Source organism: Oryza glaberrima, chromosome 4, assembly GCF_000147395.1.
Source record: "Oryza glaberrima chromosome 4, OglaRS2, whole genome shotgun sequence".
In the NCBI taxonomy this organism is placed as follows: Eukaryota; Viridiplantae; Streptophyta; class Magnoliopsida; order Poales; family Poaceae; genus Oryza; species Oryza glaberrima.
In genome coordinates this window covers 8,151,826-8,215,793 of record NC_068329.1, presented here as the reverse complement: position 1 = coordinate 8,215,793, position 63,968 = coordinate 8,151,826, and the positions used below count along the sequence as shown (strand labels likewise).

General features: G+C 40.0%; 1 protein-coding gene across 2 annotated transcripts; it reads left to right on the top strand.

The window, feature by feature from the left end:
* Positions 1-5,312: 5,312 nt before the first annotated feature.
* On the top strand, positions 5,313-32,700 carry LOC127770998 (probable cleavage and polyadenylation specificity factor subunit 1). 2 transcript variants are annotated; one of them, XM_052296779.1, is made up of 26 exons: positions 5,313-5,790; positions 5,904-6,041; positions 7,019-7,172; positions 7,428-7,563; positions 8,496-8,641; positions 9,147-9,242; positions 9,338-9,390; positions 10,168-10,299; positions 10,388-10,439; positions 10,526-10,642; positions 12,678-12,818; positions 13,321-13,443; positions 14,796-14,873; positions 15,605-15,724; positions 17,243-17,337; positions 18,411-18,604; positions 19,143-19,915; positions 20,048-20,128; positions 20,208-20,273; positions 21,334-21,411; positions 22,059-22,289; positions 22,656-22,784; positions 22,877-23,050; positions 27,467-27,652; positions 30,693-31,060; positions 32,031-32,700. In XM_052296779.1, exons 1-26 carry the CDS (start codon positions 5,444-5,446, stop codon positions 32,143-32,145), a joined length of 4,323 nt encoding a protein of 1,440 aa, XP_052152739.1. In that variant the 5' UTR covers positions 5,313-5,443; the 3' UTR covers positions 32,146-32,700. The 2 variants fall into 2 exon arrangements, with proteins under 2 accessions (XP_052152739.1, XP_052152738.1); XM_052296778.1 differs by having other exon boundaries at positions 13,318-13,443.
* The last annotated feature ends 31,268 nt before the right edge of the window (positions 32,701-63,968 follow it).

Here is a 63,968-nt window from a genome sequence, read left to right as displayed (position 1 = left end):
CGCCGCGGCATCAACTACCGCCGGCGAGCCGCTTGGCTCGGGCGCTAGTGAGGAAATGCATGGCTGGTCTCCATACTTCCCACTGGCCACTGTGCACATCATTTCACACAAGCATTGGAAATTAAAAAAAAAACACTATAGTGCAGAAAATCTCCGAAGCAAATGAGCAATGAGAATCAACACCTGGTGTCAATCGATGTCTTGATTAATTATCACGGGATGTGGTTCTGGAATGTAAATTGGGTTGCTGATGATGATGAGACCACTGAAGTTCAACATGAAGATAATGCAGTGGAGCATGAAAATCAGGGAAGCCACATTACTATCACCTCAAGAGCTAATGGAGAAAAGAATGTCAAGAAGACCAAATCTACTGAGAGAGAGAGAGAGTAGAAAAGACACCGAAGAGGAATAAGAGGAATGATGTTGTTGATATGATGGGAAGTTACTTGGAGATGAGAAAAAGACAATCTGAGGAGGAGGAAGCAAAGAAGAGGGAGGAGGCAAGCAAGGTTGATGATTGCTCAATAAGGAACTGCATCACTGTTGTGGAATCGATGGAGGAGCTCTCAAATGAAGAAAAGGTCAAATCTTTTGGAGTATTCAAGGACACGCAGAATAGGGAGATCTTCATGAGTGCAGGGCCTATGACTCGTCTTATATGGTTAAGAAAGATGCTGGTAAGTTTGAATTACTATTGTTACTAGCATAATCTTAATTTGTGCAATTCTGAAATTCAATTCTTCTACACTTAAATAGGTGCATTTTTTTAGCCACGTTGCACTTTGTTTATGATGCGATTGTGTAACAATGCAGACCATGTAAGAATGACCTTTGGACCAAAAGGATATTGTCTTTCCAGGTACCCGTTCATACTTTTATAATTTTGACATGATTTTCATGTTATATTTATGTCAGGTTTAGGCTGAAGTTAGCATAATTTTGACATAATTCTTGTTAGTATGCCTCTGAACTTTTATAATTTTGATTCTTGTCAGCATGCCCCCTCTCTTCTGTCATGCAGCCATGCTAGTGTGTGTGCGCGCGCCACTACTACTAGTACATATCTACATCGATCTACATCTACCTATATCCATTCATCCACTTACATTCCTTGCCTACCACCTTATTTCTTCCTAAAATCAATCTATCTATCTATTTATCTATCGATCTATCATGCGTGCTTGCTGTAACTGATTAACTGGCAGTGTGATCATCTCTCTCTAAACACACACTGGCCTGCGATATCTGCTTAGCTCCAGTGCAGGACCAAGAGTTGGTGAGATGCGGGCATGCTAGTCAGTTTGACCCTGCAACTGACAAGATATGCAAACAACAGATCAAATAGCCGATCGGCTGACAAGCCGATGGAGTAGTTCCAGCCGATGCCGATACCAGCCGATAGCGATAGGGTTTTGAGTTATCGGCCATATGTCCAATGTAGATAATGATATAAAGACAATCGGCTGATGATAATCAATATAATTAAACAATATAATCCAATGGAAACCAGTCGGCTAGCAATGATATGATAGAATATGCACTGATCCGAAGGTTAAAGCATACAGCGGCTGGAGGTCAGATGTTATAAAATCCACAAGATTAGATTAAACAGTAAAATCTTTATTGCGATCGGCTAAATCCAACTTATATATGCAATCCTTATAAGCCGATGCTATGTCTAGATAAGTCATCGGCTGAAACCCTGATGAAACTCTTATTGGCAATCAAAAAGCAGGCTAGAGATGATGATTCTAAGTATGACTTAGTAGATCAAACTTAACTGATGTAGCAGTAAGTATGAAAAGAAACACAATATATAGACAATGAAGCCGTTGACTGATTTTTAGGGTGGTAGATGCCTTAGCTAATCTAGTCTAATAAAACAATTTAGCCGATACTGGCAGAAACCGTAAAGCGAGAGACAACCGATAGAGCTAAATTGAGATACTAAGACTAGATTAACTAAGACATATGATAAATAGGCAGGCAAAAATATCATCCAAACCAGAGCAATCCAAGAGGTCGAATGTACTGATGCAGCCTTGAACGACGCTGACGTAGACGAAACAATTGCCTGGGCCAGTGGAACATAGGACTTACCCCTTCGCCGGAGATCGAACTAAACCGATGCAACCCCGCGTCAGGTGCCAAATTCCGCCGGTTGATAAGTAAAAACCTCGGGAAAGAGGATGGCGATGCGCCGAGAGTAGTTGTATTGATTGAGATATTGTACAATGACCCCGGGTGTACATATTTATACCTGGAGAGATACTAGTCTTTGTAGGACAAGAAAGAAACTTTCCTAAAGATAAAAGGAAAACATAAAGTCCTTATAGGACACTAAACACACTTTCCTAAAGATAAAAAAGAAACTAACAAACTATTCCTAATTAATAGATAACTTGCCATGCTGCATCCTCCTTAAACTCGGTCACTTCTGGATAAGCTTTCTTTAATAGATCAATTTCCTTAACCGAATATAGCAGGAATCTGACTATTGGCGACGTGATAATTCTCTTAGGGGCTTACCAAATTTCACTATTAACAGAGGGATCTATACTTGTGTCACTGGATCGACTCATCGCTGGCAAGCGAAAGGGGATCGATTTTGAATTTTGACTTAGGGTTTAGGGCTTCCAAACTGTCACCACCACTGGGGCTCCCGTGCGGTGGGATCCCATCCCATATTGCTTGGATTGGATTGCTGCCTCCCTAATCTCCATCCCATCCCATTCCATCTACCAGGTGAGACGGCCTTCTTGAACACAAGGCGAGTGCGAGGGGGAGCGGTGGGGCTAGTGTGGCAGACGACAAGGGCTTAGTGTTGGAGGAGGAAGCCGGAGCGGATGGCATGGAGGCATCCTTGCAGACGGAAGGATGGAGGCGACTGAGGCAGGATTTGTGCGGCAGTGGGAAGCGCCAGCGACAGCGTGAGGACGGAGGCGATGAGGACAAGGTCTTACTATGATTGGTGCGATGTGAGGACATGGATTTGCGTGGTAGTGGGGAGCGTGCGACGGCAGCACGAGGATGTGGTGGGTGGAGATAGGGACGGGTGTAATGCGAATATGCGATGGACGAATGAACGGATGAGATTAGTGCGATGTGGATGGACGTGGATGGGTTCGTGGATGATGATTTGACCTAAAGGATCAAATCGGTAAGTCTCTACTATTATAAAAATTGTAGATGATTTTGCTAGAATTTTGATACGTCATCTGTGTTTGAAACGGTTTTAATTTTATGTTTTGGTTTTAATCTATATCTCTACTAAAAACAAGAAATTCCTGTCCTCTGCAAAAACGAAAGAAAAAAATCCGACTCAAAAAAGTAAAAAAAGAAAGAAAAAAAAAGTCTGACTTAACGAGCGATAAAAAAAGCTTCCGTCGTCAGTAAAAAAAAAAGAAAAAAACATCTCTTGTCCGATTCCCGTAGAAAAAGGAAAAAAAATCTTCCAGTAAAAAAACAAAAAAGTCCGTTTGGTTTTCTTAGCATCAGTATTTTTTTTCCGTTTTTTCTTTGCACGCAAAAGAGTTTTTTTATTCGCACACGCTAAGACTTTTGGTTTTTTCCCCTTTTTTTAATCCGACCTGTTCACTGCGCCTCCTGGGCGCTTTTAGTTTTTTTTATCAATCTTTTTGTTGCCGGTTTTTTCTCTCGTGCGCTTTTTGTTTTTCTCATAGTTTTTTTGGTCAATCTTTTTTGTCGCCGGTTTTTTCTCTCGTGCGCTTTTTGTTTTTCTCATCTAGTTTTATAATCCCATCTGTTCACCGCACGCCTCCTGAGGTGAACCCTAGCGCCGCGCCGCCGCCATATCGATCGTGTGTTTTTTCCTCCAATTTGATTGCAAAAATCAATTCCCCAATCCTCTCTTATCATTTTCTCCATGATTTTCCCTTCGATTCGGCTTTAATTGCCGGATTTAATCTCTGGTTTACAATTACCGATGATGACAACGATCTTCCCCCGTCATTTTTATCCCGATCGTGTGTTTTCTCCTCCTATTTGATTGCAAAAATCATTTCCCCAATCCTCTCTCATCATTTTCTCCATGATTTTCCCTTCGATTCGGCTTTAATTGCGGGATTTAATCTCTGTTTTGTTTTACAGTTGCCGATGATGATAGTGATCTTCCCCGGTCATTTTTATCCCGAGTTTTACGCTCTGATTTTAGGGAAAACGAAAAGAGTAGATCGAGTGGATAAAAAACCCTCGACCAATTTTGGCTGATCTAGAAAGATTCGGCCGGATTTGATGGGGAGATTTGCTCCGATAAACGTACGGGTACGGGCACAGGATTATCTTCGGAAGGTTGAAGATGGTAGTCATATTTGGAAAGTTGAAGATGGTAGGTTTGAAGAGAGCAGACCAAATGGAGGAAGGTAGCCTCTCTCTCTTTCTCCCTCTATATTCGTTTAGATCAGAGAAATACATTACCTCTATCCTCCCTCCTGTTTTTACACAAATGAAAAGCACATCACAATGTCTGACCTCCATGTTCCCTCCTTTATCTACAGAAATCAAAGCACACATCATGCTCGCCAACGGGAAACTACCCATTAAAAGCAGTAATCCAAAATTCTAAACTGTATGATGGTTACATCAGAAACTAACAAAAAGAAATGCACACCCAACGGAACTTTGCTAGATACCTCCTTGCTAACCAGTGGTCTACATGCTTCCAGGCTTCAGGCGCTGCTGCAATATAATCCACACCCAGCCGCCTAGCCCACTGAGGGCTCCGCTTGGGTACAAAACACAGTCCCGACTCACAGCAAAACAAATCCACAACAAATCCTGCCAGTGAGGAGGCGGGGAGTTGCCAGATCTAGGGCCTCTGAGCTCGGGACAGCCGGATCTAGCGACTCCCCACCTCCTTGACAACATCATGACGGCCTTCGCTACCCCCTCGTCATCCCTGCCTCGCCGCGGCCTCAGGCACCCTCCACATGACAGCACCTTACGTCGTCGTCCCCTCCCTCCCTCTCTCTTCTCAGCGCGTAGAGGAGAAGATTGGGAGTGGCCAGTGGCTTAGTGCCTTCAGACTTCAGTGGACATAACCACACAACCACACGACCTTGCATTCGGGTTGAGAAAATAAAACCGGTTTAACCCGATTGTTGGGACGAGCCCAATAACACGACACAAATCTTGGAACGATCTGGCGGCCACAAATTCGGCTGAAAGAAACAAATAAAACAGCAGGCAGCTATATAGTAATTCCCTAAATAAAACGGACCGATTTGTAAAAGAAAACGGCTATATCATTGCGGAAGATTTTAGGGTTATGTAATAAACACCCTTTGATAACGAAGCCGCCCTCCCTGCACTTCGTCCTCCTTCCCCCTTTTGCATTTTCTTTGGCGTTTCTGCTTGAAAAATTTCAGATCGCACCGCGTCCCAAACCCTAGCCCCGCCGGACTGCCGGAGCCGCACGAAGATGAGCTACGCGGCTTACAAGATGATGCACTGGCCCACCGGCGTCGACCACTGCGCCGCCGGCTTCGTCACCCACTCCCCCTCGGACGCCGCCGCCTTCTTCACCGCCGCGACGGTGGGCCCCGGGCCCGAAGGCGACATCGACTCGGCGGCGGCGGCGTCGCGTCCAAGGCGCTTAGGCCCCTCGCCCAACCTGGTCGTGGCGGCCGCGAACGTGCTCGAGGTGTACGCCGTGAGGGCTGAGACGGCGGCCGAGGATGGAGGCGGTGGCACCCAACCGTCCTCTTCGTCCGGTGCCGTGTTGGACGGTATCTCCGGGGCGCGCCTGGAGCTGGTGTGCTATTACAGGTGCGGTGGGCGGTCTCTTGCTTCTTACAATTTACCACTGGTTTTAGATTTCAGAAACGAAAGGATTTGGTCCTAGTTTATTGTGTACTAATTTGTTGATGAATGGCATGTAGGCTCCATGGGAACATTGAGTCCATGACCGTGTTGTCAGATGGAGCGGAGAATAGGCGAGCCACTATTGCACTTGCATTTAAGGATGCAAAAATAACTTGTCTGGAGTTTGATGATGCTATCCATGGCCTGCGTACTAGGTATGCATACTGTTTCCTCATTCTCTTTTTATAATCGTTAAATTATTGATTCTTGATTACTGTGAATATAGTCCCCATTTGCAAAATTGTAGATTTTGTAACAGATGTATGTGGTAACAATGCAACTAATGTATGTCAAACTTTACCACTGGGACATTGGGATGACCTTTGAATCACACGAGCAGCAAGCAAATTGATAGCAACTTAGCAAGTTATTAGGATAAGAGTATCCCCTTGGGACCAGCTTACATGTCAAGTAACGAACCAATGAAGTAAGCTGTAAGGATCTAGGAGTCTTTTCAAAGACCCCTAGCCTTTGGAGTGGAGCTAGTGTGACGAACTAGAGTACATTTAGAATTTTGGCACCAAGGAAACTGCCCTTTAAACTGTTGCTCAGGCTGCATTTATAGGTCTGACCGTCTGAGCAGGATACATAAGAAATTACATGTGGGTGGCCTTAATAAAGGTGTCTATGGCCTGGGTGTACATTAGACATTTTCTTATATTCGGTGCATGGATCGTTCCCACGGGGAGCCATGGACTGTGTCTATAGCGAGGTCGTCCCTGGCTATTGAGCCAGGAATGAAGAACGGACCACTGTGTCTCTTAACTGGACTCAGTGTTTGGTAGTCAAAGGAGTCTTCTCTGTCCTTAATGAATTGCATGTGGGTGAATCCTTCTTCTCTTGGTAGCTTGTCGGATGGCCTTTGATGGTCAATGTGTCTTCAATATCCAAAGGGCTTGGTCATTCATCGATCGTTGAGGGTGCCAGTTGGGACCATCCCGCAAAACCTGCTAATCGGAAAATTTTGAATGATACAGAGGCTGTTTCTAACTAGCGTTATTCACTTTTTCTGCCTTTTTTTAATGTAGATAAAATTGAAAACTCCATCTCTTTAGTGCAACTATTTTGCTATCTTTTCCTTGCTACAGGCTGATGCGCTATCAGTATTTCATTATCATTCTTGATGTTTCAGTTCAATGCACTGCTTTGAGGGCCCAGAATGGCAGCATCTGAAGAGAGGCAGGGAATCATTTGCTTGGGGTCCTGTTATAAAGGCTGATCCTCTTGGAAGATGTGGTGCTGCACTTGCTTATGGACTTCAGATGATTATTCTAAAAGCTGCCCAGGTGATATTTCCGTGATGTATCACATATTTTTGTCTTGAAATATATATATTTTGTCCCATCTCTATCTCTTATTACATTTCTCATTACCATCAGGTTTTCATTATGCCAACACTTGCTCTAAGAATATGGACCCATTTAGAAATGCTAGTGCTATGGATAGTGATTACTTGTCTGGATCAGTAGATTACAAATATTTTACTCTCCTCCAACGTTGTGTGTTTGATTGATAATCTTTGGTATTTTTGTACATATTAGGTTGGCCACAGCTTAGTTGGAGAAGATGAACCCACCTGTGCATTGAGTTCTACTGCTGTTCGTATTGAGTCGTCATATTTGATTGACTTACGAGCTTTAGATATGAACCATGTCAAAGATTTTGCTTTTGTACATGGTGAGATAAGATCTGTTTTGCACATACTATATCGCAGACTACACACATTTGTTTTTTCATGTTTTTCTATAATCATGTTGAACTTTTTATGTATGCTGTTGTGTCATGATACTTGTACGCTTATTTTCTATCATCCTTTTAGAACTTGTCTCTGATTATTCTCATGTCGATTCTGCTGACCTTATGCTTTATGTCTATTACATATTTGCCTCTTTTAAAATATTCTGATATCTTTTATCTTTTTGTTTAATCATTATATATGATTGTTGCTGATGCATTGTACAGCTTACACTTGTATAATTTTGTGTTCCACATCTTACAAGTGGTGTCGCATGTCAACAACAAATAAGAATTAGGTAGCTTGAATTTTCGTTTTTGCTCCCTACTACATTTTGTTTTTATTTGTATCGAAAATTACACCTTTTGTTTTGCATTCTATATTGAATCTTTAAATCTTTAGCTTGTTAAATACTCCCTCCGTCCCAAAATATGTTGATTCTAGCCCATAATATTTGTTCAACTAAGTTGATTTCTATCCCTTTATCTACCCTCCGTCCACAAATCATGGAGTTTTGTGGCCACTGGCATATATATATTAACTTGGTTGGAATCTATAAGAAGGCAAACTTTGCAATGTAATTTCATATTCCTCGTTAAATCATTGAAATCTTTCGCTTGTGAAGTACTGATGTCTTGTAAGCTGTAAGTTTAGTATTTAATTTACAGTTTGACACATGATTTTGTTGTAGGAGATATTTCCTTCCTGTGACAAAATAAAGTCTCAGACATAGTGGAAATTGATACTGGTGCTGGATCTGCATATCATGAGGAGTCTCCTTTTGCATTCCATTTATATATTCATCACTAGTGCTACAACTATCCAAATGTGAAACCATGCTATTCATGCTGTTTTCCATTTATGATTTCTTTAGGTTATATTGAGCCTGTGTTGGTCATACTTCTTGAGCAAGAGCCTACATGGGCTGGGCGTATCTTATCAAAGCACCATACATGCATGATATCTGCATTTAGCATCAGCATGACTCTAAAGCAACATCCAGTGATATGGTCTGCAGCTGTAAGTGTACAAGATTGCTCCTAAGCATTGTCTTTTCTGTCTTTGGTAGCTTATTCCTATGTTCTTTCGGCAATAAATTTTGGCGTTCAGAGTACTAGAATGTACTAAGGTGGCTTGTGGTATTCACTAAATAATTACTTATTTCTTTTGCATAGAACACGGTAGGTTTATCTGTGATTGGTAAATGTTCCGAATTTAGATAAGTTATCAAATTTTGCTCTATTTCAGGACTAATCCTAGTATTCAAGTCCCTCATTTTAGGTCAGCAATACCGCATTGAGGTGAATGGTATTGATTTTAGTGGTGCTATCATTTCTGTCCATAGATCAAAGTTGACATACTATGATCGCGAATCCTTATTTTTTTTTCTTGTTGATTGCTCAATTGTATTACATATTTTAGGGATTCCATTGCGTTTAAGCACTGGATTTATTTGACTCTATATATAACTTCTTGCCATTACAAAATAATATACTTACCATTACAAAGTGTTTGTTCCTTTCAGAATCTGCCCCACGATGCATACCAACTTCTTGCAGTGCCTCCCCCTATTAGTGGTGTTCTTGTGATCTGTGCAAATTCCATCCATTACCATAGTCAGGTTTGATCCCTTTAAATACTCGTGGTGAAGGCACATACTTTATTTTGATTTGCTGAACGTGGATCATTGATTTGAAGTTCTCTTTGTTATTGTAGTCCACATCGTGTTCTCTTGACCTGAACAATTTCTCATCACACCCTGATGGCAGGTACTGTTTGTATATGTTAAATGCAAAGTCCTAATTGGATTATGATAGTTTGTTCTTTTTCTCGGATCACATACAAATGGGCCCTGTTTCTGCTTAACTACTACACGGCTACACACATATCAGTGGTGCAGTACCATCACAATCACATACCAAGATCACCAATGTGGATACCTGATTTAAAAGTGATAAGCTCAAGACGTGTAGTGTGGTCTCTTCTTATATGGTTGTCCATAGAAAATAAGATTAAAATAACCATTTTGAACTTCCCCTAGGTCCTAGCAACCTAATTATTTAATTTTTTTGGAAGATTATGTTTGAAGCTACATACTTTTAAATCCATTATTACTAAAGGTGTTAACTGAGACATTAGCACAGCATTTGAGCCCATCTTGATGTACTGGTAAACATGTGAACTGAGTAATTCGTAAGGTGAAATTACTAGAAGGTGCTTGCTGTTGATTATGGGTGATTGGGTGTGCATAACACACCTCATTGTACTTATTTGGTTGTAAAAAGGTAGTCAAATCTACTGTACTGGCATGCTTTTCTTGCTGAGAGCAAATCTTACATGAAAATAGTGGGTTGATCCAAAAAGATATAGAAAACCTGCGAAATATGGCACATATACTACTCCGGCAGCAGTGTTATACCTATCAGTATTGAATAGTTGATTATTCTTAAGTTCTGTAGTCTATACCGTATTGATATTGCTTAGCTTCTTTCTTTTTCAGTAGATTTGTATGCTGGTAACCTTCTGTTCTTTTGCTGGCTTTGCAGCCCAGAAATTTCTAAGTCAAATTTCCAAGTTGAGCTTGATGCAGCTAAAGCAACTTGGTTGTCCAATGACATTGTAATGTTCTCGTCAAAGGCTGGAGAGATGCTGTTACTTACAGTGGTTTATGATGGGCGGTATGATAATTCTATGGTTCATTGTCCTATTGTCTGTGCTACTGTTGTTCAGAGTTGATCATTACATGTTCTTTTATTCTTTTTACAGAGTTGTGCAGAGATTAGATCTTATGAAATCAAAAGCATCTGTCCTCAGTTCGGTTGGTTACCTATGTACTTCTGTGCTTATATGCTTCCTTTTTTAGATATTGCTCTTTTTTAAGTTTACTAACCTATTTATGGACAGGCTGTGACATCTATTGGAAACTCATTCTTCTTCCTTGGTAGTCGTCTGGGGGATAGCCTTCTTGTGCAATTTTCCTACGGTGCATCAAAATCTGTTTTGCAAGATTTAACAAATGAGGTGTGTACTGAGATATCTGTGTTGATTTACTTTTTATCTTTGAAGTAAAACATTTCACTACATGTCGGATACCTATATTTTTGGAACAACACCTGAAATGAGTTCTTTTTTACTGTCATTATAGAAAACATGTAACTAGAGATGCAATATTTCTGTACTTGTGGTTTTGAAAATTTAAATCCAATAATTCACCATTGGGCTTGAATGCAATGATTTTTTTGAACTGAGCTTGAATGCAATATTAGTTCTAATTCTTCTCATGGTGTTGAAGCATGACCATGGCAGCATAACCATATGGGTGCTGCTACTTTGTGCCGGTGCCCGGTGATCCATCTGCTAGTGTCCGATTGTTTACACCATTGTTTGCAGCTTGCATTATTGATCCTCCTGTCAAACAGATGATGCCACATCTATGGCACTCACTGTCAAGTCATTCTATTGGCACCTCAATTTTATGTTCCAAATGCCTCTTATCATAGTTATTAAAACCGGACCGGACTGAGGTGTGATCTGATTTGATTAAAAGACTGGGGATGCACATGAATCGGTAGAAACTGGTTATACTGCCAGTTTTGTATAAAACTGGCTAAAAACCTGGAGCAGTCTCTGGCCGGCTATACTTTTTTCAAGAAAAATCAAACTCCATGCGTGGGAGGAGGGATCAATCCAGTGATCACTGGCTTGCCCATGTACCTAGTAAACCAACTGAGCAAGCCACATTGTTGATTTCACAAGGAGAAGCACTCGATTTTTTTCCTTGGAGTCAACCAAAACAACAAAAAGTAAAAAAATGTTATTTAATCAACGGTCCTGCCAATGAACTGTGAACTGATGGGCTCACTGGTTTGATGGCCGGTCCAGGTTTAACAACTATGCCTCTTATGTTTCTCAACTTGCCATATAGTTTTTCTGTTGGCAGATCAGTAGAAATGGTTATTGGGTTGGTTTTTAGGATTTTTTAGACCAACGTGATACTTGAGAACTGGCAACCAGGGTCATTTTACTGCCTTGTGGTGGCTTGTTTTTGTGGTGGCGCGAGTTCTTGTACTTTTTTCTGTTTTTTTTGCGTGTTTGGACACCTTTCTTCTTCTATTTATGCAATGATACACAGCTCTTGCGTATTTGAGAAAAAAAAAGAACTGGCCACTCGTTAGAGATCATTAAAGGTTATTTCCTCCATTCCCAAATGATCATCATATTAGTAGTATTTATTCCAAGGTCTATTTGTTATGTGTGCATAGGAGTAAATGTACATTGATGCATGCGTCCATGCACACAACCCTTTACAACCAACATGCAATGTCTTGGTTTGTTATTGGCTAGGAAATAGTGGGGATGGTGCATGCATCAGAGTTTGTTACTAGATTAAATGTAGTACATGATAGTTATTAGCTTTTATTGGTTTGGGTGCACTCCTGTAATATGATGATCAATTGGGAACGGAAGGAGTACAAGCCTTGGCAAATTCATCTTCCATCCACTGCCTTTTCTTCTCTTCCTCTGCTACTACCACCTCTCTATGCTTGTTCGATGGTATCATCATTTAGGGCATTCAATGAATATAAGGTTCATTTTCAAGGCTAGACTTTTGACAGAAGTCCAGAAATCAACCCTGAACCTTCGAGTTAAGACATTTTACGATCTTAAACTCTCAAATACATCTGCTTTACCCCCTGGTTCGAAACATTACGTCTTTATGCTGACCTGACACCGTGTGTATATTAGTGGCACATAAGATTTGTTATGAGATGCCCCCCTTCCCCCCTACACACCTCACACCATTGTATATTTTTGTTAAAGCATCTAAAGATACATTTAGTTAATTAACCATAAAATGTACTACTACACAATATTAAATTATACTTTTAATTAATACTAGTATCGCTATTGAATAATAGTAAAATATGTACAAAACATGGATGGTTATTTTTGTTGCATGTAGCGTTGAGCCTTTGAAAAATACCACGTATAAGGTGAGCTATGGCTGTCCCTTGAAAGCATTGGTGACTAATGATATAGCAATCTACTTTTGTAGCGCTCTGCTGATATTGAAGGTGATCTGCCTTTCTCCAAGCGCCTAAAGAGGATTCCTTCTGATGTTCTACAAGATGTGACCAGTGTTGAGGAACTTTCCTTTCAGAATATCATTGCACCAAACAGTTTAGAATCAGCACAGGTCTGAGTATTACTTTCAGGGTTTCAACTGTATGCTAGCTACCTGTGGTTCCAGAATCATATGTTCTAATTATCTGTACTCCTTTAAAAAGAGCAAGTGGTGGTGGTGAATCTGCCACTACCTCATCACCAGTGTCCCCAATTTTGATATGTGGGACCTACTAGCGGAGAAAAGGTTGTGCCAAACATAATCCTTCAAACTTGGTTAGTCAATATTTGCTAATATAAGAAAGTTGAGATAAAAGAAGAAAAGCGCACAATCTTACTCATTTATTGGTTATGTGGATTGATTATACAGTGACGTTTATCCTTCCTGTACAATGCACAATTCCATTATCTTTTTCAATTAACAAAGGGTCTTCATCTTGTATATAGTTGTTTACTATTTCTTTTTGGCTACCATTTCCAATCACGAACTATATTACTTATTCTCTTAAAAAATATCACAGTTGCTTCTCATTATATTCTGACTATATAATTCACTGCCTTTTTCTTTGCAGAAGATATCATACATTGTGAGAGATGCATTGATCAATGTTGGTCCACTGAAAGATTTTTCATATGGTTTAAGAGCCAATGCAGATCCCAATGCAATGGGAAATGCGAAGCAAAGCAATTACGAGTTGGTCAGTGGCATGGCAATCTTTACTTTTGATCTTTTATTACTGTTGGGTCTTTGTCAATCAGTTCTATGGTTGATTTAGCTACTATTGTTGGATGTGCATATGTGGTTTGTTTTTTTTATCTTTAGTATGGCAAACCAAGGTTTCAAATCCTACCTGTAAGCAGCAGGTTACAGCTGGTTGTTGAAAATTCCAAAAGTTTCTGATATTAGTACTAGCTAGGTTTTGAAGATTAGTTGTTCTCAAGTCAAGGAATTAAATACAAGATAATGAAAAGATTAAGACAATAAACTGAATGTTTACCAGAATGGGTAAATTGCTAACTGGAACTCTGATGAGTTTATATTTATACATAGTACATGACTGAATAAACATAATTAGGAACAATGTGCCATCTGTAATCAATTGAGGTGTTAACATCAATGGTCCATAATGTATGCTATTGAATAAGCTGCATGAATATGTGCTAATTATTATGTTGACGATATTCGATCTTAACATTTTACTTTTTTTATCACCTTTCACATATCTGTCAATTCAGTGCAACAATTAAAGGAATGCAATAATCTATTTATCCTGATTTAATAAAGGATAGTATATATATATTCCACTTCAAAGCATGCAGTTTACAAAAATTGTTGCTGAGAATTGTGGATTGGGAATATGCCATTGCAATATGGAGGCAAATGGACTGATTTAACCCCATTATTCTTTCGTCCTTTCCCATCTCCACCCACTCCATGGCTGCCATTGACCAACTAGTGGTGTTCCAGAGAAGGCGGGTGCCAACTGGATGAGTAACGAGCAGTCATGGCGTCCTTGGCTACTGATAAGCTCTAGAAAAATCCGTGGAGTTATCTCTTTTGATACCAGGTCCAGCCAGCATCATTGTCCTTCCACTGACCTACTTTTCTTAGTTTCTCCAACGCAGGCCTCCTAGGCACTAGCGCAACCCAACAGCACACTTGACATTGACATAGCCTCCGCAAGGTTCACCAGTGCTAGTGTCAGCATTGTAAACATTGATGAGCATTGGCACTGCCTTCTCACATCTGAACGTTGCAATCCACAATGCACCACCCCATCATTTGTCTTTTCATTGCTTTCCGCAGCAATGTTGGAACCCATTGGTAGCAGCAATGCACCATCAAGATAGCATCTGTTGGATCTGTGGAGATCATGGGAGTAAGGTGCAGCAGTAGGGAAGGATGAGGCATGCGAATGGCATATTTCTAAACTGTAAACCTTGATTGTGGCATATTATTACCATTTTTTCCTTTAATTAAGTACTGCTGTATGTAATTTATCCTTGATTTGGGCTACTCATTTTTCTAAACAATATAAGCTTATTTCAGGTGTGCTGTTCTGGTCATGGTAAAAATGGTTCACTTTCTGTCCTTCAACAATCTATCCGTCCTGATTTAATTACTGAGGTAAATATTTTTTCATTTACCATTGGTATTTTGAGTACTTGCAATCTTTTTGGGAAGTTGCAAATTCTTTATCAGTTTGTTTTATTATTAGCTTGCTTGTTCATCCGAGATCTTTGATTTTGTTGGCTTTACAATAGCTGATGAGCACACATTAGTTCCATGATGCATGCAGATCATTTGGGTCATAATTACCGTTTCTACTTTAAGCATGGGATGGATCAGATTGGGCCATTCAGTATATTAGTAAGGCTGGGGCAATAAATGTTTCACTTAACATATTAATGCTGGTGGTGAAACATAATTTAGTATGGAACACATGGTGGTTTTTGCTGTGAAAGATTTGCTGTTGTATGCTGAGTCTCGTGTTGTCAGCAATATTGCTGTGAAACCAGTTATCCTGAGTCTAATATGAAAGATTTGCTGGTGTATTTTACATTTCTTTTGTTTATATGGTGCTAGTTTTGCGTGGGCTGTTCATAATTAAGTAAACTTTATGGCCCATGTAAAATAGTAACCACACATGAAATAGAAGGTTGTTGTCACTGGATCATATCTTGATGGCTCAACCAAACTGAAAATGCCATTGATGCCTTTTGAAAATCTCCAACAAAGCAGTCCATCTTTTGCATCTATTGGTCAACACCAAGTATGCATTTATTTTGTCATTACTTTTAGGTACTTTGTGGAATACTTTTATTTTTACTCAGTTACATTTTTCTTAACTTCTGTAGGTGGAATTACCAAGTTGCAGAGGTATTTGGACAGTTTACTATAAGAGTTACCGTGGACAAATGGCAGAAGATAATGAATATCATGCATATCTGATAATAAGTCTGGAGAATCGGACAATGGTAAAACCTTTTTTTTTTTTTGTTTTACTGTTTGATGTATGCTCCTTCACATGGGTATGGTGATGCGTACTCTCATTGGTTGTGGTGAACTGATATGCTTATAATGTTGTCCCAGGAAACCTGCATTGGTTCCTTTTTAGGTATGGTATATGACAATTAAACAATAATAAGATGATCCAAGAAATCCTAAACAATTTAATGAATACTAGCATATTGCCCATGTGTTGCAACTGGATTTTAATTAATTAAAGGAAATTATCATTAACCTGTTATTACCATCTCTTAATTGCTGTATATATTTGTTATTGACATGTGGACCCTTTAGTCCCACACTATCCTTTTTCCTTCCTATAAAAAGTAGAGAGTTGGTGGAAGTGGTTGACATGTGGGTCCTCTAGCCCCACATGCCATTTTTCCTCTAAAAGAAAATTGGGAGTTGGTGGTGGGGTTGGTGGCAGAAGAACATCACCACTACTACCTTTTATAAGGAGTATAGATTGCTATATGTGGGAGGACATAAAAAGGATAAATGGGACCAAAATATATGCTTTCAGCCTCCTATTTCTATCTCATGTCCTAAATGGCTAAATGTCATTCCATACGATTGCAAGTTTTCTGGAAGTACATGTGACTTAACGTGTTCCACACAGAGTTATTTTAGAAACTTCGGAAATTTCTAATGCCCCAACTGTTATAATAATTGAGGATACTGTTATGGGCAGGGATCAAAAGGATTGCCAGGCAGTCTGTCTACTGGCTGCTAGAGATGAGAAATAGGTTGGGGTGTAGGGAAGGTGATGTCAAATAGTAGTGAGGATAATCAGGCAAAGAGTAGTGAACGGCCAAATATATTTTTTCTTGGTACTATTTTTGCCTGTTTATCTCCCCTACATAGTTTGTGGAGTGGTTCTCATGATTTTACTAAATTGATGCTTTTTCAGCTAATATTTCCCACAACATTCCCCCATAAAATAATGGTTCAGATTTGTACTGTATATGTTTTCGCTTTATGTGGAGTTGGTTTTGGAACAAAATCATGACACAGGAATAGTTGATTAAGTGCTGAGTGGTTAACTATGGTCCGGTTTGTTGTCTCTTCTAGGAAACTTATTTCTCAGCTTCTTGAAACACAATTGTTGCTTCATGTGAACATTACCTTCCAAATGGATCGGAAAATGGGTGTATACCTGTATGCAAGGTTTTTTTAATAATTTTACACCAAAATGGTTGCATGCAATGTGAATATCAGTATTAAAAGCAAACCTATTTATTCCCTGTCCCAAGCAATATCTGTACTGGTTTGACCTGTATTATGTGTATGTTGTTTCTTTCACTTCTTTTTATTTGTTTGTGCGAGTGTTCCTAAACCATGTCATGCCATGTGGTGTGTTTTTCAATGTTCTGAATATTTTATTCAGCTGACACATGGTTTTGCTATTTAACTTATGATTGGAATCGATCCTCCCCTTTACTTTTGATGGAATGATGGCTAACCATTTGATAATTGTGTTGTGAAAGGTACTTGAGACAGGTGATGACTTAGGAGAGGTTACAGAAACTGTTGATTACTTTGTTCAAGCAAGCACCATTGCTGCTGGCAACTTGTTTGGGAGGTATACAACTGCTAATATTTCTGTAATTTATATCAATTATGTAAATAGTAGTTTGGCATTATCTGCTGTGGAACAGATAGATTTTGCATCTGTCTTATAGTTATGACAACTATCTCATGTGGATTGAGCAACCTGGGTTTCAGGGTATGTCTAATTTGTCATGACATTACTCCAACTATCTCTTCTCATGTGTGCGTCTAATGAATGTGTATGTTTAGTGCTCTTCCATAATTTGTTTTCCTACATTTCACATCATCTGACGGCTTTCATAAAACATGAATGAAGATTTGAAGATGTTAAAAATCTAAAGGTTCACTGGTACGCCAGCCAACTGCCTTACCTGTATGTGATACATACATAATGATGCAGCAAGCCAGCAATACAGTGTATTGCCAAAGTGTTGGTTAATTTAAATTTCGAAAATAATGAGAACAATTAGTGGTAATTCACTAATACATTGTGTGATATGTTTTTCAATACACATTCCTGTCCTGCTTCTTCCATAGCAAGGGAATCCTCTCCTCGCTGCTTTTCGCGATGTCTTTGCGTCATGCCTGTGAACAGCAGGGGATGAAGCTGATTCTGGGCAGTAATGAGGGGATGCCACACTGGATGGACAGTTGAAGCTGGAGTTTGATGAGTATCCTAAAGTGAAAATCAAGAGGAAGAAGAGAGGTGGTCGTGGTGCTTCATGCACATGAAAGAGGGGTTAGGTCAAGCAGCCTCTATTGCTGTGCTGGTGGGTCGATTGGGCTGCAAGGGCATAACATGCCTGTTGGTCGATACAATGGGCAAAAGTGCCCTATCTCTTTCCTCCTTTACCTTTTCCTTTTCTTATGATGGCATAATGGATCTTCTGCGCCTTCTTGTATGCGGCATAACATATATCATGCTGCAATTATATTTTAACATATATGTACTCAAATCTTGCCCCTCCTTTTATTTTGAAAATTGTGTATCACTGTCTTATGTATCTATATAACTGATATGTGATACTCAGGTTATAATGCAGGAAATTTAGCAATTTCTATTATTTCATTATTGTTGAGTCTTTTTTCTGTTTTTTTTTGCAGGCGGCGTGTCATACAGGTATATGGTAAGGGTGCTCGTGTGCTTGATGGTTCTTTCATGACACAGGAGCTAAACTTTACTACGCATGCTTCAGAATCATCTAGTTCAGAGGCTCTTGGTGTGGCATGCGCTTCCATTGCAGATCCATATGTTCTTTTGAAGATGGTTGATGGATCTGTTCAACTTCTTATAGGAGGTAATGCATATCCATTAGTCAAACACGAATTGCTTTCGTTGTTATTTGTTTTTTATTTGTCCAAACTTCGGTCAAACTTCAAAATTCTAGTCCACCAGTATATACTTATCGCATGCAATTTGTCATATTGTCAAGTAGTTTGGAGGAAGTAATGCTAGAAAAAAAAAGAATCCTTTTGAGGAAGTAGAGATCAAATAAGCATATGATGGTGAAGTGCAATACCTATTTTGCTTTCATATGGCTTTAGAGGACACAGACATGTGATGATTTCCTGATAGATGAAGATAGAAGTTAGCAATCCGGTGCTTTGTATGTTTAGGACTAAGCTGGTGCATAGAACTGTGTTTTAACTATTGGGACTGATTCTAATTTCAGTTCTAGCCTATGAACTTGTGAGATTTGGATGGATTAGGTTTAGGAAAGGCTTTTGGAAGTAAATTTGATATGGCCAGCTAGACGAGTTGTATATGTCATCTTAATTGCACATCACCAATTACTGAAATAATTAAATACATGTCTTTTTTGTTTCGTCGTGCAGATTATTGTACTTGTACTCTTTCTGTGAATGCTCCCAGTATATTTATTAGCTCAAGTGAGCGAATCGCTGCCTGTACACTTTATCGTGACAGAGGTCCTGAACCATGGCTGAGAAAGACACGTAGTGATGCATGGTTATCTACTGGTATTGCGGAGGCAATTGATGGCAATGGTACTTCATCTCATGATCAATCTGATATATATTGTATCATTTGCTATGAAAGCGGTAAACTGGAAATTTTTGAAGTGCCTAGTTTCCGATGTGTTTTCTCTGTGGAAAATTTTATTTCTGGCGAGGCTCTTTTGGTTGATAAATTTTCTCAGCTCATATATGAGGATAGCACGAAAGAAAGATATGATTGCACTAAAGCTTCCCTAAAGAAAGAAGCAGGAGATAGCATTCGGATAGTTGAGCTTGCAATGCATAGATGGTCTGGTCAATTCAGTAGACCCTTCCTTTTTGGACTATTGAATGATGGCACATTGTTGTGTTACCATGCCTTCTCTTATGAAGCCTCGGAGAGCAATGTGAAAAGGGTTCCATTGTCACCTCAAGGTTCTGCTGATCATCACAATGCCAGTGATTCCAGGCTCAGAAATCTCAGATTTCACCGGGTTTCTATAGATATAACATCACGAGAAGACATACCAACTCTTGGACGACCAAGAATAACAACCTTTAACAATGTTGGTGGCTATGAGGGATTATTTCTTAGTGGCACGAGGCCAGCTTGGGTTATGGTTTGTCGACAACGATTGCGGGTGCACCCACAGGTATGTAAATGCAATGCTCAAGTTCTCAATGTTCTTGCATTTGACCACTTTTGCTCCTTGTCTTGATTTTTTGATTTTTATTCCAGTTTGACATTTTAAAATGACCAAATTGAAGCATTTACTATTTTGCAGTTATGTGACGGTCCCATTGAAGCCTTTACTGTTCTGCATAATGTAAATTGTTCTCATGGCTTTATATATGTTACATCACAGGTTAGTTGTTTGTGCATTGTTGTCAGATAGTTTTACTAAAAGTTTGAGATTCAGGGATACACTTCTTTTTTGGTTGTAGGGTTTTCTGAAGATATGCCAATTGCCCTCAGCATATAACTATGACAACTACTGGCCTGTTCAAAAGGTACCTCACTGTAACTCCTGAACAAAAAATGGGTCAGTCAGCATTCTACCCTAGATTCCAAACTTGTAGCAAACAATCCCTCAAGATGTGCACCCAATGTGCCCACTACCTTGCTTCTTACAAGCCTATCACATGCACATTCATATAAGCCAAAACAACTAGTTCTGGAGCTAACAAGTTCTTTCTTATTTGAACACCTTGCAATCCTTCAAATGGTGCTGCTGCAGAATCAACATCTGCTGCACTGATGCCACTATAATTGAGTGACTGTTTGCAATTCATAATGTGGAGGTTGGAGTAGGCGGACCATGTGTGCGGGGTATTAGAATTATGCATTTTAACAACTCAATTTTGTGAGAATCACAAAATCATGTGGGATATGGTTGAGGTTCGGATGGTTGCTCCTCAACCTATCATTATTGATGCTTGGTTCCCCACTCATGCTTGCTACCCCTTGTTGTTGTTGAAAATAGGAGTGTTGCAACCCAGTCATCCTTGTGTGTCCTTGTTGACTATTACAACCTTTGGCTATAGATATTGTTGTGGTTTGTCAGGAGGAGACATCGAGATTTAGTATGCTATTTGTATCTTCGGAAAAGTATCCTGTTCCACAACTCTGACTTGGTTTAATTAACTAGATAAATCTCCTTAAAGACATGGTAAAACTTGTCCCTTTGCCCCTGTTCAACAATAGTTTTGACATTGGCATTTCTTTCTTTCTTTATTTGTTTGTTCAGTTCAAATTAAAAACCATTCAGGTCCATGCCATCATGTTGAAGTGAATCTGAGCAACACCAATATGCCATTGCCATGGGGGAAAAATTGCCTCAGGAATTACCTCAGTCCTTGCTTAGATGGGACTCAATCCCAATCCAATCACGTGTATAGGGAGGGAATCTGAAACTAAAATCTTGGGCCATCCAAACTGCTCTTATTCCGCAAGTTTAGGGGGTTAGGAACCTGGTTATGTAGTTCAGGATGAGCCAGAGTTCAGGGAATAAACTGAATTACTCTGAAGCCTTCTCATCCTTGAAAACCTGACCATGTTGCATCTTTGCAGGTCCCTTTGCATGGCACCCCACATCAGGTCACATATTATGCAGAGCAATCTCTTTATCCCCTAATAGTGTCTGTTCCTGTAAGTATTAGTATATGTTATTACTGCAATTCTAACATAATTTATCATTGGCATCTAATTATGTTTTTGAGGCATTTTCGAATATGTTCAACACATAAAGTCCAAATAACACCCTCCGCCACCTAAACTTTGATTGAGAGTCCATCTAGCATATTGAACTTTAAAACCGGACGTTCAAACCCCCAAACTAAACAATACAGTTTATGCAACCCCCTAAGGTGATTTTGCAAAGTGGTTTTTCATCTAATTTGCATGTATGTTGGATGAGTTTGATCACATGACATACGTATTAGACATATATATGTTAAAAATCTCCATGCAAAACTTTTTTTTCATTCCCTTATTCGCTGCAACAACATTGTGAAAGTGTCACATCACTATGTAAGAAGAAATTTATGACCTACTATTAATGATATGTAAATATGTTGTATCAGTTATTCAAAGCTGCTCATTTAAGCTTCCAAATGTGCAAACTACCCTAGGGGGTAATACGAATGGTATTGCAAAGTTTTTTTTTTTTTTTTTTTTTTTTTTTTGGGGGGGGGGGAGGGGAGGGGGGGTTGGATGTCCAGTTATAAAGTTCAGGGTATTTGGACTTCTTCCTATGTACAACTATCTAGTACAATATTCTCATTTTGGTCCTGCAGGTAGTTCGTCCCCTAAATCAAGTTCTTTCTTCTATGGCTGATCAAGAATCAGTTCATCACATGGATAACGATGTTACAAGCACTGATGCCCTTCATAAGACATATACTGTTGATGAATTTGAGGTCCGCATTTTGGAGCTGGAGAAACCTGGTGGACATTGGGAGACGAAGTCCACAATTCCAATGCAATTGTTTGAAAATGCTCTAACCGTGCGCATTGTTACATTACATGTATGCGTCTTTTCTCATTCCCACTTGAAACCAAACTATATGAACTTCTGTGACAAACCAAGTGAACCTGTCTGGTTGAAGACACCATATTTTAGCAACCCACAAGCACATTTTTGCAAACTAAATGCCCTCTATACTCTATATTTGACCCTTTATAATTCAATTATGGAGCTGTTAGCATAAACTGTCAGCTATAATAAAGTCATCATTACTTCCTTTTTCTATCTTCTTTTCTTCCAAATGCATGGTTGCCATGTCATTTCTATGCTTGAGATTTATCTTGTTTGAAAATTTAATGATCAAAGGTACACATGTCTGTAGGTTTAATTATATTATTCACTGAACAGTTATGCATTTTTACTTCAGAATACAACCACCAAGGAAAATGAGACCCTGTTGGCCATTGGGACTGCTTATGTTCTTGGGGAGGATGTAGCTGCTAGAGGACGTGTGCTTCTGTTCTCTTTCACGAAAAGTGAAAATTCTCAAAATCTGGTACTGCGAGGGAGCATTATTGCAATTGGGAAAAAGGTTATTACTTCCGTTACGTATCGATTGATTTGATAACATGTAAACACTAATTGCAGGTCACTGAAGTCTACTCAAAAGAGAGTAAAGGTGCTGTATCAGCTGTTGCGTCTCTTCAAGGTCATCTGCTGATAGCTTCTGGTCCTAAGATCACATTAAACAAGTGGACTGGTGCTGAATTGACTGCTGTTGCATTCTATGATGCCCCTTTGCATGTTGTGAGCCTGAACATTGTGAGTATTGAATAGCTTTTGGTTCAATTAATATGCTTTTAGGTTTTGAGCACGTAACTTTTGGTTTAGTTCCTGTTTTCTGTTCTCTAGGCATCATTTTTCCTCGAAAGTCCATGCATAATGCTGATAGGAACAATTAAATAGAAAGAAATAATGCATTAATTGTTTCTTCATACACAAGGCTATGTAAATAGTGGTTCCCTGAATCTGGCCTTACCTGATGTTTTAGCTTTGGAGTTTTGAGCCAACCCTGACTTCTATTGTGGAGGTTAGTATAATTGGAGCTTAATGCCTATGAGCCAGCTGGGACTTCGGATTTTCCAGTGTTCATGCATTGTACTGACTACAACTTCTTTTCTCATAACAAAGATGTACGACACAGCCACTAACTGTTCTTATTGCATGTTACAAACATAACATTAATTATATAGTGTTCCATCAGGTCATGAAAAGTTGTTTTGGATGTACGTCATGTCATCATCAATATCTTCTATAATATCTAGTTGGGGAACATAAAATTCATGTGTGTATTTGTCTTGAAAATTAGTTTCATAATATTAAAATTTATTGGGGTTATACATTAGTGGTTAAAGTTACATTTTTCTGACTGGATTTTTAAAATGACATGTTTTCCTGACCAGAAAATATTTCCCCAGCCAGAACAGTAAAACAACCAAAAAAATGTGGAGAAAATGATTAAAGTAATATTTTGATATTTTAACAATTGATATTACAGATGATTTTTTTTTTGTGTATTTAGCTAAATGTTTTTTGCATAGTAAAAACATAGTGTGGAGCTAAAAATAAAGTAGTTACCATACTTTTGAGTTGAAGTGATATCCCTCTTACTGTTTTTTAAAAGGAGTAGGAACTGCATACTCGACCACAGGAATGACATCATCAATAGTACTACACCAAACCAAAATATCCGTCAAATGTGTGCACCATTTGGTTTCTCTCAAACTCAAGTTCTGGGAACCTGAAAACTGTTCCCTTTGATCATAACAAGAAACCTGTGCTAGCCAGTGTTAATATAGACTATAATGTATTTTTTTATTACTAGCTAATCTGCTCATATGTTGCCATGGAATCTTAAAAAGAGAACCTTTGTCATACTACCTCAGTCCAAACTCTAAAAGTTTAGCTAAATTTAGCTATTATTATCTGGAGGGAGTACATTTTAAAGCATAAAATTGTTTAACTGTTTTAGTCAATTTTTGCCATCAGTTTCTAAATACATGCTGAGCTAGGCAGGGGCACAGAGCACTGTTGCTTCATGATGAAAAACTGACGCAAGTCTTTTTTTTCATTCACTTTCTGGATGCCTGCTGAATTAATCATCTTCTCTATTTAATGTGAATTCATGTTATTTAGGTGCAATACAGGTCAGTACAATTCTGCTTGTGAGGGCAAAAAGACACAAACATATGCACATTGCATAATAAGTTATGACAATTCAGTCCTTAATAAATTGATTTCTATCAATACAGCACTGCTGTGATATCAGGCAGGCCGGCTACACTCTCGTACACCAGCAGGAAAGGCCTGGCCCATTTACAACTTGCTAACCTTAACTCCCATTTACACCTGCCAGCGGCCTGCAGCTTGCACCATTCGTTGCGTCCTCTCCTCCCTCTATGAGCTGGACCACGCCATGCTTCCTCCCTTCTCCAACGTTGCCACTCCTATCTCCTCCATTCTCAAGCGCCATCGGCGCCAGCCCCTGGCCCTCTCCAGCACCACCTGCCTCCAGTCCCTTCTTTGGCGAGTCTATCTAGCAGGGTCACGTCTGCAATTCTGTCCCCTTCCCCTAGTACGATTTATTCCCGTCCCCTTCCTCTCCCTCCTCTAGCAAGTGAACCGGCAGCGCCGAGCCCGGGACCACCAGATCCGCTCAACCTGAGCGCTATGGTGCTCTTTGAGCAGCAGCAGCAACAAAACAGCCAACAAGCGGTGCGTCGTGGTGGAATTGACCATGGCGGAAGGATTCAAGCATTGGCGAAGCACGCTCAGCTACCGTGCTGCCCCGCCAAATTGACAAACAGTGGTGAGTCTCTGCACTGCTGTACAAATACAGTGGCATCAGAAGCTGGCGCCCTGCCAGATCCAAGCATGGGCGGCACAATTCCTGTTGCGAGTTCCATGGGCAATGTCCAAGGCAAGGAGGTGAACGGGGGAGTAGGCGAGGATTCCCGTTCCCCTCCTATGGATCTGTGGTCCCCACATGTCAGAAGGTTGGTGGCAGAACCACCACCACCACCACTAACATTTAAAGTAGTATAGATTTCTTGTACTTGGTGGGTGCATTTCCAATGCTACCTTTTGCATATTTAAATTAAGAGAAAATCTATTCTATGCCATTGAGTTTGTCCTGGTTCAACGATTTGCCATTGACTACCTCTTTCTATAACATACCACTGAGCATATCAATTGTTCTACAATATTTCTTAGAAAAATGCCTTTATAGACATATAAGATTAACAATCGATTTATCCCATCCGAAATTTCAAAAAATAATGATGTTGTTTTGTGTAGCCTCGTTACACAGCATAATAGTTTGTTTATAAGTTTCAAATTTTTGCATTACTATTATTTTATAAGATATAATTTATGTGTTATATGCTACTTCCTCCGTTTCACAATGTAAGACTTTCTAGCATTGCTCACATTCATTTAGATGTTAATGAATCTAGACATATGTATGTGTTTAGATTCATTAACATCTACATATATGTGGGCAATGCTAGAAAGTCTTACATTGTGAAACGGAGGGAGTACATAGAATACTTTTTTGCTGCTGTTTTTGATGTAAATCATCTACCATGTATTACACAAAATATTTTTATAGTATTATCTTTTGTTTAAGCAATTACTCATGTACCACACAAAAGTAACTTTTTAAAAGGACGCGACTACAGGGAGCGCATGCACTCGTTAGTGCTAACCAGCGACCATCTTTTTTACCAAAAGTGGGTATCAACTCGTTACCCTTCTTAGTAGCACCTGCCACTTGCATCCTCATTGCCCATCTAAATTCCAAATAAAATTTTTCTCTTAAATTATTTGTCGGATCTACGATCCGATTACACCATTGTGCTCGTTGCAATTAAATCTGTACAACAAGATCTTACATGATTATATTACGATGAAAAAATTATTTATGTTTGTAAACTACTTTTATTATATACTAAGTTACTTTTATCATATATATAAATTACTTTTAGATTTGATTAAATTACTTCCTATACATTCATAATGCTATGAGGTGATTACTTTTATTATTATTTTAGTCAATTCCATAATTTGTGCTGATTAATTTAGTTTCTAGATAGAGTTATGTTTTTATCACTACAACGGATTACTTCTAATGTCATGACAAAATTACTTTCTTTTTGTCTCAAGTTACTTCTATAATATATGTAAATTACTTTTAGACTTTATTGAATTTACTTTTATATGTCTAAGAAGTAATTTAGTGAAATCTAAAAGTAATTTAGATATATTATAAAAGTAATTTGTAAATTTTCATCGTAATATAATCATGTGAGATCTTATTGTAAAGATTTAATTGTAAGTTGCAACGAACACAATGGTGTAATTGGATTGTAGATCGGATAAGTAATTTGAGAGAATTTTATAAGAAGGGAAAAAAGACATGGATGCCTAACACTCCGATGCTTCTCTCAAATTGTAAACTCTGATGCTTCTCGACTAAATCGGATGGCCGCGCCAGTCGTCGCTGCGTAAGACCAGATCGAGAGGCCTCTCGTTATAGATTTTACGTTTTTAAAAATATTAAAAAAGAAAAGAGTCTTAAAACATTTACCCAAACTTCTTTGTCATGCAAGGAGACCAAACGGAAAATTTCATAATTTTTTGGAACTGCTATTGGTGTCAATCAATTGCCAACCCTTGTATGTATATAAGGGCAGTTTGGTTATTCTTTCAAAAATAGCTGGGCACACTGTAGAAACAATTGACGAACTCGGTGGCATATTGTAGAAAGGGATAAAGTCGATGGCAAATTGTTGGACCTAGGAAGTTGATAAACTCAGTGACGTAGAGTAGACTCTTAAATTAACTGATAGCCATGAGCCTACGGACAGAAATATTTAGTAAGTTTTTGACCCAATGAATGGTGCAATAAGCTGCAAATGTTACAGAAAATTTGTATAATTAATTTTTAAATTTGAATTCAATGTCTGCTTGTACATTGTCTTGATTTCATGTGCTTGCAATGTTATGTATTATTTGTACATTTCAATCCATATTTAGGCTATCCTAGATTACAGGAACTCAATTTGTAATACTATTTTGCATTTCAACATGCATAAGCTGGCAATTTGCAATAATGTGCATTGCTTTCTTTAATGGTTGTGGTGTCTGAATAATCCTCTGAGATTGTTTCTGTAACAGGTCAAAAACTTCGTTTTGTTTGGTGATATTCATAAAAGCATTTATTTTCTGAGCTGGAAAGAGCAAGGTTCTCAATTGAGTCTCCTGGCAAAAGATTTTGGATCACTCGATTGCTTTGCAACTGAGTTCTTAATTGATGGAAGCACGCTGAGCCTTGTAGCTTCAGATTCTGATAAGAATGTGCAGGTCATTTTCTTTCTCATAATTCTTTTCATGCATCAGCTCTTTTTGTTCGAGTTTCATACTACCTCCATCCCAAAAAGGCTTCATTTTTGCCTATCCCATACAAACCAATACAAAGTGAAAATACTAGAATGTCTCCCACTTAGGTCCCGCTTGAATCTGCTGAAAAAGGGGATAAAAATTTGGATACTCGTGGAACGCTTTTCAAACTGCTAAACGGTGCATTTCATGCGAAAACTCTATATGAAAGTTGCTCTAACTTATCAGATTAATCTATTTTTCAAGTTTGTAATTAATCATATGTTAATACCACCTCATTTTACGTGAAACACTTAATCTTCATTTTCATCTTCATCTTCATCTTTACGTGAAACACTTAAACTCCATGCGTTGATTGCTTCAAAGATAGTCTTTTTGGGACACATGGAAGGCGGCAAAAATGAAGTCTTTGTGGGATGGAGGGAGTACATTATTGGCTTACATTTACGATTTAATCCATCTGGCTAGCTCTCTAGCAATGAGATTTTGTGTTGTCACTTGTGTGTGTTTCATGGGATATTATTATGTTCGTCAGGGTCCAAGATAGCATCCAGTAATTGCTTCTTTTAGAAGTAAACAAAACAACTGGACAAACATTTTATCCCAGAACTCCTAGTGATAATAATCTGGCCTATATAGTCTGCCATAGACTTGCTATTGAAAAATAAACTGGTGATCCGGAATCTTGGTTTGGATCGTTCCGGTGCATAAAAGTTAAGCTTCCCTGCAGCAAAGATGAGCAATAGATCAGATAGATCTGTTCTCTGGAGCTGCAATCCAAAATAAGTGTTTTGAGTCAATTGGTGAATATTTGCAGCTTTATGCCAGGAGCAGCAGCCAGTGGTGGAGCTAGGATAAAATTATAGTGGGGGCTAAACCAAAGTGACCAATAAAAGTTGAAACATGTCTCATGTAAATTGGCTATATGTCTAATACAAAGTATAAATATATATCATTAACGAAAAATAACATCATCCATACCAAAGCAATATTTAAATGTCCAATAGATGATGACATGATTTGCGACACTAGTACACCCTATCGCCAATTATTCTTCATCAGGGGTAATCTATACAAAAGAAATGTCAAATTAATGAATAATGACAATTGACAAACAATAGCTTCAAATAATTTAAAGACTTAGGTAGGGAATGGAGGCATGGAGCATATCACTAAATTATTTGTTGGCAGTAACATCCGACGTTTTTTCATATCTTCAAACCTTCGGATGATTTTTTCATTACTAATACTTCTAAAAATATGCTTCTCAGTATAGCATATCATCAAGTCATTCAGCCATTCATCCCCCATTTTGTTTCTCAAATCTGTCTTTATAAGAGACATGGCTGAAAAAATCCTCTCAACTGAAGCTGTTGCTACCGGAAGTATCAATACTAACTCAATGAGCCTATACACTAATGGAAAAGTTCTTTTCTTCCTGTTTGAACAATAATTCTACCCTAGGCCTCTTTGACTGACTTGCAATCTCATTATTGAGTGGAGGATCGCTGGTATTTGTGTTACTTGAACTAGAATAATATGTGAGCAGTGTTCTTTTTGGCATCTTCACAATCTAGCAATATAGCAGAGTAGCAAACTAGGAATCACAAACAAAATTTTCAATTCAATATCTCTATGATTTCTTGAAGACTTGGACTATTAATAACAACTAGACTTGACAATTGAAATTGATTTTAAATAACAAATCAGAAATTTTCTATACCTCAAATCCTCAAGTCCTTGGCCTGCTGCTGGCACTGCTTGCCTGCTTGCTGCTGCCACCCTCGGCGGCTTGGCCCTTCGCTGCTTGCCTGCTAGTTGCTGCCACACGCCTGCCAGTGGCCAGCAACCGGCGTGCCCGCGCGCCGCGTGTTTCTGCAGTGCTGGCGCGCCGCGTCCCCTCGCGGCCCCGTCGCCACTCTGCGTCTCTGCCTGGAGGCGCTCGTCTGCCGGCTGCCGCCGCACCCGCCGCCTGCGGTGCCGTCCCTGCCCCCTTGCGCGTCTCCGCCTCTCTCTACGCGAGCAGCGCGACGGCGCCTCTGCAGCAAGAGCCAAGAGCGACCGAGGGAGATGAGATTTACAGTTGGGTAAGGTTTTTTTTGGGTCTTCTCAGCCTTTTGGGCCTTCTAACAATCTCAGACAAAGTCTATCTTAGCTCCCCTTCCTATAGAAATATGGATTAGAATTTTAGGGGGGTATTATGGGGGCTCTAAGACCCATTAGTGGGTGGGATTAGAGACAAGTATTTATTGTTCATTTGGTTCTTGCCATGTAATTTTATCTGTCGTGTGATCATGTCCTTTGGGCTCAAATTGATGGATGCTTCTTTGATCCCTCTAGTTTAATAATTGTTCTTCACTCACTTTTGCAAATACAAGTAGCTTGCTGTTATCCTCCCATTAAAAAATATTTAATATACTAATGAGGCCTGATGTGCATAAAACCAACTAGCGAGTTTGGTATTTTTGAATTTATGTATTTTTCTTTTATCCCTGATAAAATCAGAAAATGGCTATTACCTGGACTAGATGGTTTGGAATTTTGATGTCTCGCTCTTTCTTAACCCAATGTTATCTTCTGTCAATATTGCTTACTGGTTGGTACTTTGGTATCCTTGTTTCTTAAGCAAAGTCGTAGAGATATGTCCAGTAGCAAAACAATGTGAAGAATTGTTATGATCATACTATGCCAAAAAGAAAAAGAAAGAGCAGAGCTTGTGTGCATTGTTGCTAACTTACATTTGTTTCCTTTGTCTTGTTTTTTAATAATTGACAGCATTGAGTCCTATTCGTACTATCCATTTGTTAGATTTATTTTCAATAGTACTATTATAATAGTATAGAGTTCAAATATTCTTAAATTTATTATTATTATTGAAGTAGTGGTTAAAGCTTATATAGCTCAGTCAACGATGTTTAATTATTGAAAAACGAACCCCACTGTCTAGTTAATAATTACAGTATCTGGCACCATTTCATCAACTGAAACAAGTTGTGACATGCAGATCTTCTATTACGCTCCAAAAATGGTTGAGAGCTGGAAGGGGCAGAAGCTCCTCTCCAGAGCAGAATTTCATGTCGGAGCCCATATAACGAAGTTTTTGAGGCTGCAAATGCTTCCTACTCAGGGCTTATCGTCTGAAAAGACAAATCGTTTCGCTCTTCTTTTTGGCAATCTGGATGGTGGCATTGGATGCATTGCGCCTATTGATGAGCTAACATTCCGACGGCTGCAAAGCTTACAGAGGAAGCTTGTAGATGCTGTCCCACATGTGTGTGGCTTGAATCCAAGGTCATTCAGGCAGTTTCATTCTAATGGGAAGGGACATCGTCCTGGACCAGATAACATCATTGACTTCGAACTTCTTGCACAGTAAGTTTACCTTCATATGAGCTTGATTATTTTCCCATTTGCTTTTGGGTTCTTATGTTCGCTGCACAAAATGTTTTGCTAACCATTGCTTTTTATGATTAGTTGCTAATGCAATAATATTTTGGTTATTTTCAAGTAATAAAAGTTCAGGGTACTAAAGTCTCAATGGATAGATATGGTGTGAAGTCTCAGGGTACTAAAGTTCAGGCTGCATATGCTATATTGTAGGAGTTGCCCATGGGAAGACAGTTGTCTCTTGTGTATGGGTTCTGTGATTGGGAGGTACTCCGTAGATGGGTAGTTGATGTGTCTCAGGTTTCTCTCCATGAGAGGTGATAACTTGAACATTAGCTGAGCCTATTTAACTACCACTTCCATGCCTTTGATGAGTCTTCGTCTCTGAATAAAGGGGGAAAACAAATTATCCACTTTATATTCCGTCAATTGCTAAACTAGTCTATGCCATAGACCAGCTGGCGCCCTTGGTTGAGTTGTGCCTTCAGACAAGTTTTAACCCTGTTTTAGAACATAAGAGATTCAGATAAATAATATAAAAGTTACCTTTATGAAACAGATAATTTTGAAGAAGCATGTAATTTAGACCTTTGCAATTGTTAAGTGGTGTAAAATGGATATATTCCTCGGTAATAATGTTTAGTCCCCACAACATGATACACAACTGATGTCCTATAAAGTAATGGTTTAATCATAATGGTAGCTTAATACCTTGTACGAACTCATACTATTTCTCCGAAAGGACTACACAAACAAGTAGTAATCTGATAGGCTTCTTTGACTGGGGATATTGCTTGAACGGAAATTCTACTGTTGGCCGCGAAGTGAGCAGGCAACTGGTTTTCTGAGGCATTGATGCAAATTGTACTGTGTTGTAGGAAGTTCTTATGGTGGGTTATTTAATCATTGTACGTCATAACATGCCTAGCTAATTGACCGGTTTTTTCTCTTGTAGCTATGAGATGTTGTCATTAGATGAGCAGCTTGATGTTGCACAGCAGATTGGAACTACCCGCTCGCAGATACTGTCCAACTTCAGTGATATTTCACTGGGCACTAGTTTCTTGTAGATTACATTGGAAATAATAGCGTCAATCAGATTTAGAAGCTGGCAGTTAGCCAACTCTGAAGCCACATGAAGTTTCTTCCTAATTTCTGTGATCTCATGGCAATTGGCACCAGCTTTGGTGTAACCTTGCTAGTCCTCAAGGGTTAATAGTTGTTGTATGCCATTAAGGGAATTATCTCAGCAAACTGTGACAACCATGCTAGTCTACGATTTTTATTTAAAACCACATGATGCTGGAGAAGCTGGATATTCTTCCAAAATTCAGTGACCTGACCATTTGACACCTTGTGAAGATAGCAGCCACAATGTAAAAGAGATCATTGACACTTGACAGTTGGAAGTGATCAAGATTAATTAGAAAGGCACTGTGTTTGCCATAGTGGTTTATAAGGACGAGACTAATCTACTGCTAATTAGGTCTGCCCTCTTTTCAGCAGAAGTCTAGTTGAGCTTACTGGATTTCCTTTTTTTTATAGTAGCGCGACATGGTTGAAGCTGTAAGTTCGTTTTCAAGATCATTGAACTTCTATACTATACGGGCCATGTTTTATGCACATTTTAGCAGAACTCTGTAAGTGCGGTTACTGCATTTGCTCTGAACTTCTTTCCGATCGTCACAAAAAATTTGGAAGAATATATAAATCGAGAGCCCGATTTATCCCAAAAAAAAAAAATTGGGCGATCAAAGGTTTTTTCTGTTTCATCATATACAACCTTCGTTGTTTCGGTTGAGCGTTGCAACTGAAATTTAAAAATTTTGTGAAACAATGAGAACGTGTGTTGCAACATGTTGCTGTCACATATAAAACAATGAGCTTTAATGTCCTGAAATGTACATTTTTCTTTTGTCGGAATATAATCATGCGATATCTTGTTCTAAAAATTTAATTGCAACAAATACAAATGGTACGATATTGGATCATAGATTTGATAAATAGTTTAGAAGAAAAATCATTTTAAAGCTCACTAAATCCATGCATTGATGGATAGAATGGAGAGAAGCAGGAGAAAGAGAAGAGGGAGGTAGTTGTGTGAATTTTTGGAACACAATGGGAAACATATCTATATGACATAGGAAATATTGAATTATAACGGTTGAACACACATCTTTTTCTTCATTACAATATAACCATGCAATATCTTTGTTGTAAAGATTTAATTACGACAAATACAATGGTGTGATCGGATCGTAGATCTGTTAACGACCAAATTTGGTAATGCTATGGGCTGGATTCAAAGCTAGAATCAAAGTCGATTTGGAGGAATTCTGTTTAAGAAGAGTAGGGTGCATATCGGCCACGAGCGGCATCGGCTGCCATATATAGGTTGGCGCCAAATCCAACGGAGTCAAGCCGATGCAATCAGTCTTGAAAAAGACGGTCCCACATCTATCATCGGGATCTATCAAAGCACTTCATAGCCATTACCACACAAGGATTGGAGTCTTGAAAATAAGTAATTGTATCTGTTAATTATGATATTTTTAGTTTTCTTAGAGATATTTTTGGTAATAGTCCGCCTAGGGGACTTGTTCGTGTTTTAAATTGTATTAGACATAAGAGTCGTGTCCAACAAGGATATATTATGTACTTTGGGTATAAATAGGACCCGACACCTTGTGATCAAAGGACGACAGTTCAATAATACTTTGGCGTATCACCACCCTTTTTTAATTTCATTGTTTCAACGAGTTTTTGCTTTCGAGTTGGGCTGCATCGGGTTCGATCTCTGACAAATAGGTAAAGCTTGTTATGGCGGATTGTATTCTCGGAATTAGTACTTACATCTTTATGATACTCTAATCCTTTCTATGTGTGTTGGTATTTCTTACGACCACAAATAAATCCACAAGCGCACAGAATACCGCTGTAGCACTTCACCTTCAGATGACCCCAAAAGGATATTGAACTCAGGGAACATGTGTAATCTACCTAAGGCTAAGACTATCCAAGGATAACAATTGATGGTAAGCAGACTAGGCAAGAGAGGACTTTCTATGGGTTTTAATTATCTAAGCTAAGTAAAGGTTATTCCCTATCTGTTGCTTCGGGCACCGACCCCTGCTGGTCTGCCAGCGTGGTTCCGGCTATAGCTCTATGATATGCCTGAACGTGGAGGATTACTAGGACGGGATTCAGGGCTGTCACCACCTGCCACCTACCTCTGACAAATCCGTGGGATACACAACAAACAAAGGTAATCTCTAACCTATACACCACGTCTAAGTTATTAATTACTACTCTAATACTTGCGTAGGAACTTCCTTCTTTATCCGGAGTCCTAGTACTAGAGCACTTAGTATGAATACTAAACAATGAACCCGCAAAGATAGAAATATATCTTACTCAGACTAAATAATTAAATAACATAAGAAAGGAGCACGAATGCTTACTTTATAGAAGTTCTTCGAACCCGGAGCAGAGTGTACCGACAGCTCCAGTACTCCTTCGGAATTCCTCCTAGAAAGCTACACTCGTCGAGGTAGAAGTCGGATGAGCGCCAACTTCCGAGCACTCCTCCAGAGCTTCCCCTCACTCTCTACCTAATTCTAATGTACAAAAGTTACTATAGAGCCTCTTGTAATTCAGCTTAAAGTTGTGTGTTGTGAATGAGTGAGAGGAGCTCTATTTATAGCCTCCATATGACGGTTACAGCTATGGGAAATGACCAAAACACCCTCAACCGTCATTGGGAATGCATCAGAAGCATACACGTGGAAGGCCGTGATGAAAGGAGCTTGTGGTGGTTCGACCGAACCCTGGGCCCCACCTCCTGGATTCTCCTTTGGCAAGGTCACTGACTGGTGGGCCCTGTTGGCGGTTATGGCAATTATGACCCGTTCCATGACGGTTGCACCTGTCTTGTGGGCCCTCCAATCCATGTGCTCACGTCTAATTGGTCGGAAGTGTGTTTCCTCGCATGATTGTTGTGTTTTCTCCTTAAAATACCTACATACGCATATTTCACCAACATTAGTGGAAATGATTAATAATAATCCCTTCCACTAAGTTGGATACCATGTTTTATTTCATTATATGCAAGTATTGACGGTCAAATATTATGATTTAAGGACCGTCAACAACACCCCCACACTTAACCTTTGCTTGTCCCGAGTGAAGGCTATGGACTCTACAATATGGTTATGACTTCCTTACTAATAATCATGCAAGCAAATTATTCAAAACCATACTTGTACTTGTGGATCTTTGTAGTGTTTACCATGCGATCTTGGGCAATTGAGAAATGGAACAATCTTGACTCAAGTCACCCTAACTTTTCATGAAGAACAACTTGGGAGGTTTTTTTTTCAAGTAACACAAAATTATAACTTTGCTTTGCTCCTCAATTGATTCTCTTGATCACTCAAGGTGTATGATTCCTCACAAAGGTATATGATTGTGCCCTTTTCTTTTCCTACCATCTAGTAAGGCTTATGTGGAGTTCAGGGTATCAAAAAGAGTAGAGCATTACTTGCATCACATATATTGCAAAGTCAAATAATGGATCCACGGAAATACAAGACATAATTTCTGGTCAAGAATGTGCATGTGTATGTGTAATTTGTGGGTGGAAAATGGAAAATAAGAATAACTCCTTTTGTATACCTCCTCCTCCATTTATTTTCTCTTTTGAAATTTGGGAGAGTGCATGGCTATCTCTTTTTTTTTTCACTTTTTTTCTTCTTTTTTTTTTCCTCATCATCATGCTCCATACTTGTATGAGCATTTTTTTCTTTCTTTTTCATAGCCATGCCTCTCTCTCTCTGTTTTTTTTTTGAAGAACTTTGGAGGAAGAGGTATAAATGATATGGAGTATTTATTTTGTGGAAAATGAATGGAATGAATGGTAAATGAGGAATGCTCACTTCCAGTGTAGAAGTCAAGCATAGGTGGGTGTATGTGGAGTATATGTGATCTCGACCATGAAAGTATGAAAAGCATTTCACTAGGGTCACAAAACTTAACAATGCTCAATGTAATGACAAGCAACATATGTAGCAAGCTAATCATGAATGATCAACCTATGGCTCTAGTGGGAATAAAAATATCAATGAGGAGTTTAGCATTGTTATATTTTTTTTCTTTTTTTTATAAAATTCCCAAGTGCACAACATGAAGAGCAGAATTTCTATCATCAGACTGTATCTCATTCATTAATTACCTAGATAGCATAGGGTCCCTATTGGATATGTCACCACAAGTAACAAGTAATGAGCAAAGAATAATAGGCATGCATATTATTTTCAGGTAGACTATGAACTCTAATTGTACTATCCCTAGCTTGAGTTTAATTATCTTTGATATTTTAGAATTGATAATCAAATTAAACTCAAGATAGAATGGATGTCCAAAGGAAAAATTGTGCAAACCTGCGCTCTGTATAAAACAGAGGATGATTCATGGTAGAGGTGGTTCAGCCGAACTGGAGGTTTGGCTGACCCCTCATTGGTTCTGACTGCATCAATTTTCCTTATGTGGTTCGTCATGGCTCATCACTTCTGGGGCGATCTTGTTTTGGTTATGGCGTTGATGTGCAAGATCACCTCCACACTTGTCTTTGTACATGGGACTCCTTATTAGACACAAAAAGAAAAACAAAGACAAAAGTGAAGCAAAAAGGACTCACTTGGTTGGAAGACCAAGGAGCCAACTTTATTTTATTTTATTTTTATCATGATAGGTACATTATAAGGATGGAATGAAATGAAATAAATAAGCTAAACAACCTAGACCTAAGCGTGCCTATCAGGCCTAAGGACTTGGGGCATTGAAAACTAACGGATCAAGGGGGACCTAAAGACTCCGGGTAGAAGCTAAAAGAGACTAGATTCACAACATCTAAGTCACGATCAACTTCTAACGGAGCAAGGAAAACTTTTAAACGATGGCCATTTACCTTGAAAATGTTACCTTCATTGTGGCACAGCGTGACGGCTCCATGTGATGAAGCGTCAACGACAGTATATGGACCCATCAATTTGCTTTGAAGTTTTCCATGTCCGAAAAGCTTCACCCGTGAGTTGAACAGCAACACCTTCTCCCTTGCTTTGAACTCCTTGTGCTTGATTCGTTTCTCATGCCATCTTTTCGTTTTGTCCTTATATATCTTGGCATTGTGGTAGGCCTTGTCCCTCCATTCCTCCAGCTCAGAGAGCTGCATCTTCCTGTGCTGTCCGGATCCCTTTATGTCCATGTTCCAAGTCCGGATAGCCTAGTGCGCCCTGTGTTCCAACTCTACTGAAAGGTGGACAAGTCTTCCCGTAGACAAGTTGGTACGGTGACATGCCGATGGGCGTCTTATAAGCAGTCCTATATGCCCAAAGTGCATCAGGTAGTTTGTTCTTCCATGCCTTCCCCATCTCATTGACAGTTTTCTGCAGAATATTCTTGATTTGTTTGTTGCTTGTTTCTGCCTGTCCACTTGTCTGAGGATGATACGGAGTGGCAATGTTGTGCTGATCCCCAAGTTCTTGCAAAAAGTTTCGGAAGGTCTTATCGATGAAATGAGACCCTCCGTCACTTATCACCATTCGCGGAGTTCCAAAACGAGGGAAGATAATCTCGGGGAACATCCGGTGGGCTTGCTTGGCATTGCCTCAACCCACTTGGACACATAGTCAACAGCCACCAGGATATACTTGCAGTCATAGGACTCTGGGAAAGGTCCCATGAAGTCGATGCCCCATACATCAAATAGCTCGACTTGAAGGTTGTATGTCAGTGGCATCGCATCTCGAGTAGTGATCCCTCCATGCTTCTGGCAACTTGTGCATCTCCGAACAAATTCCTTTGTGTCATCATACATTGATGGCCAAAAGAATCCACTCTACCAGATCTTTGCGTGTGTCCTGAATGCTCCATAGTGACCTCCATATGGGGCAGGATGACACTTCTCAATGATCTTCATGCCTTCATCTACCGAAACACATCTTCGTAGTAGACCGTCTGAACAGACTCTGTATAGGTAAGGTGCATCCCACAAGTGCCTGCGGCTCTCGTAGATCAACCTCTTCTTATTTTCTCCCGTTGGCACATGCCCCGCAACCATGAAGTTGACAATGGTTGCATGCTACGGGTCAGAGCTGTGACTTTCAGCAGCATGTCGTCACGCAGATAATCATTTATTGGTAGCTCCTTCATGTTAGTGATTTGCATATACGACAAATGATCTGCAATAGAATTCTCTACTCCCTTTTATCTTTAATTTCTATGTCAAATTCTTGGAGTAGAAGAATCCACCTAATTAGTCGAGGTTTTGCATCTTTTTTAGTGAGCAAGTATTTTAGTGCAGCATGATCAGTATAAACTATTACCTTAGCTCCCACTAAATAAGACCTGAATTTATCAATGGCAAACACCACGGCCAGGAGCTCTTTTTCAGTTGTGGCATAATTAAGCTGAGCTCCAGTCAAAGTTTTCCTAGCATATGCGATAGCTTGGTGTTTTCTTTCCTTAGTTTGCCCAAGGACAGCTCCCATAGCAAAATCACTAGCATCGCACATGATTTCAAACGGCAGCGATCAATCAGGGGGTTGAATAATTGGTGCTGAGATGAGCGATTCCTTAAGGATTTTAAAGGACTTTAAACACTCATCATCAAAGTCAAACGGAACATCCTTATCTAGCAAGGCAATTAGGGATCTAGCGATTTTTGAGAAATCCTTTACGAAGCGCCTGTAGAACCCCGCATGACCCACGAAGCTATGGACTCCCATGATATATTGACAGGAGGTGGAAGCTGTCGAATTACTTTGATTTTTGCTCTGTCCACCTCAACTCCCCGTTCGGAGATTTGATGTCCCATGCATTTTTCTTCACTATTCCTTCACGAACCATGAATGTGGCATTTTTCCCAATTAAGTATCAGTCCTTTTCTTGACATCTTTCTAAGACCCTGTCAAAGTTCTCCAAACAATGATCGAAAGATTTACCATAGACTGAAAAATCATCCATGAAGACTTCCATGATATCCTCGATCGTGTCGGAGAAAATAGATGTAATGCATCTTTGAAATGACGCGGGTGCATTATACAGCCCAAACGACATTCGTCGGTATGCATACGTTCCGCATGGGCACGTGAACGTGGTCTTACTTTGATTTGGTGATAACCAGAATACCCATCAAGGAAACAAAAGAAGGAATGGTTTGCTAGCCGCTCAAGCATTTCATCAATGAAAGGCAGCGGAAAGTGATCCTTCATTGTAGCCTTGTTGAGTTTCCTATAGTCAATGCACATTCTCCATCCCATGACGGTTCATTATGGGATCAACTTGTTGTTCGAGTTTTCAACAACCCTCATGCCTCCCTTCTTAGGCACTACTTGAACAGGGCTAACCCACTCACTATATGGCACGGGATAGATAATCCCGACATGTAGGAGTTTCAAGACTTCCTTTTTGACGACCTCCTTCATCACATTATTTAACCTCCTCTGAGGTTCCCTAGATGGTGTGCAAGAAGGTTCTAAGGGAATGTGATGAGTGCAAAGGGTCGGACTGATGCCTTTTAAGTCTTGGAGAGAATAGCCAAAAGCAGCACGATGCTTTTCTAAAACGGCGATAAGTCGGGCTGTCTCCCTCTCAGAGAGTTTGTCACTTATAATGACTGGAGACTCCACATCACCGTTTAGAAAGGCATAGCTTAGGCTTGAAGGTAAGGGCTTTAGGTCAATTGGGGCTCGTGACGGCTGATCCGTTTTTGGCAGATCAACTGTTTCTCCAGATTCATCCTCCCCTTCATTGAATTCTTTGATGGATTCTTCAAAAATAGACTCTGGGGCCTCGAATGGAGAAACGACCATCACTATCTCAATTGGCTCAGGAACAGGAAGAGGCTCTGTCAAAGATTTGGTTGATTGCAACACAGGGACGGAGGTGGCGGTTCTTCCTATTTTCAGGATGAGGACACCGGTTTCGGGCACATCTTAGAGTTTTTCTATGGGATGGCATATGAGTATGTCAAAATCAGAGATGTCGAACACATGGAAATATAAGATGACCTCAACGTTGTTGTGCCGTGTGGGCACTCCAGAGATAATCCCTAAACATTCGGTAGTAGAGTTTGTGGAAATTCGGAAGGTTTTGACTGTTGGTTCCAACGGTCTGTCCCCTAAGCAATCGAATGCAAAGGTTGTAGACATAATATTGGCACCAACAGAGGGATTATACAGAGCACGGACTAAATTACCTCCAATGAGACACGTAATGGTTGAGGCAGGGCATCGGATTTGAATCGATTCAGATGAGAGCTCTCCTTCCCTTAACCATTCGTTACTCATGATGATGGTCAACTTCTTCACCGTCTCTTTAAGCATAGCTTTATCGAGAGGATCATTAGAGTTGACCTTGGTCGGTGGTCTCTTCTCACAGGAATAATTCGAGGTGTTCCCATAATCTTCGAAAAGATCTTCCTCAAATTGGAATGGAATTTCCAGAGAATGAATTTCTTCTTCCTCTGACTCCACATGCAGAGATTCCTCATGGATAATCTTGACCTTTGGGACAGCTTCACTTCGGCCGAAGAAATCGTTCACTAAGATTAGATCTAAGAGTTCTCTTCCTTCGGCGGTTGTCTTGTGTGCGAACGATCCTCTAGTGGAAATATCGAGATTTTCGGCAGACTCCTTGTCTAACCCGTACCAAAAATGTTGCAACAACACATAATCAATGTTGCAACAACACATAATCAGGTAAAGACAAGTCCCGGAAAACTCATGATTTTGCGGAACGAACGCACCCAATCCACTTTAATATGTTGAAAACTCATGTTTTAGTGCTATTTGAACTTTTTCGTTCTGACGAAAACATCGCACCCACGTGTGCCAATATTGACATTATATGACAAAATGTCGCTGAGCGGGTCACAGAGATATTTTTCAAAAAGAATGCGCCCAATCCATTCTAATATGTCAAAAACTCATGTTTTTATGCTTTTTGAACTTTTTGATTCTGTTAACAGTGAAATTTGATAAGCCCCGAAGTCATCATCGGCTTAGAGTTAGTATCGGTTTCAGAGTCCTGGAATCGGCCGATGGGCATTATCAGTCGCCATTTGTCAGATTCTTGATGGGTTCAGTTAAGGAAATTAATCTATTCAAGGAAGCTTATCCAGAAGAGACCGAGTTTAAGAAGGATGCGGCATGGCTAGTTATCTATTAATTAGCAATAGTCTCTTAGTTTCCTTTTATCTTTAGGAAAGTTTGTTTAGTGTCCAATAAGGACTTTATGTTTCCGTTTTATCTATAGGAAAGTTTCTTTCGTATCCTACAAGGACTAGTATCTACCCATGGGTATAAATATGTACACCCGGGGTCATTGTAAACTATCTCCACGATCAATACAAATTCGACGCATTGTCACCCTTTTTAATTTTCTACTTTTTCGACGAGTTTATACTTGTCATGGCTGTTTGCATCGGCGGGGCTTAGGGCTTCGACACTCTGATCTTGTCAATGTAAACACCTATCTATGATATATCTTAGTTAATCTACTTTGGTAGTTCAATTTACTTGTATCGGCTGAGATTCATTTTAGGGTTTATGTCGGTATCTACTACATTGCTTTACCAGATTAGATTAGCTGTGGTATCCACCAGCCTGAAAATCAGTTAAAGGCTTGATTGTCTACATATTATGTTTCTTTTCATACTTTGCGCTGCATCAGCCCTAGTCATGCTTAGAACCATAACCTCTAGCCTACTTTTTGATTGCCAATAAGGGTTTCATCGGGGTTTCGGTTGATGAGTTATCTAGACGTTGCATCGGCTTATAAGGATTATATACAAGTTGGATTTAGCCGATCACAACAAAGGTTTCACTGTTTATCAAATATTGTGGATTTAATGACATCGGACCTCCAGCCGATGTATGCTTTAACCTTCAGATAAGTGCTAACTCTATCATATAGTTAGCCGATTGGTTTCTACTTGATTATATTGTTGTTTTGGTACATTACCATCAGCCGACGTTATTTACATCAAGTATCAGAATCTACATTGGACATATAGCTGATAGGTCAAAACCCTATCGACATCGGCTGGAACTACTCCATCGGTTTGTCAGCCGATCGGCTCTTTGATCTGCTATATGTATATCTTGTAAGTAGCAGGATCAAACTGACTTGCACGCCCGCATCTCATCAAGATTTGGACGTGCCCTGGAGCTAAGCAGATCTCCCAGGCTGTTGTGTTTGTCGACTTAGTTCGCGCTAACACAGTACCGTCACCATCGGTCAAGCGCTGATTTTTCGTCAACACGTTCTGAGGAAAAACATCGCACCCACGCGTATCAATGTCAACCAATATTGGAATTAAATGACAAAAGTTCACCACGCGAGTCACGGAGAGATTTTTTGAAACGAACGCACTCAATCCACTCGAATATGTCCAAAACTCATGCTTTGGTGCTGTTTAAATCTTTTTGTTCCGGTGAAAAACATTGCACCTGCGTGTGCCAATATTAGGCAATTTAGAATTAAATGACAAAAGTTCGTCGGTGGAGTCACGGAGAAATTTTACAAAACGAACACACCCAATCCACTAAAATATGTTCAAAACTCATGTTTTGGTGTTGTTTAGAGTTTTTTGTTCCGGTGAAAAACATCGCACCCACGTGTGCCAACATTGGAATTGAATGACAATAGTTCGTCGCGCAAGTCACGGAGAGATTTTTTCGAAACGAACGCACCCAATTACCTCCAATATGTCCAAAACTCATGTTTTGGTGTTGTTTGAACTTTTTCGTTCCGGTGAAAAACATCGCACCCACGTGTGCCAATATCAGCTCATATTTTTGGAATTAAATGACAAAAGTTCGTTGTGCGAGTCATGGAGAGATTTTCTGAAACAAGCGCATCCAATCCAGTCAAATATGTCCAAACGTCATGTTTTGGTGCTGTTCAATTTTTTTCGTTCTGATAAAAACATTGCACCTGCGTGTGCCAATATAAGCAATATTGGAATTAAATGTCAAAAGTTCACTGCGCGAGTCACAGAGAGATTTTTCGAAAAGAACGCACCCAATTTACTCCAAGATGTCCAAAACTACTGTTTTGGTCCTTTTTGAACTTTTTTGTTCCGGTGAGAAACATTGCACCCACGTACGCCAATATTGGCATTAAATGACAAAAGTTCGTCGTGCGAATCACGGAGAGATTTTTTTTTTAATGATCGCACCTAATCCACTCCAATATGTCCAAAACTGATGTTTTGGTACTTTTTGTTCCGTTAAAAACATCCCTCCCACGTGTGCAAATAACGGCCAATATTAGAATTAAATGACAAAAGTTCGCCAGTATGTCACGGAGAGATTTTTTCGTAACGAATGCAGCCAATATATCTACTCCAAGATGTCAAAAAGTGTTGTTCCGGTGAAAAACATCGCATCCACGTGTGGGAATATCGGTCTATATTGGCATTAATTGACAAAAGTTCGCCGCGCGAGTCACGGAGTGATTTTTAGCCACGGACTCATCCAATAAACTCCAATATGTCCAAATAGCATGTTTAGGTGCTTTTTGAACTTTTTCATTCTGGTGTAAAACAACGCACCCACGTGTGCCAATATCGGCATTTATAGACAAGTTCGTCGTGCGAGTTACGAAGTGATATTTTGCCACGGACACACAAAATACACTCTAATATGTCCAAATAGCATGTTTTGGTGCTTCTTGAACTTTTTCACTCCGATGAAAAAAATCGCACCCACGTGTGCCAATATAGGCATTAATTGACAAAAGTTCGTTGCGCGAGTCACGGAGTGATTTTTCGTCACGGACGAATCCAATACACACCAATATGTCCAAAAATCATGTTTTGGTGCCTTTTGAACTTTTTCATTACAGTGAAAACATCGCACCCACGTATGCCAATATCGACATTAATTGACAAAAGTTCGCCGCGAGTCACGAGTGAGTTTCAGCCACGGACGGATCCAATACACTCGAATATGTGCAAATAGCATGTTTTGGTACTTTTTTAACTTTTTCATTCGCGTGTAACAGCACACCCATGTGTGCCAATATCGACATTAACTGACAAAAGTTTGCTGCACGAGTCACTGAGTGATTTTTGGCCACAGACGCACACAATACACTTTAATCTTTTTGAACTTTTTTATTCCGGTGAAAAACATGGCACCCACGTGTGCCAATATATGCCAATATTGGTATTAACTGACAAGTTCGCCGCGCGAATCACGAAGTTATTTTTTTCCACGAATGCACCCAATACACTCCAATATGTTCAAAAATCATGATTTGGTGTTTCTTTCGAAATTTTTCTTTGAAGTGAAAAACATCGCACCCACATGTTCCAATGTATGCCAATATGGTCGTTAATTGACAAAAGTTCACCGCGCGAATCAGGGAGTACTTTTTTGCCATGAACGCACCCAATACACTCCAATATGTCTAAAAGTCATGTTTTGGTGCTTTCTAAACTTTTTCATACCGGTGAAAAACATCTCACCCATGCGAGTCACGGAGTGATTTTTTGACACGGACGTACCCAATACACTCCAGTATATCCAAATAGCATGTCTTGATGCTTTTTGAACCTTTTTCATTAATCTCCAATATGTCCAAATATGATGTTTTGGTTGTTTTTGAACTTTTTCATTCCGGTCAAAAACATAGCACCCACGTGTGCCAATATTGGCATTAATTAACAAAAGTTCGCCGCGCAAGTCACGAAGTGAATTCTTGCAACGAACGCACCCAATAAACTCCAATATGTCAAACAATCTTGTTTTCGTGTTTTTTGAACTTTTTCATTCCGGTTAAAAACATTGCACCCACGTGTGCCAATATTGGCGTTAATTGACAAAGGTTCGCCGCACGAATCACGAAGTGATTTTTTGCCACGAACGCACCCAATATACTCTAATATGTCAAAAAATCATGTTTTTCTGCTTTTTAAACTTTTGCATTCTGGTGAAAAACATCACACCCACGTGTGCCAATATTGGCATTAATTGACAAAAGTTCGCCGCGCGAATCACGGGGTGATTTTTTGCCACGAACGCACCCAATACACTCCAATATATCCAAAAATCATGTTTTGGTGCGTTTTGAACTTTTTCATTCCGGTCAAAAACGTCACAGCCACGTGTGCCATTATTGGCATTAATTGACAAAAGTTCGCCGCGTGAATCACAAAGTGATTTTTTTGCTACGAACGCACCCGATAATCTTCAATACGTCCAAAAAATCATGTTTTGGTGCTTATTGAACTTTTTCATTCCAGTGAAAATCTTCGCACCCACGTGTGTCAATATTGGCATTAATTGTCAAAAGTTCGCCGCGCGAGTCACGAAGTGATTTTTTTCCACGAACGCACCCAATACACTCCAATATGTCCAAAAATCATGTTTTGGTGTTTTTTGAACTTTTGCATTCTGGTGAAAAACATCACACACACGTGTGCCAATATATGCCAATATTGGCATTAATTGACAATAGTTCGCCGCGCGAATCACGAAATGATTTTTTTGCCACAAACGCACCCAATACACTCCAATATGTCCAAAAACAATGTTTTGGTGCTTCTTGAACTTTTTCATTCCGGTGAAAAACATCGCACCCACGTGTGCCAATATTGGCATTAATTGACAAAGGTTCGCCGCACGAATCACGAAGTGATTTTTGCCACGAACGCACCCAATATACTCTAATATGTCCAAAATCATGTTTTGCTGCTTTTTAAACTTTTGCATTCCGGTGAAAAACATCGCACCCACGTGTGCCAATATTGACATTAATTGACAAAAGTTCGCCATGCAAATCACGGGGTGATTTTTTGCCACGAACGCACCCAATACACACCAATATGTCCAAAAATCATGTTTTGGTGCTTTTTGAACTTTTTCATTCCGGTCAAAAACATCATATCCACGTGTGCTAATGTTGGCAGTAATTGACAAAAGTTCGTCGCGCGAATCACGAAGTGATTTTTTACCACGAATACACCCAACACACTCCAATATTGATGTGACCATGGCTACTACGGATACAACCATTGCTCACATCATGGATGAACAAGGATATATCAGGATCAATTCCTCCGAGTGCTGGAATCCGATTCGGCCACCTGCTACACTGCTGACTTCAAACGGCCGCCAAATCTGCATACGACCTCCGTTTTTGGCCCGTGAGTACTTGGTGAAAAGCTCTCAGAGCCCTCTTTCCAATGGATCCAGCCTCATCGCCAATTTCCATGTAGTTTGGCCGCAATCACATAAACAAGATGCTACGTCACCTGTCTTGGGCCTATGGGCTTGTAACTTTCGTTTGGGACCCCGGCCCAAGTGGGGCCCATGTGGGGTGTGCCCCAACCAGGTGGAGGACGACCTAGAGTCCTCCCATCTCCATAAATAGCTTGGTACCCTTTCAGGGTTTCTTGGGTTTTGTTTAGATGAAAGTTTAGCCATTGCTACTTCCTTGCAGCGCGCGTGTCGGCTAGACCATCCGTCTGCTTGTATTCGAAACCCCAACTTATCGTGTGTATTCATTCCTGCACCGGTAAGATCAACAACCCACAGAGAGGTGTATCGATCGCTGAGGCGCAACGCAACGTCTTGTACGGTTGTAGTCGGATCGTCAACGTTTCTCCCAAATCGTAGTTACCTACAACTCACCGAAAGATCAGGCCAACAACAACCTTGAGTGTCGAGAAGAACTCAGGGTTCACCAGGTGGTATCAAAGCTTTCGTTGCTCGGTGAGCTTTTATCTACCTATAACCACAAAAAGCAAAAAAAAAATGCATCCATGACCTGCCATATTTGTGCCATTGCATTGTTCTTTTCAGTTTTTGCGTTGTTGAATTTTGTGTTGCATCGTCACGTCATGTTGCTGGTCTTAGCGTCTAGTTCGTTTAGAGTTTCGAGTTCTGGTCTCGTTTTGTACAACAGTCGTCGGCACCCCCGTGTCTCAGTTGTCGTCGAGACCTACGAAAACGGAATCAACTCGCTGCCACGGTTCTATTTTCGTACTTTGAAGAAGTTTATATCGGTTAGTTTTTGAGTTCTTGAGTTGTATAGTTTCTATTTGGTGGCTGTGCCGTGATGGAGTGTGCCATGATGGTGGGCCTGTGATGTTGCGCGTGAGGAAGAAGAGAGAAAGGGGATAGTAGATCGGTTTTTGGATGAAGTGCTACAATTTGTAGATTGGTTTCTATTTGGAGGGCCACGCAGAACTACTAAAAAGTTACTGCCGAGTCTGTTTCAGTTTATTACGTGGTGCCTTTCCAAACCGAGGCCGAGTGGGATCTCTTCCCTTCCAATCTCGCGACCGGGACTTGTGAGTCCGACTCCCTCCCTCCCTCACGACTCCGTTTCTGTCCAGGTGTGTCAAACACTGGTAAAATTTTCTTTTGGTGTCGAATTCAATGTCCGTTTGCAAAAAAAGGGAACCTGTAGGACGAGAGCATTCCATTTTTGTACAATTTTAATTTTGAGTTTGCACTTTTGCATTTGTGTCCCTATAATTTTTATATTTACATTTGAGTCCCTGTAACCTTACATTGAGGTCCTTGAGTCTGTTTTTGCTAAAAAATATAAAAAAAAGAAAAGAAAAAAAGCCGCACCAAAAAATAAAGAAAAGAAAAGGAAGGAAAAAAAAGAGAAGAAAGAAGAAGGAAAGAAAAGAGAAATACTGTTGTGTTTGAGCTGAACTTCATATATCAGAGTTGTGCATGAGTTGTTCCTAGTGCTATCTTGTGGTATCGTTTGTGTCTAGGCTCATGTCTCTAGTACTTTCTAGCCTAGGACCAGCACGGTACTGGACTTTGAACGATCATTCAACTTTGCATTATCTGATTTGAGCATTTGCTATCCCTTTGCTACATATTTAAGCCTGCCAAGGCATCGATACATCTAACCTCCATTGGGGTGCTTGATTGAGTCGGTGTATGTCACCATTCCGCTTGCTTTGGTAAGAACTTGTAAGAGCTTGGTTAAAAGCTTGTGTGTGTGTGATATTTGAGCTGCCACTACCTAGTAGTTGATAGGAGCGTGCATATTCCTGTGTGTTTCTTGTTTGCTACTAACCATGGCAGGATTGTGCAAGGGAATACGAGGACATCGGCTTCTTCACCATCTACAAGATATGACAACTTCTCCACATGATGCATTCGAGGTACATGACTATAATTTTGCGCGAGTTGAATCTAAGTTACCATTCTATAATGGTAAGTATGATTCTGTTGCATATATTGATTGGGAACTAGCAGTAGACAATGAATTTGACAAATATGATTTTTCTGATGCTCAAATGATTAAGGTTGCTGGTAATAAGTTTACCTCTTCTGCATTGTTTTGGTGGACTTATATTAATAACAAACCTAAAACTTGGGATGAATGCAAAAACATGATGAGAAATCGTTTTGTGAGTTCTTATTACAAATGTACTCTTCGTGAGAAATTCGAACATCTGAATCAAGGTGACAGAACTGTTAGGGAGTACATCCATGAATTTAACGTTTGTGTCATCTACAGTGATCTAAAACAGTGCAATGAAAACACAGTGCGCAAATTTTTCAAGGGGCTTATTTCTAAAATTCAGGTTTTGCTTGCTAATGTGACATATAATCATATTGGACACCTATTCATGCTTGCTCATAGCATTGAGAGTCAGATCATATCAAATGCGAGGAAGCATGAACAATGTGATTTATCTCTTGCTTCTGAATCTCTTATATCCTTATGCAATGATGGTGTGCAAACATGCCAGGAGCAATCTTTTGTGTCTCCTGTTACTAACGTTTTGCAGGGAGTTCAGAACATTCAACAAAAGTTGGAGAATGATGTCACTAAGAAGAAAGAGGAGAAGCATGAAGAACCCGCGATCTCTGAAGATAGTTTGCAAGGTAAATTAAATGGTGCTAAGTTAAATGAAGGTGAGTATACTCAAGGTGAGCTACACATGTCCACTTTTCATGCTATAGTAGAGCAACCATTAGGGGAACCAACTGCTGAGATTCCTTTGTCACAAGTTGATTTACTTGCTGTTCCTTGTGATAAAGAAGAGTTGTGTGATAATGCTTCACTTATATCCATGCCACAACTGGTGAATGAACATGCTATTTCTAGTGTTTCTTTGTGTGCTGATTTTAAGCATGTTGTTCACATTGCTAATGAAGTAGAGGAACATGAATTGCTATCTTCTTTAAATACTTTGGGCTATGTTTAGTTCGATGATTTTTGTGAGCTCGATAATTTGGAGGAGAAATTATTTGCTAAGTCTGATTTGCCATGTCCAACTAATGCTATTTTTCATATCTTTGGCGAATATGATGATAGAGGAATATGTTTGGTGCGTAGAGTTTATATATGTTCGGATTTAGAACCTCCTGTACATGTGGATAAAACCTGCAAGCTAGAGAGGCATGTTATTTCTAATCATATTACTTCCAGTTTGTCTTGTTATGAAACAGGTTGTTTTAAATCGACCATGTGATGAGCACCATATGGAAAAGCCGAGGACGGTTTTTTTGTGAAGAAGGGGAGGATGATGTGACAATGGCTACTACGGATACAACCATTGCTCACATCATGCATGAACAAGGAGATATCGAGATCAAGTCCTCCAAGTGCTAGAATCCGATTCGGCCACCTGCTACACTGCTGACTTCAAACAGCTGCCGAATCTGCATACGACCTCCGTTTTCGGCCCGTGAGTACTTGATGGAAAGCTCTCGGAGCCCTCTTTCCAACTGATCCAGCCTCATCGCCAATTTCCATGTCATTTGGCCACAATCACATAAAAAAGGTGTTGCGTCACCTGTCTTGGGCCTATGGGCTTGTAACTTTGTTTGGGACCCCAGCCCAAGTGGGGCCCATGTGGCGTGCGCCCCAACTAGGTGGAGAACGACCATTGGCACTCCTTGGTCGTCCTCCCACCCCTATAATTAGATAAGTACCCTTTCAGGGTTATTCGGGTTTTGTTAGATTAAAGTTTAGCCATTGCTACTTGCTTGCAACGTGCGTGTCGGCTAGACCGTCCATCTACTTGTTCTTCAGAACCCCAACTTATCATTTCTATTCAATTCCTATTTGCAATATCAGATTGCTTTTATCTTGTTCTTGCTTATTCCTTCGATTTTCTTGTAGGAATAGGGTTGATTTGTACCGACAAGATCAACAACCCACGGAGAGGTGTATCGATCGCTAAGGCACAACGCAATGTCTTGTACGGTTGTAGTCAGATCGTCAACGTTTCTCCCAAATCGTTGTGTTTTGGTGCTTTTTGAACTTTTTCATTCCGGTGAAAAACATCGCACCCACGTGTGCCAATATTGGCATTAACTGACAAGAGTTCGCCGCGCTAATCACAAAGCACCCACGTGTGCCAATATTGGCATTACCTGACAAGAGTTCGCTGCGCGAATCACAAAGTGATTTTTTGCCACGGACGCACCCAACACACTCCAATATGTCCAAAAATCATGTTTTGGTGCCTTTTGAACGTTTTCATTCCGGTCAAAAACTTCGCCCCCACGTGCGCCAATATATACCAATATTGACGTTAATTGACAAAAGTTTATCGCGCGAATCAAGAAGTGATTTTTTGCCACGAATGCACCCAATACACTCCAATATGTGTTTTAGTGATTTTTGAACTTTTGCATTCCGGTCAAAAACATTGCACCCACGTGTGCCAATATTGGCATTAATTGACAAAAGTTCGCCGCGCGTATCACGAAGTGATTTTTTGCCACGAACGCACCCAATACACTCCAATAAGTCCAAAAATCATGTTTTGGTGTTTTTTTGAACTTTTACATTCCGGTCAAAAACATCGCACCCACGTGTGCCAATATATACCAATATTGACATTAATTGACAAAAGTTCGCCGCGCGAATCACGAAGTGATTTTTTGCTACGAATGCACCCAACACACTCCAATATGTCGAAATATCATGTTTTGGTGCTTTTTGAACTTTTTCATTCCGGTCAAATACATCGTACCCACATGTGCCAATATTGGCATTAATTGACAAAAGTTCGTCGCGCGAATCACGAAGTGATTTTTTTCAACGAACGCACCCAATACACTCCGATATGTCCAAAAATCATGATTTGGTGCTTTATGAACTTTTGCATTCCGGTGAAAAACATCGCACCCACGTGTGCCAATATCGGCATTAATTGACAAAAGTTCGCCGTGCGGGTCACGGAGTGATTTTCTGCCACGGACACACCCAATATACAAGAATATGTCCAAATAGCATGTTTTGGTGATTTTTAAACTTTTTCATTCCGGTGAAAAACAACCCACCTACTTGTGACAATTAGCATTAATTGACAAAAGTCCGCTGCTCGGGTCACGGGGTGATTTTCTGCCACGGACGCACCCAATACACTCCAATATGTCCAAATAGCATGTTTTGGTGCTTTTTGAACTTTTTCATTTCAAACATCGCACCCACGTGTGCCAATATTGGCATTAATTGACAAAAGTTTGCAGTGCGAGTCACGAAGTGATTTTTTGCAACGAACGTACCCAATACACTACAATATGTCCAAAAATCATGATTTGGTGCTTTCTGAACTTTTTCATTCCAGTGAAAAGCAACGCACCTACGTGTGCCAATATATGCCAATATCGACAATAATTGACAAAAGTTCGCCGCACGAGTCGCGGAGTGATTTTTTTTCCACGGACACACCCAAAACACTCCAATATGTCCAAAAATCATGTTTTAGTGCTTTTTGAACTTTTCATTCCGGTGAAAAACATCGCACCCACGTGTGGCAATATATGCCGATATCGGCATTAATTGACAAAAGTTCGCCGCGCGAGTCACGGAGTGATTTTTTGCCACGGACACAGCCAATATACAAGAATATGTCCAAATAGCATGTTTTGGTGAATTTTAAACTTTTTCATTCTGGTGAAAAACAACCCACCCACATGTGCCAAAATTAGCATTAATTGACAAAAGTTCGTCGCGCGAGTCACGGGGTGATTTTCTGCAACGGACGCACCCAATACACTCCAATATGTCCAAATTGCACTTTTTGGTGCTTTTTGAACTTTTCAATTTCGGTCAAAAACATCGCACCCACGAGTGCTAATATTGCCATTAATTGACAAAAGTTCACCACGCGAGTCACGAAGTGATTTTTTGTAATGAACGCACCTAATACACTGCAAAATGTCCAAAAATCATGATTTGGTGAAAAACATCGCACCCACGTGTGCCAATATATGCCAATATCGGCATTAATTGACAAAAGTTCGCCGCGCGAATCAAGGGTGATTTTTTGTGACGAACGCACCCAATACACTTCAATATATCCAAAAATCTTGTTTTGGTGCTTTTTGAACTTTTTCATTCCGATCAAAAACATCGCACCCACGTGTGTAGCCCAATATTGGCAGTAATTGACAAAAGATCGCCGCGCGAATCACGAAGTGAGTTTTTCCCACGAATGCACCCAATACACTCCAATATGTCCAAAAATCTTATTTTGGTGCGTTTTGAACATTTCATTCCGGTGAAAAACATCGCACCCACGTGTGCCAATATATGCCGATATCCACATTAATTGACAAAAGCACGCCGCGCGAGTTACGGACACACCCAATATACAAGAATATGTCCAAATAGCATGTTTTGGTGAATTTTAAACTATTTCATTCCGGTGAATAACAACCCACCCACTTGTTCCAAATCTAGCATTAATTGACAAAAGTTCGCCGTGTGGGTCACGGGGTGATTTTCTGCCACGCACGCACCCAATACACTCCAATACGTCCAAATAGCATGTTTTGGTGCTTTTTGAACTTTTTCATTTCGGTCAAAAACATCGCCCCCACGTGTGCCAGTAGATGCTGATATCGGCATTAATTGACAACTGTTCGCCGCGCGAGTCACGGAGTGATTTTTTTCCACGAACGCACCCAATACACTCCAATATGTCGAAAAATCATGTTTTGGTGCTTTCTGAACTTTTTCATTCCGGTGAAAAACATCGCACCCACGTGTGCCAATATATGCCAATATCGGCATTAATTTACAAAAGTTCGCCATGCGAATCACGGGGTGATTTTTTGCCACGAACGCACCCAATACACTCGAATTTGTCCAAAACTCTTGTTTTGGTGCTTTTTGAACTTTTGCATTCCGGTGAAAAACTTCGTACCCACGTGTGTATCCCAATATTGGCATTAATTGACAAAAGATCGTCACGCGAATCACGAAGTGACTTTTTGCCACGAACGCACCCAATACACATAGAATATGTCCAAAAAATTGTTTTGGTGCTTCTTGAAATTTTTCATTCCTATCAAAAATATCACACCCACGTGTGTATTCCAATATTGGCATTAATTGACAAAAGATCGCCGCGCGAATCATGAAGTGACTTTTTGCAACGATTGCACCCAATACACTCCAATATGTGCAAAAATCGGGTTTTGGTGTGTTTTGAACTATACCATTCCGGTCAAAGAGATCGATTCCTGAGCAAAAGAAAGCTTACTACAGCACGGTCTTACGTCCAGGAATGGAACATTCCATCTCTTCTTGTCCACTGGTATAGAAAGAATATGTATTTTCTTGACCCACCGAATCCTAATCCTCATCTTCAAGGGTCCACCAGGGCTTCCAAAGCGAAACCACCCACGTGTGTATCCCAATACTGGCATTAATTGACAAAAGATCGTCACGCGAATCACGAAGCGACTTTTTGCCACGAACGCACCCAATACACTCCAATATGTCCAAAAATCATATTTTGGTGGTTTATGAACTTTTGCATTCCGGTGAAAAACTTCGCACCCACGTGTGCCAATATATGCCAATATAGGCATTAATTGACCAAAGTTCGTCGCGCGAATCACGAAGTGATTTTTTGGTAGGAACGCACCCAATACACTCCAATATGTCCAAAAATCATGTTTTGGTGCTTTCTAAACTTTTTCGTTCCGGTCAAAAACATCGCACCCACGTGTGCCAATATTGGCATTAATTGACAAAAGATCGCCGCGCGAATCACGAAGTGACTTTTTTCCACGAACGCACCCAATACACTTAGAATATGTCCAAAAATCTTGTTTTGGTGCTTCTTGAACTTTTTCATTCCGGTCAAAAACATCACACCCACGTGTGTATCCCAATATTGGCATTAATTGACAAAAGATCGCCGCGCGAATCACGAAGTAACTTTTTTCAACGATTGCACCCAATACACTCCAATATGTGCAAAAATCTTGTTTTGGTGCTTTTTGAACTTTACCATTCCGGTCAAAACGATCACACCCACGTGTGTATCGCAATACTGGCAATCACGAAGTGCCTTTTTGCCACGAATGCACCCAATACACTCCAATATGTCCAAAAATCATATTTTGGTGGTTTATGAACTTTTGCATTCCGGTGAAAAACTTCGCACCCACATGTGCCAATATATGCTAATATTGGCATTAATTGACCAAAGTTCGTCGCGCGAATCACGAAGTGATTTTTTGGTAGGAACGCACCCAATACACTCCAATATGTCCAAAAATCATGTTTTGGTGCTTTCTAAACTTTTTCGTTCCGGTCAAAAACATCGCACCCACGTGTGCCAATATTGGCATTAATTGACAAAAGATCGCCGCGCGAATCACGAAGTGACTTTTTGCCACGAACGCACCCAATACACTTAGAATATGTCCAAAAAATTGTTTTGGCGCTTCTTGAAATTTTTCATTCCTGTCAAAAACATCAGACCCACGTGTGTATTCTAATATTGGCATTAATTGTCAAAAGATCGCCGCGCGAATCATGAAGTGACTTTTTGCAACGATTGCACCCAATACACTCCAATATGTGCAAAAATCTTGTTTTGGTGCGTTTTGAACTTTACCATTCCGGTCAAAGAGATCGCACCCACGTGTGTATCCCAATACTGGCATTAATTGACAAAATATCGCCGCGCGAATCACAAAGCGGCTTTTTGCCACGAACGCACCCAATACACTCCAATATTTGCAAAAATCATATTTTGGTGGTTTTTGAACTTTTGCATTCCGGAGAAAAACTTCGCACCCACGTGTGCCAATATATGCCAATATCGGCATTAATTGACAAAAGTTCGTCGTGCGAAACACGGGGTGATTTTTTGCCAAAAACGCACCCAATAAACTCGAATATGTCCAAAAATCTTGTTTTGGTGGATTTTGAACTTTTTCATTCCGGTCAAAAACATCACACCCACGTCTGTATCCCAATATTGGCATTACTTGACAAAAGATCGCCGCGCGAATCACGAAGTGACTTTTTGCAGCGAACGCACCCAATACACTCCAATATGTCCAAAAATCTTGCTTTGATGCTTTTTGAACTTTTTCACTCCGGTCAAAGAGATCGCACCCACGTGTGTTTCCCAATACTGGCATTAATTGACAAAAGTTCGTCGCGCGAATCACGAAGTGACTTTCGGCAACGAACGCACCCAATACACTTCAATATGTCCAAAAATCTTGTTTTCGTGCTTTTTGAACTTTTTCATTCCGGTCAAAAACATCGCACCCACGTGTGTATCCCAATATTGGCATTAATTGACAAAAGATCGCCGCGCGAATCAGGAAGTGACTTTTTGCCACGAACGCACACAATACACTCCAATATATCCAAAAATCATATTTTGGTGGTTTTTGAACTTTTGCATTAATGTGAAAAACTTCGCACCTACGTGTGCCAATATATGCCAATATTGGCATCAATTGACAAAAGTACGCCGCGCGAATGACGAAGTGATTTTTTGCCACGTACGCACCCAATACACTCCAATACATCCAAAAATTATGTTTTGGTGCTTTCTGAACTTTTTTAATCCGGTCAAGAACATCGCACCCACGTGTGCCAATGTATGCAAATATTGGCATTAATTGACAAAAGGTCGCCGCGCGAATCACGGGGTGACTTTTTGCCACGAACGCACCCAATACACTTAGAATATGTCTAAAAATCTTGTTTTGGTGCTTCTTGAACTTTTTCATTCCGGTCAAAAACATCACATCCACGTGTGTATCCCAATATTGGCATTAATTGACAAAAGATCGCCGCGCGAATCACGAAGTGACTTTTTGCAACGATTGCACCCAATACACTCCAATATGTGCAAAAATCTTGTTTTGGTGCTTTTTGAACTTTACCATTACGGTCAAAACGATCGCACCAACGTGTGTATCCCAATACTGGCACTAATTGACAAAAGATCGCCGCGCGAATCACGAAGTGACTTTTTACCACGAACTTATCCAATACACTCCAATATGTCCAAAAATCATATTTTGGTGGTTTATGAACTTTTGTATTCCGGTGAAAAACTTCGCACCCACGTGTGCCAATATGTGCTAATATTGGCATTTATTGACCAAAGTTCGTCGCGCGAATCACGAAGTGATTTTTTGGTAGGAACGCACCCACTACACTCCAATATGTCCAAAAATCTTGTTTTGGTGCTTTCTAAACTTTTTCATTCCGGTCAAAAACATCGCACCTACGTGTGCCAATATTGGCATTAATTGACAAAAGATTGCCACGCTAATCACGAAGTGACTTTTTGCCACGAACGCACCCAATACACTTAGAATATGTCCAAAAAATTGCTTTGGTGCTTCTTGAAATTTTTCATTCTTGTCAAAAACATCACACCCACGTGTGTATTCCAATATTGGCATTAATTGACAAAAGATCGCCGCGCGAACCATGAAGTGACTTTTTGCAAAGATTGCACCCAATACACTCCAATATGTCCAAAAATCTTGTTTTGGTGCGTTTTGAACTTTACCATTCCGGTCAAAGAGATCGCACCCACGTGTGTATCCCAGTACTGGCATTAATTGACAAAAGATCGCCGCGCGAATCACGAAGCGATTTTTTGACACGAACGCACCCAATACACTCCAATATTTCCAAAAATCATATTTTGGTGGTTTTTGAACTTTTGCATTCCGGTGAAAAACTTCGCACCCACGTGTGCCAATATATGCCAATATCGGCATTAATGGACAAAAGTTCGCCGTGCGAAACACGGGGTGATTTTTTGCCAAAAACGCACCCAATAAACTCGAATATGTCCAAAAATCTTGTCTTGCTGGATTTTGAACTTTTTCATTCCGGTCAAAAATATCACACCCACGTCTGTATCCCAATATTGGCATTACTTGACAAAAGATCGCCGCGCGAATCACGAAGTGACTTTCGGCAACGAACGCACCCAATACACTTCGATACGTCCAAAAATCTTATTTTCGGGCTTTTTGAACTTTTTCATTCCGGTGAAAAATTCCGCACCCACGTGTGCCAATATATGCCAATATTGGCAATATTTAACAAAAGTTCCCCGCGCGAAGCACAAAGTAATTTTTTGGCACGAACGCACCCAATTCTGTCCAATATGTCCAAAAATGATATTTTGGTGGTTAATGAACTTTTGCATTCCGGTGAAAAACATCGCACCCACGTGTGGCAATATATGCCGATATCGGCATTAATTGACTAAAGTTCGTCGCGCGAATCACGAAGTGATTTTTTGGTAGGAACGCACCCAATACACTCTAATATGTCCAAAAATCATGTTTCGGTGCTTTCTGAACTTGTTCATTTCGGTCAAAAACATCGCACCCACGTGTGCCAATATTGGCATTAATTGACAAAAGTTCGCCATGCGAATCACGGGATGATTTTTTGCCACGAACGCACCCAATATACTCGAATATGTCCAAAAATCTTGTTTTGGTGCTTTGAACTGTTTCATTCCGGTCAAAAACATCACACCCACGTGTGTATCCCAATATTGGCATTAATTGACAAAAGTTCGCCGCGCGAATCACGAAGTGATTTTTTGGAAGGAACGCACCCAATACACTCCAATATGTCCAAAAATCATGTTTTGGAGCTTTTTGAACTTTTTCATTCTGGTTAAAATAGTCGCACCGACGTGTGCAAATATATGCCAATATTGGCATTAATTGACAAAAGTTCGCCGCGCGAATCACGGAGTGATTTTTTGCCACGAACGCACCCAATAGACTCCAATATGTGCAAAAATCATGTTTTGGTGCTTTTTGAGCTTTTTCATTCCGGTCAAAAACATCGTACCCATGTGTGCCAATATTGGCACAAACTGACAAAAGATCGCCGCGCGAATCACGAAGTGACTTTTTGGAACAAACGCACCCAATACACTCCAATATGTCCAAAAATCTTGTTTTGGTGCTTTTTGAACTTTTTCTTTCCGGTCAAAAACATCACACCCACGTGTGTATCCCAATATTGGCATTAATTGACAAAAGTTCACCGCGCGAATCACGAAGTGATTTTTTGGAAGGAACGCACCCAATACACTCCAATATGTCCAAAAATCATGTTTTGGTGCTTTTTGAACTTTTTCATTCTGGTTAAAATCGTCGCACCGACGTGTGCAAATATATGCCAATATCGGCATTAATTGACAAAAGTTCGCCATGCGAATCACGGGGTGATTATTTGCCACGAACGCACCCAATACACTGGAATATGTCCAAAAATCATGTTTTGGTGCTTTTTGAACTTTTTCATTCCGGTCAAAAACATCACACCCACGTGTGTATCCCAATATTGGCATTAATTGACAAAAGATGGCTGCGCGAATCACGAAGTGACTTTTTTCAATGATTGCACCCAATACACTCCAATATGTGCGAAAATATTGTTTTGGTGCTTTTTGAACTTTTTCATTCCGGTCAAAAAGATCGCACCCATGTGTCTATCCTAATACTGGCATTAATTGACAAAAGATCGCCGCGCGAATCACGAAGTGACTTTTTGCCACGAACGCACCCAATACACTCCAATATGTCAAAAAATCATGCTTTGGTGCTTTTTGAACTTTTTCATTCCGGTCAAAAACTTCGCACCCACGTGTGCCAATATATGCCCTTATTGGCATTAATTGACAAAATTTCGCCGCCGAATCACGAATTGATTTTTTGGCACGAACGCACGCAATACAATCCAATATGTCCAAAAATCATGCTTTGGTGCTTTTTGAACTTTTTCATTCCGGTCAAAAACTTCGCACCCACGTGTGCCAATATTGGCATTAATTGACAAAACTTCGCCGCGCGAATGACGAAGTGATTTTTTGCCGCGTACGCACCCAATACAATCCAATATGTCCAATGATCATGTTTTCGTACTTTTTGAACTTTTGCATTCCGGTGAAAAATTCCACTCCCACGTGTGCCAATATATGCCAATATTGGCAATATTTAACAAAAGTTTCCCGCGCAAATCACGAAGTAATTTTTTGTCACGAACGCACCCAATATAGACCAATGTGTCCAAAATTCATATTTTGGTGGTTTATGAACTTTTGCATTCTGGTGAAAAACATCACACCCACATGTGCCAATATATGCCGATATCTGACGAAGTGATTTTTTGGTAGGAACGCACCCAATACGCTCCAATATGTCCAAAAATCATGTTTTGGTGCTTTCCGAACTTTTTCCTTCCGGTCAAAAACATCGCACCCACGTGTGCCAATATTGGCATTAATTGACAAAAGATCGCCGCGCGAATCATGAAGTGACTTTTTGCAACGAATGCACCCAATACACTCCAATATGTCCAAAAATCTTGTTTTGATGCTTTTTGAACTTTTTCTTTCCGGTTAAAATCTTCGCACCCACGTGTGCCAATATATGCCAATATTGGCATTAATTGACAAAAGTTCGCCGCGCGACTCACGAAGTGATTTTTTGCCACGAACGCACCCAATAGACTCCAATATGTGCAAAAATCATGTTTTGGTGCTTTTTGAGATTTTTCATTCCGGTCAAAAACATCGGACCCACGTGTGCCAATATTGGCATTAATTCACAAAAGATCGCCGCGCGAATCACTAAGTGACTTTTTGCAACGAACGCACCCAATACACTCCAATATGTGCAAAAATCTTGTTTTCGTGCTTTTTGAACTTTTTCATTCCGGTCAAAAACTTCGCACCCACGTGTGCCAATATTTGCCCTTATTGGCATTAATTGACAAAAATTCGCCGCCGAATTACGAATTGATTTTTTGGCACAAACGCACCCAATACAATCCAATATGTCCAAAAATCATGCTTTGGTGCTTTTTGAACTTTTTCATTCCGGTCAAAAACATCGCACCCACGTGTGCCAATATTGGCATTAATTGACAAAACTTCGCCGCGTGAATGACGAAGTTTTTTTTTGCCGCGTACGCACCCAATACAATCCAATATGTCCAATAATCATGTTTTGGTACTTTTTGAACTTTTGTATTTCGGTGAAAAATTCCGCACCCACATGTGCCAATATATGCCAATATTGGCAATATTTAACAAAAGTTTCCCGCGGGAATCACGAAGTAATTTTTTGTCACGAACACACCCAATAGAGTGCAATATGTCCAAAAATCATATTTTGGTGGTTTATGAACTTTTGCATTCCGGTGAAAAACATCGCACCCACGTGTGCCAATATATGCCGATATCAGACGAAGTGATTTTTTGGTAGGAACTCACCCAATACACTCCAACATGTCCAAAAATCATGTTTTGGTGCTTTCTGAACTTTTTCATTTCGGTCAAAAAGATCGCACCCACGTGTGTATCCCAATACTGGCATTAATTGACAAAAGATCGCCACGCGAATCACGATGTGACTTTTTGCCACGAACGCACCCAGTACACTCCAATATGTCCAAAAATCATATTTTGGTGGTTTATGAACTTTTGCATTCCGGTGAAAAACTTCTTACCCATGTGTGCCAATATTGGCACTAATTGACAAAAGATCGCCGCGCGAATCACGAAGTGACTTTTTGCAACGAACGCACCCAATACACTCCAATATGTCGAAAAATCTTGTTTTGATGCTTTTTGAACTTTTTCTTTCCGGTGAAAAAGATCGCACCCACGTGTGTATCCCAATATTGGTATTAATTGACCAAAGTTCGTCGCGCGAATCACGAAGTGATTTTTTTGCAGGAACGCACCGAACACACTCCAATATGTCCAAAAATCATGTTTTGGTGCTTTCTGAACTTTTTCATTCCGGTCAAAAATATCGCACCCACGTGTGCCAATATTGGCATTAACTGACAAAAGTTCGCCGCGCGAATGACGAAGTGATTTTTTGCCACGTACGCACCCAATAAAATCCAATATGTCCAATAATCATGTTTTGGTAACTTTTGAACTTTTGCATTCCGGTGAAAAATTCCACACCCACGTGTGGCAATATATGCCAATATTGGCAATATTTAACAAAAGTTCGCCGCGCGAATCACGAAGAAATTTTTTGGCACGAACGCACCCAATACAGTCCAATATGTTCAAAAATCATGTTTTGGTGCTTTTTGAACTTTTTCATTCTGGTGAAAAACATCACACCCACGTGTGCCAATATCGGCATTAATTAACAAAAGTTCGCCGCGCGGGTCAAGGAGTGATTTTCTGCCACGGACACACACAATATACAAGAATATGTCCAAATAGCATGTTTTGCTGAATTTCCAACTTTTTCATTCTGGTGAAAAACAACCCACCCACTTGTGCCAAAATTAGCATTAATTGACAAAAGTTCGCTACGCGGGTCACGGGGTGATTTTCTTCCACGGACTACACTCCAATATGTCCAAATAGCATGTTTTGGTGCTTTTTGAACCTTTTCATTTCAAACATTGCACCCACGTGTGCCAATATTTGCATTAATTAAGAAAAGTTTGCCGCGCGAGTCACGAAGTGATTTTTTACAACGAACACACCGAATACACTGCAATATGTCCAAAAATCATGATTTGGTGCTTTCTGAACTTTTTCATTCCGGTGAAAAACATCGCACCCAAGTGTGCCAATATATGCCAATATCGGTATTAATTGACAAAAGTTTGTCGCGCAAGTCGCTGGTAACGACCAAATTTGGTAATCCAAGGATCGGAGATGAAGAAGAAATCGAGATGGAGTTCGAGATGGAGATCTTCCCGGAAATAGACTAAGGATCGGCTGGAGTCCGAATCGGCTGTGACCAGGATCGATAGAGTCCGAGTTGGACAGGGTTAGCCGATTGAGCCGAATCTGAAAATATGACACGACATATGTTGTCGGGTTAGGTTGATGTACTTCATGATGATTGCCACACATGGATAGAGTCCTGAGAAGGCAATTGTATCTATTAATTAGGATATTTTATGTAATTTCCTTAGAGATATATTTGGGAAAAAGTCTGCCGCAAAGACTTATGGTATTTTAGAGTTTGTTAGAGATAAGAGTCATGTCTGATATGGACATATTTTGTAATCTCGGGTATAAATAGAGCCCGAGCCCCATGTAATAAAAAACACACGTTCAATACAATCTCGGCGCATCGCCATCCTTTTACTTTCGTTTTGTTTCGACGAGTTCTTGCTTTCAGGTTGAGCTGCATCGGTTTCGATCTTCAACAAGAGGTAAAACTTGTTATGGCGGCTTGCGTTCTCGGGATTAGTGCTTCCATCTTAATGATACTCTAATCTAGTTTATGTAATTCGTCGAATTATCATATATCTTATATAATCTCCGGCAATATCACCATCTAACTTACAATTGGCTAACATCTGTCAATAGAAGGCAGCCGATTAGGTTAAATACCGATGTTGACTTAGATTATATAGGATATCTACCACTCTATGAAACATCCAACGGCTTGATTGTCTAGATATTGTCCTTCTTTTCATACCTATAGCTGCATCAGTTGAGTTTGTCCTTATAAGTCGTGATTAGAATCTCAATCTCTAGCCTGCTTTTGGTTGCTGATTAGGGTAGCATCGGGGTTTCAGCCGATCTTACCTGGATTTAACTACATTTATCTTATATGCTCGATTGACATGTTAAATATGCCCTTTATGTTAAGATCTTGTCGCATTTAAGTATATTAGGCTTTCGTTTGGTATATTCTACTTGCTTTAATATCTTAATATAGAGTGGTATCGGAGTATTAGCCGATACATGCTTGATCTATCTGATCGGCTATGCTATGAACATATATAGTCTCATTATTAGTATATATTTTGATCTAAGTGATTTATACTGTCTCGGCATGACGACCGATCTATTCCAATCACTTGATTTAAGTATATATCGATATAAGGATTATATATTGTTAATATCTACAGCCGATCAAGTGGATTTAGTTCTTTCTTACTTATTAATGACTGTCGATCGATGCATATATGACATTGGTTCAAAGATAAATGATATGTCATCAGCGACTAGCCGATCGGCTATCGTTTATGGATCTAACCACGGATTCTTTGTCTTTGTTTCTTGTTGATTGCAGGATCAAATCAACTAGCACGCTCACACACCCAAAGGCAAGTTTTGGACCTGCACTGGAGTTAAGCAGATCTCCCAAGCCTCGTGTTTTTACATCAACACGCTTTTGGCATGCCCGGTGGGACCGATTAGAAGTCAGAACCGCAATAGCATTCTCTCATGGCTCAGAAACCACCAGCATCGCCGTCTTCGGCTGGCAAAGAGGGTCCTCCCAAATCTAGGATCCCGAAGCTTCTTGGGTCTGAAGTTCATGAGAGCAACATCGTGCCCATCACTATAGACAAATTGACAACTGAACAAAAGAAGGATCTCAAGGTGATGATGCAGCAAACACAGAACCAGTTCTTGAACTCATTCATGGAGACCCGCCAAGGAACAATTGTTCAGAGGTACAAGATGAAATTAGTTATTGATGTTCCTGGGACAAGTTCTTCCAAGGATGGAGAAGTACAACAGGTCTGAGATGGTACAGCTCAATCAGGTGATAAAGGTGCTGCAGATGGCTCAGGT

Bases quoted from the DNA above. Each gene is read 5' to 3' on its own strand.
- LOC127770998 (XM_052296778.1), top strand. From the start codon at position 5,444: ATGAGCTACGCGGCTTACAAGATGATGCACTGGCCCACCGGCGTCGAC. The intron at 7,564-8,495 runs GTGAGATAAGAT...TGATTTCTTTAG, and splicing joins AGATTTTGCTTTTGTACATG to GTTATATTGAGCCTGTGTTG. The intron at 22,290-22,655 runs GTATGCGTCTTT...TTTTTACTTCAG, and splicing joins TGCGCATTGTTACATTACAT to AATACAACCACCAAGGAAAA.